The sequence below is a fragment of the Idiotropiscis lumnitzeri genome, chromosome 2 (genome assembly GCF_059441095.1).
Source record: "Idiotropiscis lumnitzeri isolate Australia: NSW breed Sydney's pygmy pipehorse chromosome 2, RoL_Ilum_1.0, whole genome shotgun sequence".
Lineage (NCBI taxonomy): Eukaryota > Metazoa > Chordata > Actinopteri > Syngnathiformes > Syngnathidae > Idiotropiscis > Idiotropiscis lumnitzeri.
In genome coordinates, this window is record NC_142392.1 from 36,440,282 (window position 1) to 36,512,370 (window position 72,089).

A 72,089-nucleotide genomic window follows, 5' to 3' on the forward strand; every position below is an offset into this window, starting at 1 on the left:
TGGGTCCGACAGGGGGATCATGTACTTGCCACTCTGTGGCAGCGGGCCCAAGGTGCGCTCGAGGGTTTTAACTGTAAGAGATCTGATACAAGGTATACAACAACATCCGCAAAGCACCATATAGCTGTAAATACTGCCACTGAGATTAATATAGAGCTAATCAGACCTTTCCATTTACCAAAGACATTCAACCATCCTGTCCACATTTCCGAATCTACACCTGAATGTTCTTTCATCTTTTTGTTCAAAGTTTGCAAACCTTCCAATGCCTTGGTGAGACGCCCATCTGGTGTCGTGTTGTTTGGTATGAAACTACAACATTGATCCCGAAATGTCCCGCACACTCCTTGTTTTTCAGCCAATAACATATCTAAAGCAATCCTATTTTGAAACGTCATAAAGTTTTCTGACAATTGTTCATGTACTGCCTCTAAATCTTCTGTAGTAAAATTACTCAATCTCTGAACGTTATAATGAACATAATTTATCCAATCCACATTTTTGTTTGGGATCACCCTCTCAAACCCTGATGCGATTTGGTCTGCCAATTTGTATTCGTCCGGGACCCCTCTTGGCACGCTTATTGCATCGATGTAAGTGAGGTCCCCCTGTTGTAACCTCTTTTTGTCTATCCAAACCGGACATCGGGATGACCTGATTTAATTGATCCCAATTTAACTAGTCCAAATCTACAGGTGTCACACTCACCGGCATAATTAAAGTCACCAGGGCACACCTGCCAGAGGCATTGGTCGGCAGCCTGTCGTATAGAAATTTCCCACCATAACACAACCAGACGTCTGCACGGGAAAGCGGGGGTCCTGCTGGAAGAGACACATTCGTTTCACACCAATTCCACGGTATTTGTCCAATTGAGTGTCCTGCTCCATTCAACTTCAAACATGTAAAATCTTGCTTGGACACCTTATTATCAATCCCTTAAATTCTCCAAATCAAATGTGTGATTGAATAATCTCGCATATATACTAATCTCGGGGTCTTGGTCACAAATTTTATGAAACAATATCACCTGTGCGTCTGTCAACCTGTCCTCCCGTTCCTCGTACATGACCGTCTGGTTGGAGTGGTACTGTAACATCACAATTTTTGTCTCCCCTCCATCTGTCTAAAAAACAGTCTCATATATTATAAGCAAACATACTAAAAGCGTAGAAAGCAAGCCTATCATTCAGAAATAATAAGAAAAAGGACAGATGTGTCCATTTTTATGTTTGATTTGTATGTGTTTCAATTGGTCAGTATCTCCCCCTCTCTTGACCTGCCCGTCCGGGCGGTCAACCTTCAGGCTCACCATAGCGGGGAAAGAACTCCGGTGCGGGTCGAAGTTGTGAGTAATGGAACCACTTACGACCTTTTGTGTCTAATTGCACCGTACTTTCATTTGATAAATGCTTTTTGTTTAATTAATGTTTAACATATTTAGTAAATATGAACCTGCTAAATTAAATATTTGACCTTCTAAGTAAGTGTTTAAAATAATGCCAGCAATCGTTATACAATCCTTCAAAAAATGCATGCTAAATAATCGCAATAATACCATAATTAATTGTATTCAATCACCTTTTTCAATTTGTTTGTGACGCTTGTATCAGTCACTTGAATAATATATTTTAATTAAAGTAAACCCACCAAATATTATATCTATTTTAATTCCCAGACTGTTGTAATAGCTTTCTTCGAATATAATCTAGACCGTGGCATCCTCACAGGTATTGCCCTCAGAAACAATTCTCCAACATATAAATTTAGTTTTGCAGATAATCACCACAAGTAGTGTTGGTTCGCAATAATGTCTAAATGATATCCAGCTAATATGGCACAATATTAGAATTTGGCTTTGCAACATGGGCAAATCATTCCTGAATAAAATAAAATTTAGTTCACTGAGTTCAAATATCTAACTGTGTTTAGAGATTACAGATTAAGGCTTGAGCTAAAGCCCCAATTTTGACCATTTTTTCAAATCTTTAAAGCAACCCAAATGAAATATAAAAATAAAAAAAATAAAAAATCCCAAAACTATAATAACGCAGATACCAAATTAAACCTTTTTTTTTTTCTTTTTTAACGGGCAGAATAGGTGTTCTCCAAGACATAGACAGCTTCAAGACCGCTGCAGTCTTCACCTCCTATTGTCTCCCGATTGGCTTAATCCCCTCCAGGCTGTGCCCACTCTGATTCTGTCAACTGGGCGAGGGTGTAGAGACAGTAAAACAATTGGGGGAGCTGTGGAGCAGAGCCCAAAATCAGTCGGGCCCCGTGTCCACAACTCCTCTAGCAGAGACACACAGAACTACCTCTTCCGAGCGACCCGTCTTGTGAAATTTTGGATGTTGCCAAAACCGAAGAATTTGTAGTGGGTGTTAAAATATGATATTCTGATAGTGACGCGGAGTATTCAACAACTATGGGGCCTAGATCTTTTGTATGATGATGTGCATCGATATTCAATGTGATTTGTGGCTCGGTGAAAGTAAACAATTCATACCATTTCCGCTGCTCAGGGACAAGGCACGCATGCGAGGCAACGCCGGTAGACATAACAAATATATAATTCTAATGCAAGATGTACTCATGACTAAATTTGGATGAATGCATTTTGATAAACCAAATCATATGTGCGTGATCATATTTACAATGTAATGTCAATTGGTGAATTGAATGGGTGGAGGTTGCTACACCACTCAGACCAGAGCAGGAACAGGGCATACCCACCGCGGGAGAATGGAAAACCAGGTTTCAGAGCTGCCCTCAGATGTTTCAGTTTAGTTCGGCCACTGGGAAGGAAGAGAGCACGACATATGCTCCCTCCGTGGGATGTGCACAGTCAAGTTCAGTCCCATCCGGAAATGCCACTCGAATTCCAGTGTTCGTTCAGTCAATGGCAGTGACTCAGGCAATCTCGAGAGTCCACAAGGCTCACTGGGAGATGCGGAAGGAGCTCATAGCTCGCCCTAATATCCAGCACCATCGAAAACTTGTCCATCCACCGTCCCCGGAATGCAGGGACCTGCCAGTCCTCGAACGCTGAAGCTCCGTGGCCCCCTGTCATGGAATGGGGTACCAGCGGGTTGGTGTCAATAGTGCGTTGGGAGTGGGTAACGGTGGCGCCCCCTGCGCTGGTGGAGCGCTCCTTGCGACAGATATGGCACCGGACCAGAGGATGGCACATTCCAGAAAGTGGCTCAGCATGGACAGCCCATCACCCAGTGACCCCACACCCCGCAGCACGAGCACAACCCACTCACAACCCCTGTCTATAACCACCCCTACCTCTGTTACCGCAATCCCGACCTCGTTGACCGCCCTGCTATGGACAGCCGGTCTGCTGTGGCGCCGCGTCACCCGAACCTTGCCTACGAGCAGCAGAAGTGGAAGGAGCAGTTCCAATGGCAGCCATGGGCTGCTGCCTTCGCTGCTCCCCCTTTTTTTTTTTTTATCTCTCTTGGCCTCCTTAACCTGCAAGTACAACAATTTTTAGTAACGCTCCTTAATCCACTCCCATATTTTCCTTTTCTAATGTTGTGCAAAATTATGTACAAAATGTGCTCTACTTAGACCGATTTAGCATTTTTTCATTGATGGACTGTTTCGCATGATGTCTGCACCCGGAAGGGGCACGCCCATGAGGACGGCCCACTGGAACAGCTGTGTAATGACGACATTATTGGACGGGTCACTTCCGGAAGGCTCACTCCATTCACGTCTCGTCCTGGCCACATAGACCAGGCCTGTCTCCTCCCCTCTCCACCTGAACGACACAGCAACATCGGCCCCAACGGGGCCAGAAATACTCTGATGCACGGCACGGCCAATCTCACCTGAGATGTCCCCATTCAGCCGATGACCATCATGCTGGTCTGTAAGTCTGGCCTCGGCCTCAAGTGAGGACAGTTCCTGACAAGTAAATTTTGTCCCGAATGTAACTCTCGCATCCCCCTACGGAGGACCTACCCTTGCATTAAGTGAGTAATTTTTCATGAAAACAGCGCAACTGCCCCACTTAACTGACATTAACTTCAAGTATCACTGCTGTGGTGCCATATTACATGGAAATGTCTAAACAATCCAACTAAATTTTGCCCTATCCTGGACTGGGTGTGTGTTATCTAGTCGTGCACCCGATGTGAATCATAAAACCTGCTGGGCACAAAAGCAGGCTAAATCAACAACTATCTTATTCTCCCTCTTTGTTGAGGAGAACCTGGGCGTGATGAGGCGCTATTTGAAGCATTCTCCGGCCTTCTGGACACACAGGTCACATGTCACTTCAAACCTGTGGAGAGAGCTGGAGGAGTAGCAATTGCCAGTGAGAAGGGCCAAATTACCTCCATTCTGAAACTTTCAGTTTTGCATAAATTTTTTGTAATAACTGTTATGTCGGAATTACTCTCAGACTACGACGTAATGATCGACTCGTTTTATTTCCATCACGGACAACAACAACGCCACGTCACCACAAAAACACACCCACTTCCGGGGTCCACTGTACCCAACCCTCTTCACGGGCTGTCCCCGCATATGCCCGTACATAACATTTACCCCCCCTTTTGAAAAACCCTTGAGGAGCGTATGTATCAAAAGAATCAAACCCAAACGAACCGGATGAAGTCAATGCTGGCTCCCATCACAACGCATGCAAAATACTGTCACCAACCGGCGATACTCGAAACGGACATTACTCCAAAACATAGTCTCTCAAATGCCTCGGCTTCATCCGCACACGAGTTGGGCGGGCCTCTGGGCCAGGGCAAGCCTCCAGCTGTTCAGGTGGGTGGCCGGCTGCATCCTGCCGCTGTTCATCAGGGAAGGTGCAGTCCTCAAACATGGATGCTGTGTCCTCCAAACCTGCGTCGGCGCTCGAGGGCGGTGCCACCTTCCGAAGGCGACTGGCATGCCACCGTGACCCGTCAGTGAGCTTGAAAGTGGCCGGCCCGAGTTGGATGGCGATCTGCATTGGTGCGGACCAGAATGTGAGTAGTTTGTGGTCTCGGTTAGGCCGGCGAATCCGGACCCAGTCCCCAGTTGTGAGTGCAGGTGTCCTCACCCTCCGTCTCCTGTCGAACCGCCGTTTCATCTGACGCTGCATCTCCGTGACTCTGGCGCTGCAGCCGGGCGTCGCCCCTGGTGTGGTGACCGTTGGGGCCCGCAGCCGGTTCAGAGGGAGCTGAAGTTCCCGGCCTATCATCAGGAGCGCTGGGGAACTGCCGGTAGTCGAGTGTGGCGTTGCTCGGTAGTGGAGGAGGGTGCGGAGCAGCGCAGCTGAAAACTGTAGTCCATCTGCTAGGTGAGCCCTGATCCCGTTCTTTAAGGACTGGTTCAGACGCTCGACCCCTCCGTTTGCTTCCGGATGGTAAAAAGATGTGCGGATGTGTCTGATCCCTTTCTCCTCCAGGAAGGCGGCAAACTCCGCCGAAGCGAACTGTGGGCCGTTATCCGTGGTGATAGCGTTCGGATGGCCCCAACGAGAAAACACAGATGAGAGAAAGTCTATGACCACCCGAGTTGTGACAGACCCTGTGGCAACCACCTCCGGCCACTTCGAATGGAGGTCATATGCCACTAGGAGGAATCGTTGATGGTGCGGGACACCGTGAAGCTCGCCGCAGATGTCAAGCTGAATGTGTTCCCATGGTGCGGCAGGCCACTGCAAGGGCTGCAGGGGTGGCGTGGGCGGTGGTCCCGTCTTCCCACTAACCAGGCAGGCTGTGCAGTCCTTTACCATTGTTTCTATATCACGATCTATGCCAGGCCACCACACCAGGTCCCTGCAGCGGCACTTCACCTTGACAATCCCCAGATGGCCCTCGTGTGCCATGGCCAGGACACGTAGCCTGAGGTCACTGGGAATGACTGTGCGCAACCCCCGAGCCACGCAGACGCCGTTCCAACAGGTCAACTCATCCCGGACCCTGTGAAAGGGTGCCAACTGCTCCGGGACCTTGGCAGGCCACCCTTCCCGGATGTAAGTACGGAGCTGGCAAAGTGCAGGGTCCTTCTCTGACGCCATCTGTAGGTCCTCCAAGGAGACAGAGGCCTGGAGTGGGCCGTGGAGCATGAGGATGAATTCGGACTCCATCGCGTCCCGGCTTGAGTCGGACTTTGGGTCAGGGTTTGGGGAATCGAGTGCTGGGACAGGGTTGGCGCGAGAGAGCAGGTCTGCCACGACGTTTTCCTTGCCAGGAGTGAACAGAGTGGTGAAGTCGTATGGCTGGAGCCTCTCCGACCAGCGGTAGATCCTCAGCGGCTTGCGACCCGATCCCGATGTGGCGAGCAGGGCAGTGAGAGCCTGGTGGTCGGTTCTCAGAGTGAAATGGCGTCCGTATAAATATATATGCCATCGCTCACACGCCCAGACGCAGGCCAGCGCTTCGCGCTCGCCCACTGAGTACTTCTGTTCGGCCGTGTTGAGTGACCTAGAAGCGAACGCCACCGGGCGCTCCGTGCCTCCTTGGATCTGGGAGAGCACCGCCCCGACTGCTGTGTTAGACGCATCGCATGTGACGAATGTCGGACTCTCCAGGTCGAAGAATGCCAGCACCGGTGGTGAGGTGAGCTGGGTCTTGAGTTGGCGGACGGCTGCGGAGCAGGCCGGAGTCCACTGCCAGACCGCGTCCTGTTTCAGGAGCTCGCGCAGCGGCGATGTAGTCTCAGAGTACCGGGGAAGGAAACGCAAGTAGTACGCCGTCATCCCCAGAAAAGACGACAGTTGGGCTGGACACGACGGCTCTGCCAGGCGCAGGACGGCCTCCACATTGGACTGTAGCGGGCTGAGGCCCGCGGCGGACAACCGGAACCCAACAAACTCGATGACAGGGGCTGCAAACGTGCACTTATCTTCGTTCAGAGTGAGGCCGTGGCTGCTGAGGACCTCCAAAACCCTCGCCAGTCGCCCGTCATGGATGGCTGGTGTCGCCCCATGGACCACAATGTCATCCAAGAAGACCACCACGCCCGGGATGCCAGCGAAAATCGTTGACATAATTTTTTGAAAACAGCTCGGGGCTGAGCTGAGGCCGAAGGGCATCCTGGTGTAGCGGAACACCCCATCGTGTGTCACGAAAGCTGTCAGGTTGCGGCTGTCTGGGTGTAAAGGGACCTGCAGGTAGCCTTGGCGGAGATCCAGCTTCGTGAAGACGGACGAGTTGTAGAACTGTGCTGCTAATTCCTCCACCGTGGGTAGCGGGTAGCGGTCCGGGACTACTGCCTTATTCACCGCTCTGAGGTCAACACACGGACGCAGGCCCCCAGACTTCCTCTTCGCCACCACCAGGTTTGAGATCCAGGGAGAGGCATCAATGCGCTCTATGATGCCCGCATCGGAGAGTTTCTGCAGCTCGGCAGTTACTTGGTCGCGCAGGGCGAGGGGCAGTCGGCGCAGGGGCTGAATCACCGGGCGCACCCCCGGTCGGAGGAGAGGCTGATGGTTGAAGGCGGTGAGGCAGCCCACACCGCTGAACAGATCTGGCCTGTTCTGGCGCCACGGTGAGATGACAGAAAGGATGGTCCCTCCCACACTGTCCAAGATGGCGAAACCCAGCTCGCTAAACAAATCCCAACCCATGAGATTGGCCCCCTGTCGAGACACTTGAAAGGTGAATGCGGGAAGAGTCGTCGTCCCGTAACGAACAGCCACCGTGATCGTGCCAGCCATCTTAATCTTTGAGTGTCCATAGCCATACAGATCCTCGGCGCTACCAGTGCGCGTCCAGTGTGGGAAAAGACGACGGACTGTTGTAGCGTTCAACAGTGACCTGGAAGCCCCCGTATCCACCAGCAGTGGGAGGCAGGCCCCATCCAGCTCCACTGTACACCATTTAGCTGATCGGGTTTCGGTGGCTACTGTATGGATGATCGTTGGCGCTGGCCTCCCCGGCACACGTTGTGTAGCTTGGCTACCTGACGCAGAGGAAGAGCGACAGACGCGGGCGAAATGATTCTGCTTCCCACAGCGTTGACACTTCTGTCCCTTAGCGGGGCAGTTCGGGGCCCCCCTCTGATGTGATGGTGAGCCACAGTTACTACAGGCTTTGCGTGCTGTAGCACCGTGGCGTGCTGTAAAGTTCACTTCCAGGTTGTCATCAGCATAGTCAGAGTCTGGAGCGTCCGTATGTGGTGCCACTGTTTGAGCTAATTGCATTGGTCTGGGGAAAAGGGAATGAGAGGCGGGCGTCAGCTGAGCTGTCAGCGCTGCTGCTGACTCCAGGTGAAACGCTAAATCCACTGCTTTGGACAGAGTAAGGTCGTCCGGCATCGTCAGCAGCTTCTCCCTGAGCTTCGGGTTATTAGTGTGTTCCGCTAGCTGATCGCGTATCAGCTCGTCCTCCAGCACACCAAATTTACACAGGCTGGCTAGCCCTTTTAGATCAGCCACGTAGTGATGAACGGATTCGCCCGCCTGCTGCTTCCGTTGGCGGAAAACAATTCGCCGTAGCATGACATTCTGAGGGGCCGAAAAATGGTCCTTTAGCAGCCTGACACAGTTGTCGTATGTAGGCGCGGCACCGAGAGTCCGAAAAATCCGCTGCCCTTCGCTACCGAGCGAGTGAATCAGAAGGGCTTTCCTCCGAGCGTCGCTAGCGTCTGCCAGCCCGGCGGCCGTTATGAACGTTTCAAAAGACTCCAGCCAACGTACCCATGGAATTGGCGGGTCTCCCGGGAGGGCGAGGAACGGGGAAAGAGGTGCTAGAAGGGAATCCATTATCCTCGTCGCCAATGTTATGTCGGAATTACTCTCAGACTACGACGTAATGATCGACTCGTTTTATTTCCATCACGGACAACAACAACGCCACGTCACCACAAAAACACACCCACTTCCGGGGTCCACTGTACCCAACCCTCTTCACGGGCTGTCCCCGCATATGCCCGTACATAACAATAACGTCAATCAATCATTCACTTGATGCTTGAATTTAATTACTCCAATCTGTCACCAATAATAATTTGGAAATCAATACTCGGGAGTGCAATAGGGATTCAGGTTGATCAGGCCTGTCCGCCCATTGCACCCTACGTGCTGTAAGGGCTTGTCGGTGCACTTAATCAGGTTTCTTTCCTGAGGCCGCCCGTCCCTTAAACATTCACTCAAACCACATAGACATACAAACACTTTTTCTTTCACACTTTCATTCCCCTCTAGGTATCTAATTCCTTACCCAAAAAGATAATTTCCACTTTCCAATTCCACACCGAGACCCCTCCCTTGGCGCGTCCGCCTTGGTTTCACTAAGACTTGTGCTGGCAGATCCATAATTTTGCCTCAATTCAGCCAGCGTATGCCGAAATTTACAACTGTGGTTCTCTTGATTTTACCATTCAGTCCCCGTGATGTTGTTTCTCCTGGACGTGGCTGACGATCCTGCACCTGTGACGTCAAACACCTCATAGATGTGGATGTTAGCAGTCTGGCATTTATGGAAATGCTGTCATGTCCCTTAAAAGTTGTCATGTCAGAGTTCGCGTCGTACAGTCATAAAACATCTGTCTTCCACCTTTGTCACATTTAATTCACATCAGTTAATAAATCATCTACAGAACTTTTTAATCCAACTTTATATTTGGTAAACCAATCTCCTATCAAGGCTCATATTTTCTTATGGGGAACACAAATTCCTCTTTATTTATGCCAATGGATCCTTAAAAATTTTTCTTCATGCCACATCGCAAGTTGAATCAAATTAACAATAACCTACAGAGAGTAGGCAGCAAAGAAAGTAAACAAAACTATCGTAGACCAAACAACCAGCTATGTTTATCAGCCAAAGGGAACACAGACACACACACCCCCCCACACACACAGTGAGGAGCTGAGTGTCATGAAAAGAGACAAACTGGGCTGTGAAGGGATGGGTTGTATGGAAACAAACATAGGGGCCGCGGGCCACTCAGGGCCTCAGTGTTTTCCCCTCCTATTTGTCTGGAATTCATAAGGGAAAAAATATTAACTCGGAAAAATCAAAAGTAAAATAAATAATATTATCTGCCAATAGAACAGGAACATTTCACGTGACCAGATTTAGAAAACTACTAAAATAATAGTAGGCCCATATCAATGACAATAGTCTCAAAATAAGTAGTCCTAACTAAACTTGTCAATTTTCAAACTGTAATATTCAGAACAGTATTCTTAAAACGACTCCACTCTGGATGGCCGCAGCCACGTGCTAACCAGCCGAGCCGAGCACCAAGCCACAAGCAAAGTGAGCTCAATCAATGATATAACAAAACTGAAATAACATTTGCCATTTTCTTTTTCCATTTTACCTTTCCGAATCCATTTAGCTTTATCTTTTGCCCCTTTTCAATTGTTTGATGTCATTCAACATTTTCCTCTCTTTCTTTTGCACCTGCTTAGCCAACTTAATCATATCCCATGTGGTCATCCATTTGTAATTTCAACAACACCTTCCGATACCTCTCTTTTGCTCTCTTTTTTTTTGTTTATCTTTTTTCTCCTCAATTCCACTCGTTAATTGCGTCTCCAACTTCACATAATGTCCATCAATTTCTTGCCTCACACCATCACTTTCATACGGTTCATCGCAACCGAGCCCCATATCTCACCTATCTCCACTCCTCCTGAACAATCCACTCCCGTGCGTCCCAGCCAAATATCAAACAAAACAGTCCAAATTACATCACACCAATCACACTGCTTACACTTGCACACAAATCGCGATACGTAAATCCCAGATTTTACACCGTATCAATACCACATATAGTCTCAGACTATTTTTGTAATAAGTAAATCCCAGATTTTACACCTTATTACGACTTCGCGATACGTAAATCCCAGATTTTACACCGTATCAGAACCACAAATTTAGTAATAAGTAAATCCCAGATTTTACACCTTATTACCATGATACGTAAATCCCAGATTTTACACCGTATCACCGTGACACGTAAATCCCAGATTTTACACCGTGTCACAATCCACACTTTTAATATTTAATTTCCCAATTATCCCCATTTTCCTCTGTTACATTTATTTTTCCCCAATTGTGCAGAATTCAGACATGTAGTAACAGGTATTCTGCTTACCTTTTAGATGTGGTACCACCAGAGGAAAACAGGTCTAAGTCGGGATTTCCTTTCCGTTCAACAAGTCGTCACTTGGTGTGGATACGGGTCCCTGACCCTGGGTCCCAGACCCTGTGGTTCTCTTATTCGAAGTCTGTGGATTTCTTTTGTAGTCCTCTCCCTCCGATCACGTCAGGGTCACCATAAATTGTTGGAGTTCTTACCTTTAAATGTACCAAAAGTTTACCAAAATAGTTCGAATTAATTATCTGACTCCATTAATGGTTAACCAAACACAACCTCCATTCTTCCAACAATTATGCGCGCTCGTTTTGAGAGAAAGATGACCAGGATGCCGGCAACTTCACACGGGAGTGGATTTATTCTTAACAGGAGATCTAGTACAAAGTCTGAGACCAACAGCAACCAACAGGAAAAAACAACGCCCCCCCCTAAGTTGCTCAGGATCATTTATACATTACAGCAAACAAAGCCAAGACTTCCTACTCTTCCCCTATTGGCTATGTGTCATCTGCAGTTAACTTTAGCTTTCTCTTAGTGGACGTCTTCTGCCCGCAAGGTGACGTGCCGGCTCTTCCCACGGTGCGCGCCATGGCAGTTGTTTGTGCGCTCCACTGCCGATGAACCACTGGATCTGTTATTCTGCTCTCACGGTCGACCGTGTGACCATCTCACACAACAACAGACGGGTGGCCTTGATCGAAGTCCGGGACCCTTCGCGTCTGCACACTCAGTTCTCCGACGTGCGGCTCATCCTGCACAAAATATCTGCCACCCATGCATTTCACACAGCCTGGCCTGACCTTTTCTCATGCATTGATTTAAAGCCCAATCAGTATATATCTTTATTGCATTAAACTGAATACATGTCACTTGTAGTCAAGCTTATAAAATCCTTTAAGTCTTTTCCAGCACTAGTTATACATTTCGCCACACTAGTGATGCCCGTTGCCGTACTAGTTGCCCAGAAACTCTGACAAGTGTCTAATTTTTAGCGACTAGTGAGTCTTTTGTTCAACTAGTGCTGACAGATATCTAACTTGTGACACCGAGATAGGCACTATTAGTGCCAAATTCCCAGCTAGTTATCTTTTTGATGCTCTAGCGGCCCACTGTCCCAAACTAGTAATGTTCAAAGTATTACTCGTGACTTATGATCGCCTGCACTAGACAACTAGTTGGAAATTAAATACTCACTAGTTAACTAGTGAAAGATAAACATCAACTAGTTCACTAGTGAAAGACCCTTGAAGTCATTATATTTAACTACTGGGTCCAAAGAAAATACTTGTAAACTAGTGATGCCTCAAATATCCACTAGTTACACTAGTGAAAGATTTTGACTGAACTAGTTCCACTAGTGAGTTCCAAAATGTTCACTTGTAGAACTAGTGGATGCCAACCTGCTCACTGGTTAAATTGTCTTTTTGGATTAACTAGTAAAATAGTTAAGTCCAAATTTCCACTCGTAGAACTAGTGAAACACAAATTCCTCACTAGTTACGCTAAATGCTAATGAGGAGGCGGGAAAGTACCATGAGTGTACGCCTCCTATTGTCTCTCTGATCGGAGCTCCACCCAGCAAAAAATTAACCCTGTAAAGCCTGATTCCGAGTGTCCACATTTTTTTTACTGCCGGTTGCTTGGCCAGAGGCCGGGACTGGGAGCGGCGGCGGGCCGGGCGCAGCGGGGACAGGGACTGGTGGCGGACGCAGAACGTGCTCCGCCGGAACAGGGACTTGTGGCGGACGCGTGGCGTGCTCCGCCGGAACAGGGACTGGTGGCGGACGCAGGGCGTGCTCCGCCGGAACAGGGACTGGTGGCGGACGCAGGGCGTGCTCCGCCGGAACAGGGACTGGTGGCGGACGCAGGGCGTGCTCCGCCGGAACAGGGACTGGTGGCGGACGCAGGGCGTGCTCCGCCGGAACAGGGACTTGTGGCGGACGCAGGGCGTGCTCCGCCGGAACAGGGACTTGTGGCGGACGCAGGGCGTGCTCCGCCGGAACAGGGACTTGTGGCGGACGCAGGGCGTGCTCCGCCGGAACAGGGACTTGTGGCGGACGCAGGGCGTGCTCCGCCCGAACAGGGACTTGTGGCGGACGCAGGGCGTGCTCCGCCGGAACAGGGACTTGTGGCGGACGCAGGGCGTGCTCCGCCGGAACAGGGACTTGTGGCGGACGCAGGGCGTGCTCCGCCGGAACAGGGACTTGTGGCGAGGCGCCGGAATGGGGGTCAGCAGCTCTCGGGAGGCCAGAACGGGCCCCAGCAGCTCGGGGGGAACCGGGACGGGGCTTATCAGCTGGCGAGGAGCCAGAACGGGACTCATCCGCTGGCGGGGAGCCGGGACGGGACTCATCCGCTGGCGGGGAGCCGGGACGGGACTCATCCGCTGGCGGGGAGCCGGGACGGGACTCAACAGCTGGGGAGGAGCCGGAACAGGGCTCAGCAGCTGACGGGGAGCCGGGACGGGGCTCAGCAGCTGGCGGGGAGCCGGGACGGGACTCAGCAGCTGGCGGGGAGTCGGGACGGGACTCAACAGCTGGCGGGGAGCCGGGACGGGACTCAACAGCTGGCGGGGAGCCGGGACGGGACTCAGCAGCTGGTGGGGAGCCGGAACGGGGCTCAGCAGCTGTCGAGGAGCCGGAACGGGGCTCATCAGCTGTCAAGGAGCCGGGACGGGGCTCGGCAGCTGGGGAGGAGCCGGAACAGGGCTCAGCAGCAGGCGGGGAGCCGGGACGGGGCTCAGCAGCTGGCGGGGAGCCGGGACGGGGCTCAGCAGCTGGGGAGGAGCCGGAAAAGGGCTCAGCAGCTGGCGAGGGGGCGACAGAGGGCCGGATGCAGCAGTCGGTCCGGGCACAGCCGAACCGGGGGCCCTGATCCCTATCAGCCTGCCGCCATAGGGAATCAGGGGAATGGGGAACACGAGGGACCACGGTTACAGGGGCTGGTGAACGCGAGCTAGGGGGTGCCAGGGGAACGTGAGCAGGTGCTGAAACCGATGGTGAACGAGGTACCGGGACTACAGGGGCTGGTGAACGTGCGCTACAGAACGTGGGTCGAACGGAAGGTGGTGCAGAAACCGACTGTGGACGAGGTACAGAAACAGACGGACGAGGTGAACTAAGTGAATCTGAAAAACGTGACTCAGGGTGTAAAAAGTGGGTGTTATTACGAGAGGTGGCAGACCCTTTACTTGGGCGCCGTCGTTGACCACCCCGCGGAGGTCCGGGATAGATGCCCAACCGGGTGCCCAAGTAAAGGTCTGATGGGTGGGATTCAGGGGTGGACTCAAAAGAAAACCGTGACAAAAACTGACTGGGAGAAGAAAACTCTTGAGAAAAATCAAAATCTGGGTCAAACTCGGAATCAGACAAATGAAAATAGGGGTCATCATCTAAATCTGAATTAACAAAAACATGGGGGGACAAAATGGTGTCGTAATTAAAGATGTTAACACGAGACGAAGAAGAATGGGGAACTGGCTTGGCGGAACATATAGAACTCACACGAAGGGGTTGGTCGGCAGGCTGATGAGGGGCAGGCACCGGCGGCTGCACGGTCGGTGCAGCTGACGTGGAGGCGACGTGGGTTGCTGCAGCTGGCGTGGAGACGACGTGGGTTGCTGCAGCTGGCGTGGAGACGACGTGGGTTGCGGCAGACGGCGTGGAGGCGTGACCCCTTTCAGCCATCTTTCGGTCAGCCAGCTGTGCCAGCCTCATGCTCTCCTCCAGCTCCGCCATCTGAGCTGTCAGCTCCATGATAGCCTCCCGGGGTGGTGCCTCGGCGGCGCCCTTCTCCGCTATCGAGGCCACCTGCTCCGCTATCTGGGCCAGTCGTGCTCCCAGCTCAGCGCGGCGGGAGTCCAAAAGGGAGGCGGTCTTTACGAACTCGTCCTCGTAATCTGGGTCGATGATCAGAGGGGGTGGATTGACCGGGGAACCGTCGATGACGTAATCTGGAGAAACCGGGAGCGTGGCAGACGTGACGCTGAGCTGATCGGCGGGTTGTTGGGGGTGGTCCGTGCGGCGGTGTCCATGACGCCACCGCGAGCCCCTCGCTGGGTCCTTCTTTCGTGGTCGGAACATTCTGTCAGGGTCGCCGGTCGGCGAGGAGGGGGGTGGACCCAAAATGCGAGGAAGCAGGGATAAGGGTAACTTAAAGGGAATTTATTTACAAAAACAAAACCAAAAGGCAAACGAGGAACTAGGACAACCAAACGTGGCAGGGTGCAAAATAACAAAGTCGAACTAAACGTGACTAAACAGAACAAAAACCGAGGAACGAAGACAGTGACAAAAACTAGGGACAAGAGCGGGAGCAAGAGCGGGAGCGAAGCGAGAACATGAGCGTGAACGAGATCAGGGAGCAGTCGTGACAGTCCAAATGGAGCAATGTTCCGACGCTGAGCTGTCGGGATGAGGTGTTCAAATAGTCCAGTGATGAGGGGCGCAGATGGGAGTCAGGTGTGCGAGTCTAACGGGGAACAGGTGCGTGGCTGGTGATGACGAGTGCTGAGGGGAAACGCTAACACAGCTGACAAAACAATAACAGAAGCACATGGCAGGAAGGAGGGAAGAAAACAATAACAAAAACATTGACATGACCGACACGGGTCATGACAACTTTGGATTGCTTATATAATGAAATCGGGAAATATTAAAATGTAAAATTAGCAACGACATACAGACTTAATGCAATTAATAAGAAATATAGAAATAAATAAATATTGAACTCATTGAGAAGAGTCCTAATCTTGAAATAAATATTGAAAAATACAAAATACTTATATATTAAATGAATTCAATTACCCGACCCCGGATGAGCGGCAGAAAATGGCTGGATGGATGGAATAATTTAAATTGCATCCAAATTCAAATGAACAAATATGTTGAGAAATATTCAAGACTGAAATAAAAAGTTTGAAATTAATATTTGTCAGGATCGCGGTCGGCGAGGAGGGGGAGGACCCAAAATGCGAGGAAGCAGGGAAAGGTGTGACTTAAAGGGAATTTATTAACGGTATCAAAACAATGACAAACAACGTGGCAGGGTGCAAAAATAACAAGGTAATCTTTGTACTATTTCCTGAACTCCAGAAATTGAAGAAACTAAATATCGGAACTCTAATCAGTTGTTGAGTCTTCATTTGACCCTTTTTTTCTTGAGTACAAAAAAACGAACATGCATTGGCGTAAGTTTGGCTTTTAAAGGTGGATTTACTAACTACTTCTCATTTCCACGTTGACACAACAACAATACTAAAGCTGTTGCTTTGTTATTCAGATAGAATTTTTGTTTAAAATCCCCCTGGCTCTTCTTTTTGTCTGTTCTATATTATGTACGTATTAATAACTGTGTTTGTTAATGTTAATAAAGTTTTTTACAAAAAACGTATTCGTAAATATTTATCATGTCAGTGATGGTGGAGTGGTACACTCGCCTGAGTTGTGTGCAGGCAACGTGGGTTCAGTTCCCACTCAGTGACGGTGTCTATGTCTGCCCTGTGACTGGCTGGCGACCAGTTCAGGGTGTCGTGCGCCTTTCGCCCGAAGTCAGCTGGAATTGGCTCCAGTACCCTCCCGCGACCCTGTTCAGAATAAGCGGTGAGGATAATGAAATGACGTGACAAATATTTGTCATCTCATCAATATTTGCACATCAGAGTACTGAGTTTCGAGATCCTCACTATAATAGTTCTCAAAATTATATTTCTTATCAATTTAGCTTAGTTTAGGGATATTTTATTTAACCTTCCCACTGCTGTTCCAGTAGCGGCTTCTCCGGGCAGAGGGGGAAGTGACGTTGGAGCTGACTCGCTTTTGTGGCGTTTTAGTTATTTTGTTAAAAAAATTTTATCAACCGAATTAAAATATTACATAGAATATATATTAAAAGAGAACAGCCAGGTGTAAAAACAAACACAGAGGCAAAGAAAGATATTTGAAAAATACGTGCTTAAAGCATGACGTCATAAGCAAGCGCGCAGTTTACGAAGGACCTCGACCACATCCACCGACCCCTCCACACCGGAACAAAAGCAGTCCACCGCTAATTTTTTCTGTTTAGTGTGGAACCGACTGTAATTTTCTCACAGGATGTCCAGTGCTACTCTAAAGGACTTCGACATAATTCATTAAGTCTTTGTGTCCCGATAACCTCATCTTCGCGCGTTGATGCTTTTCGGCGTAGTTAGCTTAGCTTGTTAGCTAGCTAGCCGCTAACGAAAAGAGGCACATGACTCATCGCCAAGCAGAGATCAAGTGCGGATTTTTTGGAATTATCATTTGAAAATGTGTGCTAGAACGACACCCAAGTACAAAGAGGAACTTTGTGGAATAAAAGAAGAGAACGAGCAACATCATCAACTGCTGGACGAAGTTTGCAACCAGTCTCGTGTTGTGCCACTCAAAGCAGGTTTGTACACGTTTTACTCTCATTTGCTTTGTCAAGAACGACTTTCTGTCGTTAAACATATGCATCACAACATTAAGTTGTTTGGGGAAATAGTTCAAGGTTATTGCCGTTTTATTTTTAAATATTGCCTTTTACTTGCAGGTCTGCTGAGCAATTGTTTATGTCAAATGAAATCAGTGCAGAAAATATATGCCAAAGAATAACCAATAGTGGGGGGTGAACTCCATGTTTTTCCCAGTATAAAATTTACATTTGAAATAACAAAGTAACATTTTCTGTTTTTTATATTTTGTTCAATCAATTCCTTACGGAAGGAATTCCGCCTGACTCTAAAAATGTGCCCACTGCCGCGAAAACGTCAATGGCGGTTGATCAATTTTAGTGAATAAAACACAAAATATTAAGTTTAAAAAAAAAAAAAAAATCAAGTACGTATTGGTCTTATTTATTTATGAACTTTTTACTGGCTTGGTCGGGTGAGAGTCAAAGAACCTCGGGTGGCCCTGCACTGTTTTGTGCACGTGTGCGTAGTTTCACCTCATCCAAACATTTAAAATTCATTTAATGCATCCATCCAGGGTTGCACGGATCTCATCAGTGAACAAGCGCATGCTGCAAGGAATGCATCTGCATCTTTGGCTTACTATGGGCTTAAAAAGGGAGAACGTCAAAACCCCCTTTTCTACCAACAAGTCCAGGAACATTTAGTTCCTGGTCATAAAGTTCCTGTGGCCCAGGTGGTTTGCATCACCCCCACAACTCATAGTTCCTGGTAATTTATCCAAATGACAATCATGATGCATCAGTGGGAGGTCTTGTGTTACTTTGTTAGTCATTACTGACACCCTATGGCTGTTAACATCATTGCAGTTCCAAAATGATTCAGTGAACTCTTAAAATATTATGGTGTATCTTAGTTGAATTAGAATACATATTCCAGAAACGTCTGTGACTATGTCAGGAATGAAATCGGGCATCAGCCGCAACGTGCTTCCTTTTTAAATGCTCGTTTATCACTGTTGTGCGGCTAACGGGAGGCTTACATCGTAGGACGTAATTTTGTGAAATGTCCCCTTGGTCCGGTCCAAATCGGGGTCGAACGCATTGCTCCGTGTTCGGCAGGCACAAGTCAAAGTAGCACGGTAGAAACAATATAAGACAAAGTCGCCGCATGAGCTTTGACTTGACCAAACAAAATGTGTGTTTGTCTTTGAAAACGATCTCCGTTCTGTGAAAGAGGAGCCAGACTGGACTCACATCAAATAGGAGGAGGAGGAGGAGATCAACAAGTCACCACTGAATTGTGTCCCTAGAAAGACTGAAGATGAAAACAAGGATGTGAGTGAGGACAGCAGAGGGCCGGAGCCTACAAGCAGCAGTTCAAGTCATCACGTGACAACAGAAGGTGACGAAGACCACTGGGGGCCATCACAAGCACATAATGAGGACACATTATCAGACGCTCATGACGATGATGACAGACGCTCATGACGATGATGATTATGATGATGATGATGATGGGCAAGCCAAAGGTGAAAGGGCATGTCACACTGACTCATTCACTTCAAAGCTGTCTTTAAAACCGCACACAAGAACACACAGTGGTGAAAACCCTTTTTCCTGCTCGGTATGTGTCAAAAACTTCTCTCGAAAGTCTCATTTAGAAAGGCACACAAGAACGCACAGTGGAGAAAAAACTTTTTCTTGCTCAGTTTGTGGCAAAAGCTTCTATCAAAAGTTTGATTTAACAATCCACACAAGAATGCACAGTGGAGAAAAAACTTTTTCTTGCTCAGTTTGTGGCAAAAGCTTCTATCAAAAGTTTGATTTAACAAGGCACGCAAGAACACACAGTGGAGAAAAAGCTTTTTCCTGCTCAGTTTGTGGCAAAGGATTCTCTGAAAAGGCAAATTTAACACAACACACAAGAACACACAGTGGAGAAAAAGCTTTTTCCTGCTCAGTTTGTGGCAAGAGGTTCTCTGTAAAGTCAAATTTAACTTGTCACACAAGAACACACACTGGAGAAAAACCTTTTCACTGCTCAGTTTGTGGTAAAAGCTTCTCTCAAAAGGTAAGTTTAACAAAACACACAACAACACATAGTGGAGAAAAACCTTTTTCCTGCTCGGTTTGTGGCAAAAGCTTCTCTGAAAAGTCATATTTACGAATCCACACAAGAACACACACTGGAGAAAAACCTTTTTCCTGCTCGGTTTGCAGTAAAAGCTTCTCTGAAAAGTCATATTTACGAATCCACACAAGAACACACACTGGAGAAAAACCTTTTTCCTGCTCAGTTTGTGGCATGAGTTTCGTTGAAAAGTCAAAATTAAAAAGGCACACAAGAACACACAGTGGAGAAAAACCTTTTTCCTGCTCAGTTTGTGCCAAGAGGTTCTCTCGAAAGTCGCATCTACGAAGCCACACAAGAACGCACAGTGGAGAAAAACCTTTTTCATGCTCCGTTTGTGGAAAATGCTTCTCTGACAACTCGGCTTTAACAAAACATAGAAAAACACACAGTGGTGAAAAATGTTTTTCCTGCTTAGTTTGTGGCAAGAGTTTCTCTCAAAAGTCGCATTTAACAAACCACACAAGAAAGCACAGTGGAGAAAAACCCTTTTCCTGCTCTGCTTGTGGAAAATGCTTCTCTCAAAAGGGAAATTTAAAAAGCCACACAAGAACACACACTCAGCCATTCAGTTGCGTTTGTGCTAAAAAATTCTTCACTAAACAGGGTGCTGAGAGTCACAATTGTGCTGGTGAGAATAGCAGCGATCCTTGAAGCTTGAAAAAAATAAAACAAAAAACTGAAGGAACTGACTCTTTGTGGTAAGATGTGAATGTGATTTTAAATAAAATATGATATATTGAATTTTGCAAAGCTTTTTTATTGACATTAAGCGTGTGATCATTGCCAGAAGAACCATTGTGTCTGAGTGATGATGATTTGTTTTGTGTGTTTACATCAAACATGTAAATAAAATAAATTGCCTTTGCCTGGAACAACATTTTTTAACATTATGTTTTTCAGTTGTCTTTTTAATCGTACCTAATGGAAAAGGTGTGAGAAGAAACGGTGCTGATGATATCGGTGCCTTCCACAATCATCAATAAAATCACTTGTTCCACTTGCTCAACTGGCCTCCATTACGCAGTGTGAAAAGGTGAAAAACTGAACTAGAAGTTGAACTATAAAATGAACAAGAAAGAGAAGCGTGAATAGTCTCAGTTTCTCTCAAAAGTTTTGGTATGTCAGGAGTTGGCAACTTGATGGCGACTGGAGTCAGTTCAAAAATCCTCAGGATAAATTCCATACCAGTATTTTGGCGAATCAGATTTTCCCTGCGAAGAAAAGATACTTTTTAGAAAGTTTTGAAGATGCTACCAAAGTCGCTCATGGGTATTTATTGGTGGATTTAAATCCTTCATGTCCAGAACAATATCGTTTGAGGACGGGTGTACTTCCGGATCAGTGGCCTACCGTCTACATCCCCAAAAGCTAACATGTCTAAGCTTTTAAAAACAAACGCTCCGCTCCTCAAGACCCTGTTTAAAGCCTCGACCAAGAAGCGTAAAGACATACTGACCAAGGGTCCGGCCTCTTTGATCAAGGTATTGTGCGAAATTGCTTTCAATCTGTTGAAAGGTCATATACCCCTTTCACCTGCACAGTTTAAGAAAATAGAAAAACAAAAGAAAATTATTAGACTATTGGCCCATAAAAAAACGAGCCTGAAGAAAAAACGCGCCGCTTTGACTCAAAGGGGTGGATTTATTCTTCCTCTGCTGGGGACTGTTGTACCCCTCCTAGGTAATCTTTTAGGAGGATTAATCAACAAAAACTAACCATCATGAGTTTGAAAGCAACTCAGAAGATTTTTCTTCTATCGCCTCAACAACTGGAACGACTGAAAAAACCCGAACCTACCATCAGACAAACGGCTGAACAGGCTTTGGATGTGAAGATGAAAGCCATTTTAGAAGATCGATCGTTAACCCAGCATGAAAAAATAAAGTATCAGTCTTAACTGCACCGTTATTTAACTCTTCTCAAACAAGGAGAAAAGGAAGAACGACCCCTGGCAATGACCCTACCGCTAACACCAGAAGTTTTGAACTCTTCAAAGAGCTCGGTTGTCGAAGTGCAAGACAAAAAGGTGGGGGATGAAACTGAGTCCTGGTTCGATATCCTGCAAAACGTTCCGACTCGTTATCGGAAAAACGCCAACTATGTTTTGAGAAAACTCGAGGACGCCCATAGAAGTTGGACCCCTCGTCACGAATTTATGTATCAAGATAAACCGATAAAAGGATCTCATATGACCGATTTACTCAGACAGATTACTGTGACGGGCAAAAACATCACGACTCGAACACCTAGAGGCTGGAAGGAGTTTCTGCACACTCTATACGAACTCAATATTCCTGAAACCACCATCGTCAACCCCCACGCCTGCGATGAATTCAGAAGATTGAAACTCCGAGGGTCGTTAAGCTCTGATGATGGTGATATCGAGAAGAGGACATCCAGTAGGAAGAAGATGAGTAGAAAAAGAAGACCTGCTTCTGTAAAGTGGTTGGGTTATACCCCCTCAAGTGTCAATGAAAAATCGGAAATGTTTATGTTTTTACATGTTTTATTCAATAAAAAACATTTTGAAATCATTTCAGACAATGACATGTTTTAAATTTGTGAAAAGAACACACCGCCTGTCCGATACATGGCTTTTCTACACACGTTTGATAATGTTTAACAAAAGTAGACACCACGGCGTCGTTCTGTAACACATCATCCTTGTAGCATGCTAGCACATCCTGATAACTCAACCCGCAACCTCTATGGGTTAAATAATAGCAATGTTGACCACAGGTGATTGACAGTTCGTGTTGTAGCCGTTTGTTATGGTACAAAATACGTCGGGAATGTTTTTTCAAAAATGAGTTTATGGTTTGCGGATAATATTGAAATTCTGGGGGAATTCCAAAAGCATCAAAAAAGTACTCGTTCTATCTTTTTCCAGCGTTAGAGCTAGCCAATGCTCTCCAGGTAGGTTGCGAGTGTTATAACTTGGGTAGGAGGGTTAATATCCAAAGTAAAGACTCGGGAGACAGGAAGCCATTTCAACTACGTCTGTATATTTTTGTTCCGCACTCAACAACAACTTACGTCATCAACAAGTTACCCAGGGGGCACCGCTGCATTCTCGACGAGCAACAACTACAATCAATACATAACATATTCCTTCCCCCTTACTGTTAAGGTCCCCTTAGCAAAAGTCAACCTTATTATTATTAATTTTTTTTTACCATGTAAAGATTGTGATTCAACACACAACAATTTTAACTAGCCCTCAAACCGGGCGCTAACTACGGAGAGAGGGTGGACTACCTCAATCCGGACTAAACCCTGGGGATTATTCTGCCCCATAAAATGGGTTAGTCACTACACTACAACGTCAGTCTGTCAGGGGGTCGTCTTTGTCTTTTAGGATAAGTACGACCGATCAATAAGTCAGTTACAGTGTCTGTTGAAGATGGCTGAATGACTCCTGGGTTGAGAGGGGTACCGGGCATAGTCCCCTGAGCAGGCTTAGGTGTTCCGTGGACATTGTCCATTTCAGAGGGTTGCTCCTGAGGTTCCTCTGAAGGTGGATGTAGCTCTTGATAGACCGCTGGCGCTGGATTGAAGGGCGTAGCACGAGATGAGTCTTCCCCAGGGCCGGAAGCCAGGAGCAATTGATCAATATGTCGTCTCCAAACGAGGTGATCATGGGTCTTCACTGTATATGATACTGGGCCTGTTTTTGCAACAACTGTTGCAGGTGTCCACTTATCACCGCGGGCATAGTTCCGAGCAAGAACCTTATCCCCCGCCGTTAAGGACCGTAACTTGGCTTTCGCCCGTTGTCCCATTTGAGCTTCCTGTTGGTGATGAACAATGTATTTTGTCTTTTGAGGTCTTAAGAGGTCAAGTCGTGTGCGGAGTGTTTTCTTGAACATTGATGCGGCCTTAGTTGTGGCGTGGGGCGTGTTTCGGTATGACAACAGAAATCTGTTGAGGCGACGGTTTAGAGATTGGGTACTTGGGGAGGACTTTAGCGCTTGCTTCATGGTTTGTATGAATCTTTCAGCAAGCCCATTTGTAGCAGGATGATACGGTGCAGACCTGATGTGCTGAATACCATTCTCTTCCATGAACATTCGGAACTCTTCCGACACCAGCTGTGGGCCATTGTCACTGACAAGCTGTTGAGGAAGACCAAACCTGCAGAACATAGACCTTAACTCTTCGACAGTTCTCTCTGAAGAGGTGCTTTTCATGACAGCGACTTCAGGCCATTTGCTATGAGCATCGACTACCACTAGGAACATGTGGCCCTCGAGTGGTCCAGCAAAATCAATATGGACTCTTTGCCACGGTTCCTCAGGCCAGTCCCATGGGTGTAAAGGTGCAAGCTGTGGGAGGTTTCTCAATTTCTGGCAGTCAATGCACGATCTTGCTTTCTCCTCAATGGCTGCATCTAAGCCTGGCCACCAAAAATAACTGCGTGCAATTTCCTTCATCCTAACCACACCGCAGTGTCCAACATGCAACTCCGCAAGTAGTTTCTCTCTGAGGGGTGGTGGAATTATTACACGATAGCCCCACAATAAGCATCCATTCTGGACTGAAAGCTCATCTCGTCTCCCTAAGTAAGGCTTGAAGGTTGGTGTCATCTCTCCTCCCCATCCCCGAGTGATGATATCCACGATCTCGGACAAGACAGGGTCAGTGCGAGTCTTTTTCTTCACCTGCGTCGAGGTAACTGGAGTAACAGACAATTCCTCGAAGTAAAACACTTCGGCGTTCGCAGGCTCTGGGCGCGTGACAGGCAAGGGGAGTCTCGAAAGCCCGTCAGCATTCTGATGAAGGTCCGACTTCCTATACTTGATGACATACTGGTGGGCAGATAACAGCAGAGCCCAACGCTGCATGCGACTGGCTGCCAGTGACGGAATGCCCTTATGCGAACCAAAAATAGAGGTCAGGGGTCGATGGTCTGTCAGAAGCGTGAATTTCCTGCCATATAGGTACTGATGAAATTTTTTTACTCCAAAGACTATAGAAAGTGCCTCACGCTCAATCTGTGCATAATTGCTTTCCGCCTTGTTAAGCGTCCTTGACGCAAAAGCAATCGGTCTCTCTTCCCCAGACGGCATGACATGTGACACGACAGCACCCACCCCGTAAGGCGAAGCATCACAAGCCAGCTGAAGAGGGAGTTTGGGGTCAAAATGGGCGAGGGCCCGAGAGTCGACAAGGGCCGTCTTCACATTCTGGAATGCCGACTCACATCTGGCCGTCCACTTCCATGGCGTGGTTTTATTAAGTAGCACATGTAGTGGTTTTAACATATTCGCAAGGTTGGGCACAAACTTGGCATAATATGTCAACAACCCCAGAAAAGATCTCAACTGGGTCACATTCTTGGGAGTTGGAGCCTCTACAATAGCCTTTACCTTTGACGGTGCTTTGTGCAGTCCTGTGCTGTCAATCACATGTCCCAAATATTCAACATTTGGTCTGAAAAATTCACATTTGTCTCGTCTGACCTTCAATCCATATTCTTCCAGTCGCTGTAGGGTCGCGTCCAGATTTTGTAAATGGGACTGTTCATCAGGTCCGGTGATAAGCAGGTCATCCAGGTAGCACTGAACCCCAGAAAGACCACTCAGTATCTGGTCCATTGCCCTTTGGAACAGTGCTGGAGCAGAGGTGATTCCGAAAGGGAGTCTCTGATACCGGTAAAGTCCTTTGTGAGTCACAATGGTCAACAGCTCCTGTGACTCACGTTCCACATTCATTTGGAGGTATGCTTGCGATAAGTCAATTTTGCTGAATTTCTTCCCTCCAGCCAGGCATGAGAAAAGATCATCAATGAGGGGTAATGGATACTTTTCAATTGACAAAACTGGATTCAAAGTGACTTTGAAATCACCACAAATTCTGGGACTGCCATCTTTTTTTATGACAGGAACAATTGGGGTAGCCCAGTCACTTGTGCTTACAGGGGCTAGGACCCCACTCTTTACCAATCTATCCAATTCTGCTTCCACTTTCGGTTTGATGGCATATGGGACGGGTCTAGCTTTTAGACACCTTGGGGAACTCCCAGGTTTAACCTTCAGCGTAACAGTAATGTCTTTCATGCTGCCAAGTTCACCATCAAAAACCTTGGAATGCTTTTTCAAGATCTTCTGTAGGCAGGTTGTTTCTCCTTCCCTGATTATGAACACTTGTTGCCAATTCAATTTGATCTTCTTGAGCCACCAGCGGCCCAGCAAAGCTGGATAATTTCCTTTTACAACATACAAGGGAAGAGTCTTTTTCTGTTTGTTATGTTCCACCATCACATACACAACTCCTAGCACTGGGACAGGCGCACCGGTGTATGTTCTTTACTTCAGTCTAGTCTTTTGGAGGACAAGGTGTTGGAATTTGTCTTTACAAACAACTTCCGATATCATGGACACACGTGTACCAGTGTCCAGCTGCATTCGGACTGGCACATTCTCAAGTAACGGTGTGACCCAGTTTCCGTCATCAGGGTCGTCCATAACAGATAAGACATGTACTGTATCTCCCTCTGACTCACAATCACTGTGTTCATCCTCTTCATGTACCATCTACCATTTACGTATTTCTTCCGGGTTACACCACCTTTTTGTCTCTCATTATGTTGTTTGTGTGACTGAACCTTCTTACTTCTACAGACACGTTCAATGTGGCCCTTTTTACCACAGTTTCTACAGTCCAAGTCCTTACACCGGCACTCTGTTGACTGATGCCCTGATTTTCCGCAACGATAACAGGGTTGGTTTGATGCTGTTTTCTTTGTAAATTCCGTTGCCACCTTGTGTATTTGGGTGGAAGTGCTTAACAACTGTGCTTCTTTGGTAGCCATCTCCATTGATGTGCTAATTTCCACCGCCTTCTCCAGTCGCAGGTTAGCTTCTGTCAATAGTCGTTTTTTAATTGACTCACAGCGCAGACCACACACCAGCCGGTCACGTATAGTGTCATTTAGTGAAAGTCCAAATTCACAATGTTCAGATAACTGTTTCAATACAGCTACAAATTGTGAAACAGATTCCCCCTCTTCCTGGTTTCTCTTATGGAATCTAAACCTCTCTGCTATGACCAACGGTTTTGGTGCATAATGATTTTTCAGTATAGTCACAATCTCGACATAAGTCTTGTTCCCTGGCTTGTCAGGTTGAACAAGACTATGCAGTAGGTTGAATGTCTTTCCTCCCACAATACTTAGGAACGTTGGAACGACAAGATTCTCTTCTATCTTGTTAGCCAGGATAAAGTATTCAAACCTCTCAGTGTATGAAGTCCATTGTTCCTCAGTTTCGTCAAATGGCCCCATATGTCCGACCAGAGCCATCCTCGGTTATATTCCTTCAACAGTTAGTTCCGGAAAATGTCTTTTTTTTTCCTTTCTCTTTTTTTTTTTTTTCGGAGATTTCTCCTCCTCAGAGGCAGCGGCGACTCCCGAAAGACGGAGGCGGCAGTTAGCCGTTCGGTTAGCCGCGGCGACGCGCCGCACACTCGGAAAAAAAAACCTCGACAACGTCGGTTCACGGCCAAAAACAATCAGCGCAGGGCCGTACCTCGTCGCCAGTTTGTTATAACTTGGGTAGGAGGGTTAATATCCAAAGTAAAGACTCGGGAGACAGGAAGCCATTCCAACTACGTCTGTATATTTTTGTTCCGCACTCAACAACAACTTACGTCATCAACAAGTTACCCAGGGGGGCACCGCTGCATTCTCGACGAGCAACGACTACAATCAATACATAACAATGACTGTCGCTCCACTGGATGTAGCAGCCTGTACAGCGGAAAAGATGAAACGAATAACGCCTGTCTCAGTGTCGTTCTCCGTTGTTGTCCATCAGGCAGACCTCCGCGTCTCCCCTGTGTTCTGCTACTCCTTTGCATCTTGTGCCATCAGCCAATTCCACGCAGTGTGTCTCGGCTTGAAAGCTGTCATCGAACGCTTTGAACTTCCCCAGATCGGTTATGATGTGTGAAGTGGCGCCCGTGTCGACCATCAGACCTGTTTTGTTGATGCTGTGCACCGGCTGGATATCTGTGTCGATGTCATTCAGGTGGAGTGCGTAATCCTTGTTGTCGGTAACTTTTCGTGCGTTGTCCGACCGTTGTTTACGCCTGCAGTTTGAGTCGCGGTCCGTGGCGCTCTTGCACAAACTGCACCACTGCTTACGTTGACATTCTTTAGCTTTATGTCCTTTACGGCCACATTTAAAGCACTCAATTTCGGCACTTTCTGTTTTCGTACTTGGTCGTCCTCTTGCTTTCATGACATTGTCCTCTGATTCTTGTCTTTTTAGATTTTTGTTGTCTTCATAGTCCCGTAGTCTCGTCTTGAAGTCAGCAAAAGTCATTGCCTCTTCAATTTGAGTTATGTGGACGTTGAATGGTTCAAATGATTCAGGCAGCCCATTTAATACCATTGCGATGAGCAATTCGTCATCCAATATCTGACCAACTTTTCGAAGTGCTGTGATGACGGCTTCTGCCCGTATGATGTATTCAGTGACACTCTCACTGTTAGATTTTCTGACCGTGGTCAACTTTTTGTAGAGGCTACGAATGCGCGGCTTGCCAGTACCCGACGTCACTTTCGGCGCGACATCTTTTCCTCCGCTTTTATCCACCGGGCGAGTAAACGCAACTATGGTTTCGTGCACCACCACATGCAACACTTGCACCATTCTCATGGAAAGACTCTCCCTGCTAGAGGGACGTGTCCGCCAGCTAGAGCAGAGTAATGTGGTAAGCGTAAACGTGGCGGACACGACTGTTAGCACGGGTTGTAGCCAACCTGCTAGTCCGGTTAGCATTGGCCGTAAACGGCTTGCTAATCGCGGTGAGCCTGTTAAGACACATAGCAGTTCCATTCCACCTCGGTCTCATGGCTCCCGCACCTTAGTGATAGGTGACTCCATTACCCGCAACATTAAGCTTGAAAATCCAGCCACAGTAATGTGTATTCCTGGGGCCAGAGCACCCGACATAGAAGCTAATCTTATGGAGCTAGCGCGCAAGACACCTATACACCAGCGCAGTGCAAACAACGCTAGCTATTCAGATATAGTGATACACGTTGGCTCCAATGACACTAGGATGAAGCAATCAGAGATCACAAAGAAAAACATAGCAAGGACTTGTGATCTCGTCAGAAAGATGAGTCGGCATCGAGTAATTGTCTCTGGCCCCTTGCCTGCGAGAGGCAATGATGAGAGGTTTAGTAGATTATTCTCGCTAAATAAGTGGCTGGCTAGTTTTTGTAGTGAGCAGGGACTGCAGTTTATAGATAACTGGCCTTCTTTCTGGGGCCGACCCGACCTGCTGAGGATGGACGGCCTTCACCCTAACTGGGAAGGCGCCATCACTCTTTCTAGAAACATAGATTATTGTTTGAGCCTTCCATGACTATTCATATTAGAGCAGGTCGGGCTGCAGGCGAATAGTGAGCCTGTAAGGAAGGGTATGGAGTCTGTAAGGCTAGAGCTAACTAGCGCTATGCTAGACTTAGACAACACACATAGCTTTTCTTCTAGATTTGAGCGCTACACACCATACGCTGTTACATCTCATACTGATATAATTTCTACTGAGGTGACAATACATGATGGGTTTAAGCATTCCTCCTCGGTCGGTTTTATCGACGACGAGCCGTTCTCTCACAATGATAGCACTCGAAAGCTCTTAAATAACTATCGGATTCCGACCGTCGGAAATTCCCGCCGCGTTTATAGTTGCTCGAGGTACAATCCGGGACCTAGGCAAGGCAATCTCCTTAATATGATGACCAGGAGTCCTGTTGCGCGGAATAACTTAGATAGACCTATTTTACTGAAACTCGTTTTTTTAAATATTAGATCGCTTTCATCGAAAGCCTTGTTAGTTAATGACCATATTAGAGACCATAATCTTAACATGATTGGTCTTTGCGAGACCTGGTTAAAACCAAATCAGTTTTTACCGCTAAATGAGGCTTCGCCTCCAAACTTCGTGAGCTCGCATGTTGCGCGCCCTCAAAAGAAAGGCGGGGGTGTAGCCCTCATTTCCGAATCTAACCTAAAACTTAGTCCTCGTTTTAGCAATTCCTTTAAAACATTTGAAGTTCTCATTATGCGATCCTCAGCCGAGCTGCCGTTTTATCTTGCCGTTCTTTATCGTCCACCTGGCTCTTACTCCGGCTTTTTAGATGAATTTTCTGAATTCGTAGCTGATTTAGTAACTCATGCGGATAATATACTTATCATGGGCGACTTCAACATTCATATGAATCTCCCGTCGGAACCACTTACCGTGGCGTTCCGGACAATCATTGATATGTTTGGTTTCACGCAAATAATAAATGAAGCAACGCATATAAATGGCAATACGCTAGATTTGGTATTAACCCGAGGCTTAGCGTCTTCAAAAATAATTGTATTACCATATACCAATGCTATATCTGACCATTACTTTATCAAATTTGAAGTCTTGGCTCACTGTCATCGTTCTGACCATAATCAAAATTATAGCAGCCGTAACATTAGCTCCTCAACCATCGTTGCGCTCTTTGAGCTACTCCCTTTAGCAACTGCTTCGTTTCCTAATTATATTGGTACGATTGATGATCTCACAAACAACTTTAATGTCGCTTTGTTAAATGCGCTTGACTCCGTCGCGCCTTTAAAAACTAAAACTCGTCCAAAGAGGCTTACTCCGTGGTTTACAGAGGAAACGCGCATACTGAAACGATCTTGTAGGAAGCTTGAGCGCAAATGGCGTGCGACCAAACTTGAGGTCTTCCGTCAGGCATGGTGCGATAGTTTACTAATATACAAAGAAGCGCTTAATTTAGCCAAAACTAATTATTATTCTAGATTAATTGTCTTACATAAAAACAACCCTAAATATTTATTTGATACCGTAGCAATGCTAACGCAACAGCGACCAACCTCGGATAGCTCTTCCTATTCAGCTCACGATTTTATGCAATTCTTTACTCAGAAGATAGAATGTATTCGTGATGAGATTAAAGACACTGTTCTTAAAATTCCGTTGAATTCCGCGATAAATGGTGTTAATAGGGACATTAGAGCTGATAACTGTCCGATAACCTTATGTCAATTTAAAAAAATATCTCTTGAGAGCCTAACAAAATTGGTTAGTGCAGCAAAACCGACAACTTGTGTGCTCGATCCGCTTCCTGGTAAACTAATTAAAGAACTGTTTACGACCCTAGGACCGTCTGTTTTAAATATAATTAATCTATCACTTACCACGGCTGTAGTACCAGCAGCTTTTAGGACCGCCGTTATCCGACCGTTACTTAAGCAACCAAACCTTGACCCAGAGAGTCTCAACAACTATAGGCCGGTTTCAAATCTTCCGTTTATTGCAAAAATTCTTGAAAAAGTCGTAGCGCAACAACTTAATGAATATATGACTGCTAATAATCAATTTGAACCTTTCCAATCGGGTTTTAGAGCCGACCACTCTACTGAGACGGCCCTTGCTAAAGTTACTAATGATCTTCTCATAGCTATGGACGCCGACACCTCATCAATATTACTCTTACTCGATCTTAGTGCCGCTTTTGATACCGTTGAGCATAACATATTATTAAAACGCCTTGAAACGTGTGTTGGCATTTCAGGTTCAGCGCTTTCTTGGTTTAATTCGTATCTGTCGGAGAGGACGCACCGTGTAATTCATGGCAATGCGACTTCTGATCTTTGTAAGATCACGTGGAGTTCCGCAGGGATCGGTACTTGGACCTCTCTTGTTTAGCATCTACATGCTACTGGTTGGTGATATTATATGGAAATATAACATTAGTTTTCATTGTTATGCTGATGATACGCAATTATCCATGCCGTTGGATATAACGAATCCGCGTGATTGCGATAAATTAGAGGAATGTCTTGCCGAAATTAAACAATGGATGTCTTTCAATTTTTTGCGTCTTAACTCAGATAAAACCGAGATGCTCATCATTGGACCAGCGCGTCATCGGTACCTTTTCAAAGACACCACTCTGAGTATCGATAAATATAATATTGCCCAAAAGGATTCAACAAAAAATCTCGGCGTTATATTTGACGCAACTATGTCGTTTCAAATGCACATAAAAAATATTACTCAAACTGTGTTTATTCATCTGCGTAACATTGCTAAAATTCGCCCAATTCTATCAACGTGTGACGCGGAAATCTTAGAATAGAATAGAATAGAATAGAAATCCCTTTATTGTCATTGTACTCAAGTGTGCAACGAGATTAGAGGATTAGAGATTAATCCATGCGTTTGTTACGTCTCGCCTCGACTATTGTAACGTTTTGCTCTCGGGTCTCCCCATGTCTAGTATTAAAAGACGAGGACGAGAAAGTTTGATCATATTGCCCCGATACTAGCCAATTTGCATTGGCTTCTGGTCCTCGGAAGATGTGATTTTAAAGTTCTGCTACTTACTTTTAAAATATTGCACGGCTTAGCACCTTCCTATCTCGTTGACCTCGTGGTACCATATGTTCCGTCCCGAAACCTTCGCTCACAAAATGCTGGTCTTTTAGTGATCCCGCGAGCCAAAAAGAAGTCCGCAGGTTCTAGAGCGTTCTCTATTCGGGCACCAATGCTTTGGAATGCACTTGCCTCAGATATTAGAGGCGCCACCTCAGTAGAAATGTTCAAAACACTATTAAAGACGCATTTATACTCTTGTGCATTTAGCTGAAATATTTGTTGGCCTGTTTACTGCCGCTTTTTTTTTTTCTTTTTTTTTCTTTTGTTTTCTTTTCTGCCCCCTTTTCCCCCGGCTGGGGGATTAGGTGACGGTGACCCACTAGGAAGTTTAAGGCATTGACCAACTGGGCATGCACCTGTTCCAGTGATGTCGTCTTCCTGCAGCGCGACATTTGATCAATTTATTTATATACTTTAGCATCTAATTTAATTATTTGTTGGCCTGTTTACTGCCGCTTCTTCTCTTTTCTGCCCCCTCCTTCCCCTGCTTGGGAATTAGGTGATGGGGACATGCTTTGAAGATTACGGCACTGACCAACCGGGGAGGGACCTGCTCTGCCGAAGTCGTCTTCATGCAGCGCCTCTTCTGATTTCCTTATATTTCAGAACTTCGTTGAACTACTTGTTGGCCTGTTTACTGCTTCTGTTCTTTGTTTTTTTTTTCTGTTCCCAATTCCCGGGCTTGGGAATTAGGTGATGGTGATTCACTTGGAAGTGGCTGTTCTGAATTTACACCAACTGACTGGTACAAGATCGAAGGCTCATCTTCGGATATGCTGCCATGGATATTACGGCCCTGGATGAGGACCCACTCCACTGAAGTCATCTTTCTGCAGCACTTCATTCAATTGACTCTTATATTATCTCATCTATTATCGCATAGCATCATTGTATGTGTCAAATGTTGCCCAGTTGGCATCCATTGCAGCCTGGTCATCCTGGAAGGGGGATTCCCCCATCTGTGGTCCCTTCTCAAGGTTTCTTTTCTTTTCCCCTAATGAGGTTTTGTGAGTTTTTCCTTGCCCTCCTGGGGGTTAAGATCGGGGATGTCGATTGTGGCTATGTAAAGCCCTTTGAGACTGTCTGTGATTAAGGGCTATACAAATAAAATTGACTTGACTTGACTTGACAATACATATTGGATAACTTGAAAATATACAGTCATTATTCAAATATGTCAACATGAAAGTCACAGTGAAAGTGTTGTTGCTTAATGCTTATGTGTAGGGATTTTGACTCTTCAAACATAATGTTGTTTTAAAATTTATTTAAAAACAGAAATTTTATAAAAAAAAATAAAAAGGGGAATGTTGGAATGTACTTGCAGGCTAAATGTCATTTTGGGCAAAAAAAACCCAAACGTAAATCATGCAATAAATAGCAACTCTGATTCCAGGGCCCCTTTAATTCTTTTAGGCATTCAGATTATAATGGAAGCAAAAAAATACCCACGATGAAACAATCTCGAAATGCAAAAAGAAATACTTGTAAACATTTTTCACTTGAATGATTTCTATTCTATCAATGACGTTATGTTGCAATGGGCCCCAGTGGTCTGCATCAATAAGTTAGGGTCCCACAACAGGTGTTCCATCAGACGCACACAAGAGCCTGTGTGTGCTAACTTCAGCTCGCTTCCAGAAACGTCTGTGACTATGTCAGGAATGAAATCGGGCATCAGCCGCAACGTGCTTCCTTTTTAAATGCTCGTTTATCACTGTTGTTGTGCTGCTAAAGTGAGGTTTACATCGTAGGACGTAATTTTGTGAAATGCCCCCATGGTCCGGTCCAAATCGGGGTCGCACGCATTGATTGGTGTTCGGCAGGCACAAGTCAAGATAGCGCTGTAGAAAATAAGACAAAGTCGCCGCATGTGGTTTGACTTGACCAAACCAAATTTGTCTTTTTGTGTCCTGCAGACGTCAGACAAAATGATCTCTGTTCTGTGAAAGAGGACCCAGACTTGACTCACATCAAAAAGGAGGACGAGGAGGAGATCAACAAGTCACCAGTGAACGTTGTCCCTATAAAGACTGAAGATGAAAACAAGGATGAGAGTGAGGACAAGAGAGGGGCGGAGCCTCCAAGCAGCAGTTCAAGTTGTCACGTGACAACAGAAGGTGATGAAGACCACTGGGGGCCATCACAAGCACATAATGAGGACACATTATCAGACGCTCATCACGATGATGATGATGATGATAATGAGCAAACTAAAGGTGAAAGGGCATGTCACACTGACTCATTATCTTCAAAGTTGTCTTTAAAAGGGCACAGAAAAACACACAGTGGTGAAAAACCTTTTTCCTGCTCGGTTTGTGGCAAAAGCTTCTCTCGGAAGTCTCATTTAGTAAGGCACACAGGAACGCACAGTGTTGAAAAATCTTTTTCCTGCTCAGTTTGTGGAAAATGCTTCTCTCAAAAGGCAAATTTAATAGAACACGCAAGAACACACAGTGGAGAAAAACCTTTTTCTTGCTCAGTTTGTGGCAAAAGCTTTTCTTTTAAGCCAAATTTAAAAACACATACACGATTACACACTGGAGAAAAACCTTTTTCATGCTCAGTTTGTGGAAAAAGCTTCTCTCAAAAGGCACATTTAACAAGCCATGCAAGAACACACAGTGGAGAAAAACCTTTTTCCTGCTCAGTTTGTGGCAAGAGTTTCTCTCGAAGGTCTCATTTAATAAATCACTCAAGAACACACAGTGGTGAAAAATCTTTTTCCTGCTCAGTTTGTGGCACAAGCTTTTCTTTTAAGTCAAATTTAAAAAGACATATGTTGCACATATAAGAATAGGGCAAAGCTCATCCAAGTGCAATATATTTATTTATTCTCATGGGGGGGGGGGGGGGGTCTGTTAACACAGAAACAAACGCATAATGTGTCAGCACATCGGTTGCATCACGTTTCATACGTCTCATGCATTGTATAGAACAACAGTCTCCCTCGATGGTCTCAGCTCATCCAACACAACAAGCACGGGTAATGTAGCTAGCGCGGCTAACATAGCTGGCGCGGGTCACAGGCTAACATAGCTAGCGCGGGTAACACAGCCAGCGCGGCTAACGTAGCTCCCACCGATCGTTTTCCCGCCCAGCAGCATTGCAAACACATCCTATATTTACATCCCACTTCCCTGTGGCGTCCCAACATGCACCCCCCCTGATTCGCAGCGCGGGTATAGTCGCTAGCGGGGATACCACAATCAGCGCGGCTAACATCGCTAGCGCGGGTAACAGGCTAACATAGCTAGCGCGGGTAACACAGCCAGAGCGGCTAACGTAGCTCCCACCGATCGTTTTCCCGCCCATCTGCATTGTACACACATTCTATATTTACATCCCACTTCATTCGCAAACTTGAAGAACATATTTTTTACCTGTTAACACAGAAACAAACGCATAATGTGTCAGCACATCGGTTGCATCACGTTTCATACGTCTCATGCATTGTATAGAACAACAGTCTCCCTCGATGGTCTCAGCTCATCACCCCCTTGGTGATGCAGCCGCACAGCGCCACCCACCGACCACCGACATAACATGCAGTTACCTGAAAATGCATCACAGTGACATCAACCGCAATGAACACCGACCCACACAGTCATGCGCTATAAAAACAAATCAGATTGGGATGACTACTTTACAGAGTGCCACACTCGCCCCTGCAAAATAAAATGTCTCCTGACATTTCTGTTTAACAAATTTAACACCGTTGCATAGACCAAGGTCTCCAATATGTGTCAATGGTCTGAGTCTTTGTCACCATACAGTCTCTTGGTACCAGTGATGGCTTGCCTAAGCTATCATAGGTCAGTAGTACAGGTCGCTGTCTCATTCGGTGTGGTCGTCTCCTCTCTTGGTGCAACTGATCTGCCTCAACCTCAACCAAGTCAATGTCGTGATCCACGCCAGAGATACTTTCAGGCGTCAGGCTCTGCTGTAGCGGCCTGTCGTTGCCAAGGTCGGACGGCCGACCGACATAATTCTGGAACAGCACATCCGCCGCGTCCTGCTTGTCCCCCTGACCCTCCGGATGCTCAGGGTCTTGGCGAGGCTGAAGTGTCTCCATCATCAGATCAGGCACATCTTGTGTCCGCTGCGGCCGTCTCCCTGATCTGAGCCAATAGGTACCACTGTCACCGTCATCGTCATCACTCCCAGATTCAGGTTGCTGTTGTGCTTGTCTGTTGAGCAGTTTTCTTCTCTCTTTGGAATTTCCAACACCTCTCCGTTGTGATGTGTTTTCTTGGTTCGGCTCCTCTAAGGGAAGATAGTCACAGGGCAGCAGGAGGTTCCTGTGAATCATCTTGTCATTCCCTTTCCCACTCTCCGGACTGACTTTGTAGACAGGACTGTTGTCACCTTTCCTTTCCTTCACCTTATACACCTGTCTTTCCCAGTAGGAGCGAATTTTCCCAGGGCCCCCTCGAGGAGTCAGGTTGCGGATGAGGACTCTGTCGCCAGGGTCTAGGTCCCTGCCATTCACTCGTCTGTCATAGTGGGCCTTGCCACGAGCCCCCATGTTTTGAGCAGTCTTCGCCGCAATTTGATATGCGTTTTGCATTCTCGTCTTCCATTGGCCCACATAATCTCCGTAGGAGCCATAGGTCTCGTCTCTTCCGAAATCAAACAGCAGATCAATCGGCAGTCGTGGGGACCTCCCAAAGACAAGAAAGTAAGGGGCGTAGCCAGTTGCCTCATTCCTTGTACAATTGTACGCATGGACGACTTTGGCCAGAGACTCCTTCCAGTCCTCCTTCTCCTTGTCTGTGAGGGAGCGTAACATGGATAAAAGAGTGCGATTGAATCTTTCCACTTGCCCATTCCCTTGCGGATGGTATGGTGTTGTGTGGGAGCCCTGAATGCCGGAGAGGTTCTTCAGTCTTGTCATGAGTTGGTTCTCAAACTCTTTGCCCATGTCATGGTGCAGCCTACGTGGGAATCCAAACTTGAGTGCAAAGTCATTAAATATTTTGTCAGCAACAGTTTTTGAAGATTTATTTTTTGTTGCATAGGCCTGTGCAAACCTAGTGAAATGATCCATTACCACCAGGATATACTCCTACCCCTGCTTGCACTTGTCCAAATGGAGAAAGTCTATGGAGACAAGCTCAAAGGGAGAAGTGGTGTGGATTGGGGTCAAGGGAGCACGGATCAGCTTACTTGGCTTCTTATCCTTAAGGCACTCGCATTCCCTGGTCACGAAATGCTCTACATCCTTGTGCATGTACGGCCAATAAAACCTCTCCCGAACTAGGTCCAGCGTCCTGTCAACTCCCAAGTGGCCCATTTCTTGGTGCAATTCTTTATAGACCAACAGGTGAAAAGATTTGGGGAGCAGCAGCTGTTCTCGGCGGGAGGTTCTACGTCGCATTATGCCATGTTTGTCGACGTGAATCCTGTTCCACTGTTTGAGCAGCGTGACCACGGCTGGAGTCTCACCTTTAGCCTCTGTTCGATTTGGCCTCCGATTTCTCAATTTGTACTGTTTGACTCGGGACAATGTCTCATCCGCTTCCTGGGCCTCTCGTAATTGTACTGGTGAAATAGGTTGGCCAGTCCCGGAATCTTTCATCAATTCCAATGCTTCAATGTGGATCATTCCTACACTTCGACTTGAATCTCGGCTTACTGTTGTGACGGTCTCCATGGATGCACTTATTTCTTCCTGACTTGTCTCTACAGTACATCTCCTCATGTAGTCCTCCATATCCAGCGGCATGCGAGACAGCCCATCAGCATCCGAATTGTGTTTTCCTGGGCGATAGCGGATGGAGAAATTAAAGTCAGCCAACTCAGCCACCCATCGGTGTCCTGTGGCATTGAGTTTCGCGGACGTGAGCACATATGTTAACGGATTGTTGTCCGTGTAGACCGTGAAGTTTGGAGCGTAGTATAAGTAGTCACGGAAACGGTCACAAACAGCCCATTTCAATGCCAAAAACTCTAACTTTCCAGAGTGAAGATAGTACCTCTTTTCAGCCGAAGTCAGAGTGCGAGACCCATAAGCGATCACTCTCATCTTTCCTTGCTGTCGCTGGTATAGCACAGCTCCTAAGCCGACCTGCGATGCGTCACAATGCAGCACGAATGGTTGTGTGTAATCGGGATAGCCTAAGACAGGTGGCTTGGTGAGTGCTTCAATAAGTTGTTCCAACACTTCTTGATGAGAGTGGTCCCACTGTATGGGAGTCCGTGATGGTAAGTGGTTCTTTTTGTTCTTGGCAGTTTTTCTGTGACTCTCAATGGGCTGATCTGTGTTGGCTCTTCCCTGCCCTCCTGGAGTGAGTAGGTGGTAGAGTGGATGAGCAACCTGAGAGAAATTGGGGATGAATGGCCTGTAATATGAGAGAAATCCCAGCATTTGGCGAATATCCCCTACTGTGGCAGGCGTCCGCTCACTCAAGGCCCTCACTGGCGCCATCTCAGCTGGGTCCATGGAGTAGCCCTCCTTGCTCACCACCTTGCCAAGGAACTTGACACTGGACCTAAAAAGTTTACACTTTTTCGGTGACAATTTCACACCATGCACTTTGTAGCATTGAAGGACAGACCGAACATGCTCCATGTGCTCTTCAAAACTGCTGCTATGGACCAGATTGTCATCGAGGTAGGGAAGACAAATTGTGTCCCTGAGATCCGCCAGACAGCGCTCCATACTTCTCTGGAACTCGGCAGGTGCAGAGGACAGGCCGAACGGGATACGGGTCCACTCGTATAGTCCCCAAGGTGTGATGAACGCTGTGAGTGGACGGCTTTCTTCGTCAAGGAAACCTTGGTGATACGCCTTCCCTTGATCCAGAACAGAAAACCACAAACTCCCTCCCAATGTATCCAGCATGTCTTGGATCCTTGGTATAGGATGACGATCTGGCACCGATTTGCGGTTGAGTTCCCTGTAGTCACAACAAAGCCGTAAACTGCCATCCTTTTTGCGGACACACACCACTGGTGATGCATAAGGTGACCTTGAAGGTGTTATCCAACCTCTGTTCAGCAAGTCTTGGAGGTACTGTTTAACTTCATTGTGGAGCGGTTTAGGGACTGACGTATAGGTCTTTTGTACTGGGCTGGTGTCATGGAGCGTGATGTGCATTTTCAGAGAAGGTATGCATCCCACATCATCGTCATTCAATGCAAATGCCTCACATTCTTCTCTGAGCATCCTCCTCGCCGCTTCCTCTTGTTCCTTTGGCAGATGGGTCAAATCAACAGGAGGGTCCCATGTGTGTTGTCTTCCTGATTGTTTTCCATCCAACTGCAGTGTGGTCTCTCCCTCGCCGGCAGCACTGCTTGCTTGGGTCTCCGTATGAATGTTTTGTTTTTGATTTTCCACCTTTGCTTTGGCCTGAACACCTGCCGAATATACTGTCTTTACGGTTTCAAACTGGCCCACTATTTTGTTACATTCAAGACGGATGGGGTGAGCCGTGATATTAATCACTGGGATGGCCACATAAACTGTTTTTGTGTGCGGAATTCGAACCAACACCTCACTGAAAATGACACCCTGTGGTGAAAGATGCTGCGGCACAGGAGAAAACAGCATGTCTTGGCCCTTACCTTGTGAGCCCACCTTTGCTCTGACATACACAGAGGTGACCTGATTGGGTGGTAACGTTACTTTAGTTGTACCGGTGCAGGCCACACCAGATGCTGGGGCTGAAGGAGCATTTTGTATCAGTTTCACCACATTTTGCGCCATTCTCACATTTATTTGGAAAGCTTTACTCACTCTGTGCGCCAGCTGCTTCCTTCCTTCACTTGTTGTAGATTTGTTCCCGTTGATGATAGTCTCAATGACATTGTAGCCTATGATGGGGTCACTGGCAACTGCTGGGTCACTCGATACAAGCATTGGTACTTGTAGATTATCGGACACGCCAGTGTCATTATCTAGTCGGAAATGGACTTCAATCCAGCCAATGAAAGGTATTTGAGTGTCATTGGCAGCAAGAATCGTGAGTGTTTCCTCCTCCAAGAGCTCCGTCACTGGCCGAACCCTCGTGTAAGGCAGATGTTTCTGTCTCCAGGCATCACTCACAATACTAGACTGTGCACCAGTGTCCCACAGCGCTTTGACTGGCTGATGGTCAAAGAAACAATTCACCATACATCGCCTTCCTACAAGGTTCACCAGACGTGACTGATGCTTTGGACTCAAATATTGAACAGCATTCCCAACTAACATTGCTTCCTCTGTTTGTTTGGAATCTGGCCAAAGCGAGGTTGATAGGTTGCAGTGTTTGGGTTGGGACGTTTTTGGTCGGACTACTGGGGGTCCCTCCTCAGTAGTCCCCTTCCATTTCCCGCCGGGGCTCTCTGTACTCTGCAACCTCGAGAGAAATGGCCTTCTTGTCCACATTTGAAACAGTGTAAGCAGTTTTCACCCGCATTCTCATCCCTGCACTTTTGACAGCCTCTCTCTCGTCCTGTCTGTTTTGCCCGTGGACTAGCCTCCATCATTGTCAGAAACATCTGCCTCATTTCTGCTCTGAGCTCCTCCATAATCTGCTGTGCATTCACATTGTCTGGCTTTGTCTCTTTGCTCTTCACCGCCTTGACTGCCACAGCCGAGGGGGGCTCCTTCACCTTACTAGGTGTTTGGGTCGGCACCTGTTCTGTTTGGACTTCAGACTGAACCTCCAGAACTTTAGAACTTTTCACACCAGTGAGCCTCTTACGTTTCTCTTGTCTCTCACTTTCAATTTTTGAGGCCTCATTCACCCTCTCGATCAGTTCTTCGTCTGTCAAAGTCCTGACACTGAGGTGAGGCATTATGTGAAATTTTACTGAGTCACTTGATAGTCCAGTTTCAATGGAGCGCAGGAACTGGCGTTGAATGGTGGCTCTGCTGTAATGCTCCTCTGTCTCCTCATGAGTCACCTTCCATAGCAGTTTTTCTTTTAGCTCAATAGCCCGGAACACAAAATTCAGAGCGGACTCTCTGGGTTCTTGGGAAATATTTATGAGTTGATGATAAATTTCAGTGGAGCTGTCCACTCTGTAATGACCCTTCAGAATTGTAAGAAGTGCTGTGAGAGTTAGCCCACGTTTGATTTCAAGCATGTCTCTTAGCGGAAGCCCTGGACTGACCGCTCTGATCACCGCCTCCACAATTTCAGCCTCTGTATGGCCCTTCTCGGTTCCAGCCTCAATCTGGCGTAGTAAACTCAAATAAGATAATTTGTCTTTGTGTCCACTCTCTCCAATTTGTCCAAAAATCTTGAACTCCCTCCTCAACGTCACCTCCTGCAGTGAATGAATAGGCACTGGTGGGTTCTGGAGCGGCGATCCTGTATTTTGAAGCGGAGTGTGTGGCCAATAAGACCTCTCATTTGGTCCCTTTTCAATTGCTAGCTTCCTTGTTTGGTGTTTTATGCCTGGAGATGTTTGCGGTCCGTTTAATTCTTGGATGAAATTGAGTAGGTCCGTATAGTACTGTTTTACTTCTCCGTCCACTTGGGCTTCCTCAACTTTGTCCAACATCTCCTCTGCCATCCTGATGAGGGCACGCCTTGGCTTCCTACTGGGCTCTCCTGTGTCACAGCCATCACACTTCAGGTACCTGCAGTCATCCATGAGAGACTCCTCTTCCAATTGCCAAAAGGCTGCGCTCACCTAGTCACGCATATGCTCCATGTTATTCCTTTGTGAAGATTCAACTTTTGTCTTCTTTTTTTACAGGAGGGTGTTTGAGTTTTTATTCCTCTTCTGCCTCCTGACAGGCTTGGCTCGCCAAAATATGTTGCACATATAAGAATAGGGCAAAGCTCATCCAAGTGCAATATATTTATTTATTCTCATGGGGGGGGGCGGGGGTCTGTTAACACAGAAACAAACGCATAATGTGTCAGCACATCGGTTGCATCACGTTTCATACGTCTCATGCATTGTATAGAACAACAGTCTCCCTCGATGGTCTCAGCTCATCCAACACAACAAGCACGGGTAATGTAGCTAGCGCGGCTAACATAGCTGGCGCGGGTCACAGGCTAACATAGCTAGCGCGGGTAACACAGCCAGAGCGGCTAACGTAGCTCCCACCGATCGTTTTCCCGCCCAGCAGCATTGCAAACACATCCTATATTTACATCCCACTTCCCTATGGCGTCCCAACATGCACCCCCCCTGATTCGCAGCGCGGGTATAGTCGCTAGCGGGGATACCACAATCAGCGCGGCTAACATCGCTAGCGCGGGTAACAGGCTAACATGGCTAGCGCGGGTAACACAGCCAGAGCGGCTAACGTAGCTCCCACCGATCGTTTTCCCGCCCATCTGCATTGTACACACATTCTATATTTACATCCCACTTCATTCGCAAACTTGAAGAACATATTTTTTACCTGTTAACACAGAAACAAACGCATAATGTGTCAGCACATCGGTTGCATCACGTTTCATACGTCTCATGCATTGTATAGAACAACAGTCTCCCTCGATGGTCTCAGCTCATCACCCCCTTGGTGATGCAGCCGCACAGCGCCACCCACCGACCACCGACATAACATGCAGTTACCTGAAAATGCATCACAGTGACATCAACCGCAATGAACACCGACCCACACAGTCATGCGCTATAAAAACAAATCAGATTGGGATGACTACTTTACAGAGTGCCACACATACACAATTACACACTGAAGAAAACCCTTTTTCATGCTCAGTTTGTGGAAAATGCTTCTCGAGAAAGGAAAGTTTAACAGAACACACAGGAAAACACAGTGGAGAAAACCCTTTTTCCTGCTCAGTTTGTGGCAAGAGTTGCTCGCGAAAGTCTGATTTAATAAGTCACACAAGAACACACACTGGAGAAAAACCTTTTTCTTGCTCAGTTTGTGGCAAAAGCTTTTCTTTTAAGCCAAATTTAAAAACACATACACGATTACACACTGGAGAAAAACCATTTTCATGCTCAGTTTGTGCCAAGGGGTTCTCTGTAAAGTCACATTTATGACGCCACACAAGAACACACAGAGGAGAAAAGCCAATTAGTTGCAGCGTTTGTGCGAAAAAATTCGCCACTAAACAGCAAGCTGAGAGACACAATTGTGCTGGTGACAATAGCAACGATCCTTAAAGCTTAAAAAAAGACAAAAAAAAACTGAAGGAACTGACTCTTTGTGGAAAGATGATGGAGTTCAGTCACCATGGAAATGAGAAGTAGTTTCGTAAATCAACCTTTAAAAGCCAAACTTACGCCAATGCATGTTCGTTTTTTGTACTCAAGAAGAAAAGGGTCAAATAAAGACTCAACAACAACTGATTAGAGTTCCGATATTTAGTTTCTTCAATTTCTGGAGTTCAGGAAATAGTACAAAGACAGATATCTGGGCGGCTTTTTCTTCATCTCACGAGAAACTGCACTTGGCGAGCACAGTCGAAAAATGTGCGCCATCTTTCAGCCCAGCTTCAGTTTTTATAGGAGTTTTTTTATGTCAAGGGTAATGTAGGTTGAATCGGTCGTCCTCGCTCCCTCCCACGGCACGGGTCCACGTCCGAGGGAAGGTCCTCCCCAGGTTAGTCATCGTCTGGATAGTTGATTCCCGTCTGGTCCCGTAGACTGGCACGCCAAGGCTGGCCAGCCGGGGCTGGAAAGCGGTGTTGGTGGATTCTTAAATAGCGGGCAAGGGAAAATGAGTTGGTAACAAAGTTTATTGTGACCGACAGTAGGCAATGAACAGGCGACAGGCACAATGGGGGGCTGTCGGGGAAAATAGAGGAACTATATTTACTGGCGTCGGTAGACACGAACGAAAAAACGCCGGGGGAAAGATCTTCCCCCAGGGGAACCAAAACGACTAACAAAAAGAGCTTGCAATGCAAGAAACCCGAAAACGAAAATGTCCTTCCTCAAAAGGGTAAGGTTAAGTCCAAACATCGAAAACAGAAAGCGAGCCGAAACGTAGCTGTAGAACAAACAAGCAAACAAACAAACAAGCAATCAAGACAAACACACGGAACAAGGTTGGCAAAACTATAGCAATGGCACAATGGCGAGAGCAAGTTGGGTCAGCAATAATCCGACACGCGGAAGTGCGTGTCGGAGGTTTATATAATCAGTAATCAATGGGGTGATGAGTTACAGCTGAGCGTCTCGTGAGCTCGCCCCGCTCGTGGCCGCGTCTCCGGGCAACGCGCCGTCGACCACGCCCACACCGCTGCAACAAGGAGCACGGATCGTGACACCGTGCTTCTAGTTTCATTGGATACATATTCAGTAAATATGCTCCTGCTAACTTTAATTATCGACATACTGTCCCGTATGTGTTCAAAATAATGCCAGTAATCGTAATACAATCCTACAACGTAAATTTTGATTTTGAATAAAATATGATATATTGAATTTTGCAGTTTTTTTATTGACATTAAGCCAATGTGATCCGTGTCAGAAGAACCATTGTGTCTGAGTGATGATTTTTTTTGTGTTTACATCAAACATGAAAATAAAATTAATGGCCTTTGTGTGGAACAACATTTGTCCGCGTTATGCTTTTCAGTTGTCTTTTTAATTGTACCTAATGGAAAAGGTGTGAGAAGAAACAGTGCTTATGAAATCGGTGTCTTCCACAATTATCAATAAAATCACTTGTTCCACTTGCTCAACTGGCTTTCATTACGCTGTGTGAAAAGGTGAAAAACTGAACTAGAAGTTGAACTAGAAAAAGAACCAGAAAGAGAAACACAAATCGTCTTGGTTTCTCTCAAAGGTTTTGGAATGTCAGGAGTTGGCAATCTGATGGCGACTGGAGTCAACGTTTATTTGTCACCACGGAGATGATCCCCATCACGCAGTTCGTTGCTACGGCTGTCTGAATTGGAAAGGTGAATTGCCGTAGTTTAATGAATACTGAAAGCAATAATGAAATATTTAAGTAATTAAATAAACACTGAAATAATTTTTAACCCTCTAACATTTCAATAAAATAGTGAAAAAATTAAAATTCGCAACCATATACAGACCGACTGGTTAGCACGCTTGCCTCACAGTGAGAGACAGCATCGGGCGCGGGTTCGATCCCGGCTCCGGCCATCCTGTGTGGAGTTTGCATGTTCTCCTCGTGCTTGCGTGGGTTTCCTCCGGGTACTCCGGTTTCCTCCCACATTCCAAAAACATGCATGGTAGGCCGATTGAACACTCTAAATTGCTCCTATGAGTGTGAGCGCGGATGGTTGTTCGTCTCTGTGTGCCCTGCAATTGGCTGGCAACCAGTTCAGGGTGTCCCCCGCCTACTGCCCGAAGATAGCTGGGAAAGGCTCCAGCACCCCCGCGACCCGAATGAGGAGAAGCGGTATAGATAATGGATGGATGGATACAGAGTTAATTAAATTCATAATAAAAATAGAATTATTTACTAAATATTGGACAAATTGAAGGGTCCAAATTTTGAAAGATAAAAAATAATAAATGAATTTTTAAGTATGAATTAATTCAATAAATAATTCCACACATATTTAAATGGACAAATATTCAAGATTGAAATAAAAAGTATTTAAAAATATTAATAGAATTTTTACATTTTGAAATTTTTTAATACATATTGGAGTAATACATAAGCAAGCTAAAATAATTACATGAAAATCGATTTAAATACTGAAAGAGGTAAAAAAACGTGAAAGAAAAAAAAACTTAAATATTGAAGTGAGGATACAATTAAATGAATAAACAACAAACACCTCATGGAAAATATAATGTATCAACATTTGTCAAACCACAATGTGAAATTTTGATCTGAAAGATTTCTTTCTTGCATATTCTTAAAGAATCTTCATTATTGTTTTTCTTTTACTTTTTTCGTGACTTAACAGCTCAATCCATGTGAAATGTCCCCTTGTGAGAAAGAAAACATCACATGCAAAAAATAAAGAGCAACCTATTGTTTTTTCGGACAATCAAGGCACCATAGCACTGTCGAAAAAGCCTGTAAAAAGGCAAAGGTGCAAACTTGACAAAGTATCACTTTATCACATCAACTGTTAATAATGGGAAAATAGATTTGGGATTGTCACTGATGGTGTAGTGGTACATTCGCCTGATTTGTGTGCGGGTATCGTGGGTTCGGTTCTCACTCAGTGACAGTGTCTATGTCTGCCTTGTTCCTGGCTGGCGACCAGTTCAGGGAGTTGTGCGCCCTTCGCCCATAGACAGCTGGGATAGGCTCCCGTGATCCTTTGCAGCAGGGGCGGGAATAATTTTTGATTGGCGGGCCACAATGAGTTCTAAAATTTGACAGACGGGCCGGACGAGGAGCAGATGGATAAAGTGTTTTGGTGCCCTCACGTCATCTGAGAAAAAAAATACATTTAATTTTAAATGAAAGTGGAAAAAAAGCATTAAAACAGTATATGTCTTTGAAAAACCACAGTATTTAGAAAATAAAACATGAACAAGGTTTATTCATTTAATTTTTTTAAAGTTCGGCAGGCCGGATTAAAACATTTAACAGGCTGCATGTGGCCCCCAGACCGTGGTTTGCCCACCCCTGCTTTCCAGGATAATCGGTAAGAAATAATGTCCAACCGACAACATGGTGGCAGATGTGTTAACAAAATCAGAAATGTTTGTTTATGTTAATAAAAAATTTTTTTTTCACGTATTCGTAAATATGTATCATGTCACTGATGCTGTAGTGGTACACTCGCCTGAGTTGTGTGCAGGCAACGTGGGTTCAGTTCCCTCTCAGTGACGGTGTCTTTGTCTGCCCTGTGACTGGCTGGGGACCAGTTCAGGGTGTCGTGTGCCTTTCGCCCGTAGTCAGCTGGGATAGGCTCAAGTACCCTCCCGCGACCCTGTTCAGGTTAAGCCGTGTGGATAATGACATGACAAATATTTGTCCTCTCATCAATATTTGCACAACAGAGTACTGAGTTTCTAGATCATCACTATAATAGTTCTCAAAATTATATTTGTTATCAATTTAGGTTAGTTCAGAGATATTTTATTGACAATCTAACATCAATATACAAAGACAGAAAAAAATGGTGGTGGGGGGCGCGAATCTTTTTCTTCTTGGGAGGGGCGGGCGTGAAATAATTGAGAGCAACTGCGAGTATATGCAGACATTATATTCATACAATCTTGCAACCCGAGTGAACCACAGCATTGTTGCAAGTTCGGTCGGAGAAACGTAAACGTCCCACTGCTGGAGCAGCGGCGGCTTCTCGGGGCAAAGGCAGGATGTGACGTAAGAGCAGACTCGCCAATGTGGCGTTAATTTAGTTATTTTGTAAGATTTTTTTATCAACTGAATCAAAATATTATATAAAATATATATTAAAACCGAACAGCCAGGTGTAAAAACAAACACAGAGGCAAAGAAATATATTTGAAAAATACGTGCTTAAAGCATGACGTCATTAGCAAGCGCGCAGCTTCCGAAGGACCTCGACCACATCCACCGACCCGTCTACACCGAAATAAAAACAGCCACCGCTAAATTCTTCTGATTTAGTGTGGAACTGACTGTAATTTTCTCATCGGATGTCCAGTGCTACTCTAAAGGACTACGACATAATTCATTAAGTCTTTGTGTCCCGATAACCTCATCTTCGCGCGTTGATGCTTTTCGGCGTAGTTAGCTTAGCTTGTTAGCTAGCTAGCCGCTAACAAAAAGAGGCACGTGACTCATCGCCAAGCAGAGATCAAGTGCGGATTTTTTGGAATTATCATTTGAAAATGTGTGCAAAAACGACACCCAAGTACGAAGAGGAACTTTGTGGAATAAAAGAAGAGAACGAGCAACATCTTCAACTGCTGGGCGAAGGTTGCAAGCAGCTTCGTGTTGTGCCACACAAAGCAGGTTTGTAGACGTCTTACTCTCATTTGCTTTGTATAGAACGACTTTCTATCGTTCGAAAAATGCATCACAACATTAAGTTGTTTGGGGAAATCGTTCACGGTTATTGCCATTTTATTTTTAAATGTTGCCTTTTACTTGTCGGTTTGCTGAACATTTGTTTATGCCAAACGAAATCAGTGCAGAAAATAAGAATAAGAATAACCAATAGTGGGGGGTGAACTCCATGTTTTTCCCAGTATAAAATTTGAACTCGTTTAACATTTTACATTTTCTGGGTTTTATATCTTGTTCAAGCAAGTCCTGACGGAAGGAATTCTGCTCGACTCTAAAAAATGTGCACACTGCGGCGAAAACATCAATGGCGGATGATCAATTTTAGTGGATAAAACACAAAATATTAAGTTTTTTTTTTTTTAAATCAAGTACGTATTGGTTTTATTTATTTATTTATTAACTTTGCACTGGCTTCGTCGGGTGAGAGTCAATGAACCTCGGGTGGCCCTGCACTGTTTTGTGCACATGTGCGTAGATTCACCCCATCCAAACATTTAAAATACATTGAATGCATCCATTCAGGGTTGCTCGGATCTCATCAGTGAACAAGCGCATGCTGCAAGGAATGCATCTGCATCTTTGGCTTACTATGGGCTTAAAAAGGGAGAACGTCACAACCCCCTTTTCTATCTACAAGTCCAGGAACATTTAGTTCCTGGTAATAAAGTTCCTGTGGCTCAGGTGGTTTGCATCTCCCCCGCAACTCATAGTTCTTGATAATTTATGCAAATGACAATGATGATGTCTAATTTTGTCCATGTGATGTTCTGCTCTTATGCAGCTTGCACTGTCAAAGTGGGAGGTCTTGTGTTACTTTGTTACTCATTACTGACACCTTATGGCTGTTAAGCATCATTGCAGTTACAAAATAATTCAGGGAACTCTTATAATATTATGGTGTATCTTAGTCTAATTTGAATATGTATTGGATAACTTTAATATAAACAGTCATTATTCAAATATGTCAACATGTAAGTCAGAGTGAAAGTGTTTTTGCTTAATGCTTATGTGTAGGGATTTTGTCTCTTCAAACATAGTTTTGTTTTAAATATGATTTAGAAACAGAAATTTTATTTTAAAAAAGGAAAAAGGGAAATGTCGGAATGTACGAGCAGGATAAATGTCATTTTGGGTAAAAAAAAACAAAAAACAAACGTAAATCATGCAATAAATAGCCACTCTGATTCCTGGGCCCCTTTAATTCTTTTAGGGATCCAGATTATAATGGAAGCAAAAAGTACCCACGATGAAACTATCTCTAAATGCAAAATGAAATAATTGTAAACATATTTCACTTGAAGGATTCCTATTTTATCGATGTCATTTTGTTGCGATGGCCCCCATCAAGATGTTCGGGTCCCACAACAGGCGTTCCATCAGACGCACACAATAGCCTGTGTGTGCTAACTTCAGCTCGCTTCCAGAAACGTCTGTGACTAATTCAGGAATTAAATCGGGCATCAGCCGCAACGTGCTTCCTTTTTAAATGCTCGTTTATCACTGTTGTGCGGCTAACGGGAGGCTTACATCGTAGGACGTAATTTTGTGAAATGTCCCCGATGGTCCGGTCCAAGTTGGGGTCGCACGCATTGCTCCGTGTGCGGCAGGCACAAGTCAAGGTAGCACGGTAAAAACAATATAAGTCGAAGTCGCCGCCTGACCTTTGACTTGACCAAACCAAATTTGTCTTTTTGTGTCCTGCAGACGTCAGTGAAAACAATCTCCGTTCTGTGAAAGAGGAGCCAGACTGGACTCACATCAAAAAGGAGGAGGAGGAGGAGGAGATCAACAAGTCACCACTGAACTTTGTCCCTATAAAGACTGAAGATGAAAACAAGGATGAGAGTGAGGACAACAGAGGGGCGGAGCCTACAAGCAGCAGTTCAAGTCGTCACGTGGCAACAGAAGGTGATGAAGACCACTGGGGGCCATCACAAGCACATCATGAGGACACATTATCAGACGCTCATGACGACGATGATGATAATGGGCAAGCTAAAAGTAAAAGGGCATGTCACACTGACTCATTCACTTCAAAGCTGTCTTTAAAAGGGCACAGAGAAACACACAGTGGTGAAAAACCTTTTTCTTGTTCAGTTTGTGGGAAATGCTCCTCTCGAAAGTTTGATTTAACAATCCACACAAGAATGCACAGTGGAGAAAAACCTTTTTCCTGCTCGGTTTGTGGAAAATGCTTCTCTCAAAAGGGAACTTTAACAGAACACACAAGAACACACACTGGAGAAAAACCTTTTTCCTGCTCGGTTTGTGGCAAGAGTTTCTCTCAAAAGTCGCATTTAACAAACCACACAAGAACACACACTGGAGAAAAACCTTTTTCCTGCTCAGTTTGTGGCAAAAGCTTTTCTCTAAAGTTCCGATTAACAGAGCATGCAAGAACACACACTGAAGAACCTCTTTCTTGCTCATTTTGTGGTAAAATCTTCTCCCATAAGTCACATTTAACAAGACACACAAGAAGTCACAGTGGAGAAAAACCTTTTTCCTGCTCAGTTTGTGGAAAATGCTTCTCTGTCAAGTCAACGTTAACAAGCCACATAAAAACACACACTGGAGATAAGCCATTCAGTTGCAGCGTTTGTGCTAAAAAATTTGCCACTAAACGAAATGCTGAGAGACACAATTGTGATGGAGAGAATATAGGGCTGGGCAATATGACCTAAAATCAATATCGCAATAAAATGATCAATTTTACCTCGATAACGATGAATCACGATAAATTTCCGCCCGTGGACCAAAATCAAAATAAATGCAGGAAATACATAATAACTGTTTTCTTTATTGACCAAGTGGTACACATTACTTTCAATGGAAAATAAAAGTACAAAAATCATGTGTAGAAGCCTTCCAAATATCTTACTTTGCATGACTTGAACAATGTCACAAAGAACAGGAGAGAAAGGTTACTTCTCGCAAAATCTTCTCTGCAAATAGATTGTGCCAAGATGCTGTAATGCCATGTGCAAAGGCGCTAGTCGCCTGTCAACAAAATGCTAAATGAAATGGAAAAAAAATGTCAATGGAATGCCAATGCCAAATAAACAAGTGAACTTCATCAGGAAAATGTGCGGTCTCGAGTACTCCGGTGCGCAGTTGCCACTTGTCGTCAATGTCATGCACAGTCGGGGTCAAACAGGGGTCCATGTCGCGTCTCGACCACAAGTCGGATGTGGATGCAAAACGCTTGACATGTCTCCGCTCCCGTCCCGATGTTGTCCATATCGGGAAGTGCTGCTTGCAGCAAATATTTTCGGACCTCTTGTCGACTACTTTTATGAGGCGTTTAAATCTTGTGCGCACTGTCGCTCGAGGAGCTACATCTTTAGCTATGTGCTAGGCCAGTGTTTTTCAACCTTTTTTGAGCCAAGGCACATTTTTTTCATTGAAAAAAATCCTGCGGCACACTACCAGCTGAAAATGTGAAAAAAGTGTTTTTTAACATTGAAAATGACCTATTAAAAGTCTTGAATATGAATCAAATAAACAAAGAATAAAGTATCGTAAAATCTTTCACATTCATACTCGGTGTGAAACCTGTGCCTGTTTGGATGAACACAGAGCTGATATATTGGCAGGAATCAAAGTATTAATTCCTCTGCCACGAGTGAGACTTTTTTTGATTTAGCCACAAGTTCAGCGACGTGGTAGCTAGCTTTAAGGGCTCTCTCGCTTACCTTTGCGGTTTTTCTCATGAAAGTTGCTTGTTTCTCCGTGTGTTCACTCAGGCCAACAAAATACGCCACATTTTTGTTTTGAAGTAAAGGGCGTTTCGTTTGGAGATGGCGTTTAAGCGTGCTTGGGACCAGAGCGCCGTTGGAGAGCTTTTCACCACATACCAAGCACAACGGAGTCGGTGTCGTTGCATCTCCGGTAAAAGTAAATCCAGATGAAAGATAGCTTTCGCTGTATTGCCTCACGGCAGAAACTTTGCAGGACATCTTTGCTTTTTTTTTTTTTTTTTACCTCCACTCATACTAGGGCCTTCATCTAGGTCTGGGTTTTGTCCAGGGTCCAGTTCAGAGTCAGCATTTTTTTCTCTTCAAAAACATATCCATTACTTTCACTGTCGTTCTGTTATCCACTTTTTTCATTCTGCTATCCACTTGTCTCCAAGCACAAGGCAATTCACTACCTGCTGCTGCTGCCGCCGCCTACTGGTTTGGAAGAGTACTACATTTTACTACTTAACTCTGCAGGCGCTAGACCGCACAGGTACACAAATTGAATAATTTCCCACGGCACACCTGACAATATCTCACGGCACACTGGTGTGCCGCGGCACAGTGGTTGAAAAACACTGTGCTAGGCTATCGCGTCCACCTCTTAGACCAGCAGTCGGCAACCCGCGGCTCCGGAGCCTCATGCGGCTCTTTCATCCTCATAATGCGGCTCTGATTGGCTTGGGAAAATAAATTACAATTTTTTATTTTTTTTATTTAATTGAAGTGTGTTTTATTTGTGTTAGTTTTTATATTCTTTTAGTTCTAAATTTGAAGATTATTGTGATCTTGAAATATTAAAATATTAATTAAATTATTTGATATTATTTTTGTCACGATCCGTCTGTTGCGCTCCCAGCGAGTGGGCGTGGCCCGGCGGCTCCGCTCCCGGCAGCGGCCACGAGCCGGACGCGCTCCCGATCGCCACAGCTGCGCCTCATTGGGACTCTGATTACGGACTATTTAAGCGTTGCTCATGCGCTTGCTCATGGTCTTGTTCATAGTTTGTTCTCCTCGTGATTTGCGCTCGTTTTTGTCATTTGCGTATTTTGTCCTTGGTTTGCTCACAGCTACTTTACGGCTCGCTTTAAGTTTTCTCGTTCCAATTGGTCTTGTCTTCACCCTTTTTGTGGTAAGCATTGTTTTTTGGTTCCTTGCGTTGCAAGCGATTTCTGTTCTTTCCTTATTTATTTCCTGGAGTGACCCGATCACCCAGCGTTTTCCGTTTCGCCCTCCCGGCGGTGGTAATCATAGAACCCTTGCGGTTAGTAAATTTATAAATATTGATCCTATAGTGATTATTGTGTGTTGCTTGTCGGCCTTCAATAAACGCCCTGTCAATCCTACCTCCTGAGTCTGCGCTTAAGGGTCCACCTTACACCGCTTCAGGCTGGGAAGCGGTCCTGACAATTTTTTCGTCGCTCAAAATAGACGTCACATAATTTTCTCCGTTGCACTTCATAAGACATAACCACACTATAGTTGTTTATACAAAGTGTAAAGGTAAGAAAAAGCAATATATACAGTGTTATCTTCATTTTAGATAAGAAATGGAGATAAGGATGACGCCTCATGCCATTTTTCTGCTTTCGTTTGCTACATGGACAATTTAAATTCAGCTTTTTAATTTATTTGAAAGAGACATTCATTGTTATTATTTTTCAAGAATTCAAAATGTTCAAAATGTGTTCATTAAATGAATAAAATGTAATTTTCTCTGTAGCACGTGGATTTCATAAGAAACATGCTGCGGTAAAGTAGTAGAAGTTTTTGTTTTTTTTCATTTTAGATGTGCGGCTCCCAGTGTTTTCTTTTCCGTGGAAATCGGGTTCAAATGGCTCTTTCGGTGTCAAAGGTTGCCGACCGCTGTCTTAGACGTTCTCTCGTATGGTGTTTTTTTTTTTTTAAACACCGAATTAACCGACATGGGCAAAATGATTTTATTAAATTTCGATCACTGTAAATTTTCGGTTTATTGCCCGGCCCTACGAGAATAGCAGCGATCCTTGAAGCTTAAAAAAAGACAAAAAAAAAAACTCAAGGAACCGACTCCTCGTGGTAAGATGTAAATGTGATTTAGAAAATATGATATATTGAATTTTCAAAGCTCTTTTATTGACACAAGGCCAATGTGATCAGTGCATTGTGTCTGAGTGATGATGATTTTTTTTGTGTTTACATCAAACATTTAAATGAAATTAATTGCCTTTGCCTGGAACAACATTTGTTAACATTCTGCTTTTCAGTTGTCTATTTAATCGTACCTAATGGAAAAGGTGTGAGAAGAAACGGTGCTTATGAAATCGGGGCCTTCCACAATCATCAATAAAATCACTTGTTCCACTTGCTCAACTGGTCTTCATTACGCTGTGTGAAAAGGTGAAAAACTGAACTAGAAGTTGAACTCTAAAAAGAACCAGAAAGCGAAACGCAAGTAGTCTCAGTTTCTCTCAAAGGTTTTGGAATGTCAGGAGTTGGCAGCTTGATGGTGACTGGAGTCAGCATTTGTCACCACGGAGATGATGATTCTGCTGCTGTCTGAATTGGACCCTGGAGGTCACCTGCCAGCATCCCTGAATTTCACCGGCGGATATTCAGCTATCCCACGTCTGATCCCAGATTGTTGTGGAATTTTCAGCGGTAAGGGAAGATCAATGAGATAGTCTGGAAAATAAATTGTCTTTTGGGTCAGTCTGCAGAGTAATCTCAGTGAGAGAAGTGCGTGGGAAGATACTGATGCACACAGGAAGATGAAGATTTATTTGACAGGAACTGTGTAATCTTAAAACAAAAATATCTTTTTTCTGCGTTGAGCCTACTTATCAGTCAAGGTCGTGTTGTTTTGGCTTCACAAAGAATCCTCTCGTACAAGAAGCGAAAGGCACTTTCTTCAAAAGCAGGTGGCCACAATAAATAACAAAAACCTTACTTGCAAAATAATTGTCCATAATATTAAGATTGAACAAAATAGTGACACAAATATTGAAAAAGTAAATACAGTCACGATTAAACATTGAATACTAAATTATTACTGAAACAGTTCAATGAATCTTGAAATAAATAATGAATCACCGTAGTTTAATGAATACTGAAACGAATAATGAAATATTTAAGTTAGTTAAGTTATAAACACTGAAATCATTTTTTAAGACTCTAACATTTAGAGAATAAAACAGTGATGTATTTTAATTTAAAATTCGCAACCACGTCGCTGGCGAAAAACTCTGTAAAAAGGCAAATATGTTGACATAAAGTTTCACTTTATCATGTCAACTGTTAATAATTGAGAAATACATTTGGAATACTATCCAACCAACAACATGGTGTCAGATGTGAAAACAAAACCAGCAACAAAAGTAAAATTCAATACATCTCTCAAGTTCATATTTGGGAACTAAAATGTTCGTTCATGTGCATACGGTTCAAATCGTACGTTTTTCCAATGTTTAGAAGAAGATAACGATGATTTGCATCGCAAATGGTGACATCTGTCTGTGAGTTGGTGACAGTGCTCCACAAAGCCAGCTCTCTCTCTCTCTTGTAGTTTCGTAGCCGATTCGGCCTTAGAATCCATGAGGTTTCGAATAGAGGAAATCAAAATACGCGTTGACGGGCTGCGTCCCAGGTTTCACGAGCACTGTTGTGGGGTAGCTTAAAGATGATCCGCTGACCCCCTGGTGCTTTTTTCCCTTGAATCCGTCCGCTCAGACTTAGGTTCTCGACTTCACCTTTCCTAATTGAATGGCCAAGGAACTTTGTCTGTCTGTTTTGGATTACCCGGATGAGCTCACGATTTCGTCCGACCCATTGTAAGACTGACTCGTTGGTTTCATGAGTGGTGTATGACACACGTAGCATCCGACGGTACATCCACATTTCAGCAGCTTCTAGATTCTTTGTTGTCTTGGCGTTTAATGTCCAAGACTCGCACCCGTAGAGCAGGATTGACCAGATGAAACATCGTAGAAGTCGGTTCTTAAGATCAAGTGTGAGTTTACGGTCTGTGAACAAGCTTCTCATTCGGTTGAAACCGTCCTTCGCCAGCGAAATTCTACGTCTAATTTCTTTTTCACAACGGCCATCATGGTTGATGACGGAGCCTAAGTAGTTGAAGCTTCGCACCTGTTCGATCTCTGAGGCCTGACATTGGAGTCTGCAAATGGGCTCTGGTTCACTCTTGGAGATGGTCATGCACTTGGTCTTTTTCTCGTTGGTTTCGAGTCCAAAACGTAGGCTTTCCTCACGTAGTGCGTCAAGGAGCTTCTGGAGCCCCTCTTCCGAATCTGCCATGAGGACGGTGTCGTCAGCGTAACGTATGTTGTTAAGCCATCGACCACCACACAGAATCCCTTCTTCGATCTCGTCAAGCGCGCGAAGGACGGCCTCGCTGTACAAGTTGTACAGGTCTGGTGACATTGGACATCCCTGGCGAACACCCCGGCGAATTGGCGCAAAGTCTGTCAAACCACTTGGTAGGCTCACTGCTGCAGTCTGGTTAAAGTACAAATTGTACAGTACCCGTTTGTCTTTTTCATCAATCTGGATGTCATTGAGCATTTCGAACAGCGGGTTGTGTCTCACCCGATCGAAAGCTTTCTTGTAGTCGACGAAACATGCGTAGATGACTTGCTGGTGTTGGATGAAGCGCTCACTAAGCATCCTCAGAACAAAAATTGCATTTCTTGTTCCTCGATCTTTAACAAACCCGTACTGAATATCTGGGATCTCAGGCCGGATTTTGTTCCGAATTCTCTCCAGGATGATTTTCAGTAACAGCTTTAATGTGTGGCTCATGAGGCTAATCGTTCGGTGGTCTGAACATTCGAGTGCCTGCGGCTTCTTCGGTAGTGCGATGAAAATTGATTGGAGCATGTCACTGGGGATCTCCCCAGTATCATAGATTTTGTTGAACAAGTTGGTTAAGATTTCAACCCCATCTTCCTCAAGTGCTTCGAGCATTTCGGTGGCAACTTCATCTGGACCAAGAGCTTTGTGTTTCTTGGCTTTCCTTATCGCATTGCAAACCTCCTCTTTTAGGATGGGTAAGCCATTGACTTCGCCGAGTTGTACGACTTCATCTACCATTCGGTCGTCGTGGAAGAGGTCTTGTACATAATCTTGCCATCTTTTTGCAATTTCTGCTTCCTCCGTCAGTAGTTTGCCATTTTCCGCCTTTATGCACATCGAGGTAGATTTTCCCTTGTTTCCGACAACTTCTTTGATTTTACGAAACATCTCCTTGGCGTTTTTGTCGTGTAAATTTTCTACTTCTTGACATTTGGCTTCCAGCCAACGCTCCTTTTCCTCGTAGCATTTACGTTGAATTTCTGCATTGAGCCGCCGGTACGTATTGTCACGTCTGTTCTTCACTAGTCTTCGTTTAACCATAAGTGCTCGGATTTCATCGGTCATCCAATGTGCTGGTCTGCTTCTTGGATTTTCCTTAGGAATGTTCTTGTCTGCCGATCTTTTTATTGCACTTTTGAGTGTGTCCCAGCAGTTGTTAGAGTCACCGAGACTCTCTAGCACATCTTCACGGAACTTCTGTCTGGTCTCCTGGTTTCTTAGAGAGCTGAGAACGAAGCGTGGACTTCTCTTTGGCTTACGAAGTTTTTTCAGCTTCAGCCTTATCGTGGCCACCACCGGGTTGTGGTCGGAGCCGCAATCCGCCCCTGGGTACGCACGTGAGTTTGTAACCGCATTGCGAAAACGGTTGCTGATCATGATGTAGTTATCCAGTGACCGTGGCCCATACCAACAAAATTTTCAAAGGAGCAAGTAGAAGGAAAAGCAGGCCCAAGGGAGCAAGGATAGCAACATGGAACGTAAACGGCCTTAACATCAGCGGCAAGTTAGACAATGTTATCCAGGAGATGGACAGGCTTCGGCTCGATTGTGTTGGACTCACGGAGGTCCACTGGAAAGATGCAGGGAATTTTGAGAAAGGCGACAAACGTGTATATTATTCTGGCGGAAAGCAATGCCGCCGAGGCGTGGGCGTGATCCTAACAAAAGAACTCGCTCACAGTCTACTAACAGTTTGGCCAAAATCGGAACGTGTCATGCTAGTCAAGATTCGATCTAGTCCGTTTAACGTAAATGTGATAATCGCTTATGCACCAGCAGCCGACTCTGAAGAGGAAGAAATTGACGATTTCTACAGTGAATTAGAGGAGGTCTTCAAAGTGTGTAAGTCACAGGAACTGTGCATCGTTATGGGTGATTGGAACGCCAAAGTAGGCGAAGAAAAACACGAGAACATTGTTGGCCCCCATGGGCTTGGAGAGAAAAATGAACGCGGGGACAGACTCATTGACTGGTGTAGCGATAGGAACCTCTGTATTACAAACACATGGTTCCCAGTTCACCCACGACGACAATGGACGTGGAAGATGCCAGGTGATCGGGCAAGGAACTTAATCGACTACATCATGATCAGCAACAAAGACAAAGCCAGCAGCCAATCATATCACAGCGGGGTGTGTCCTGTTCTTCCGCTTTCGTGACGAACAGGAAATACTTTCAGTGGGACTTTGAAAAACGACGCCATCTTTCATTCGTCTTGTCGAACAAAGAGAAGCACACGAGTTATCGCCAAGCAGAGATCAAGTGCGGATTTGTTGAGATTGGCGTTTGAAAATGTGTGAAAGAACGACACCCAAGTACAAAGAGGAACTTTGTAGAATAAAAGAAGAGAACGAGCAACATCTTCAACTGCTGAAGTTTGCAACCAGCCTCGTGTTGTGCCACACAAAGCAGGTTTGTACACGTCTTACTCTCATTTGCTTTGTAAAGAACGACTTTCTATCGTTAAAAATATGCATCCCAACATTAAGTTGTTTGGGGAAATGCGTCCAAGGTTATTGCCGTTTTATTTTTAAATGTTGCCTTTTACTTGCCAGTTTGCTGAACATTTGTTTATGCCAAATGAAATCAGTGCAGAAAATAAATACCAAAGAATAACCAATAGTGGGGGGTGAACTCCATGTTTTTTTTCCAGTTTAAAATTTGAACTGATTATTTAACATTTTACATATTCCAGTTTTTATATGTTGTTAAAGAAATTAAGTTTGTCATGTCATTATGTTTCAAAACTATGCTGACAGATGTAGTGTATTTTTATATCCACTGTTGGAGTTGAGCCACTGAGAAAATTAGAAACATTTAGTAAATGAATCTTCAAAGCCAAACTTACTCCAATGCGTGTTCGTTTTTTGTACTCAAGAAGAATAGGGTCAAATAAAGACTCAACAACAACTGATTAGAGTTCCGATATTTTAGTTTCTTCGATTTCTGGAGTTCAGGAAATAGTATCTGGGCGGCTTTTTCTTATTCTGACGAGAAACTGTACTCAGACGCGTACAATCGAAAAATGGCGCGCTGATCTCAGCCCAGCCTCACATTTTATAGGTTTTCTATGTCAAGGGTCATGTAGGTTGAATCGGTCGTCCTTGCTCCCTCCCCCGGTCCACGTCCAAGGCTGACCTTCTCAGGCAGGCGGCAGTCTCTCCGTCTCTCCTGCTCACATTCCCCTGTAATCTCGTCAGTGTACAGATTGTGTGGTGTATGTTTTCCCAGATCAGATTATATTTTTGGGTCTTCTTGATAGCATCCCTGTGACGTCCTCCTCGGCCCAACTTGATATATTTGAATCTTCTATGGCCTATGTGGAGAATGTGTTTTGTCGTATTTGTCCATGAAGTGCTATCTGGTTTGTCATCAGTTTGACCTGAGCAGACTGAATCTGTTTCTTCTGAATGAGAGTGTGGGTCATGAAAATTCTATGTGTGTAATTTTGAGGTCTTACATTTAAACTATGTCATATCAATTTAGCATATGAATGCATCAGTAAACACCATGACTACAATCCCAGTCAATCTTATCGATGCACTGTACTTCTACATTCATTTGATAAATGCTTTTTGTTCAATCAATGTTTAACATGTTCAGTAAATATGAACCTGCTAAATTAAATAATTGACCTTCTGTCCCGTAAGTGTTTAAAATAATGCCAGCAATCATAATACAATCCTTCAATATTCATGTCAGGTGTGGCCATTCCCTATAAGAAGGGAAGGCTGGAGAGAGGGGACACCTTTCCCTTTTTTCTTTTTGGGGAGACTTCTTTTGACATCAGCATGTGGCGAGAAGAAAATCTCTTTCTAACCAAAATGACTGTGTCAGAGAATCTTTTTCCATCACCAATTCTGCCATGCTCGGCGACCTGTCCGGAGGGAAGCTGAGCCGGACCCACACATCAACAACAAAATATACCACATTTTTGGCGTCACAAACAGGATTCTTGCTCCATTGAGGGTCTCAGGGTGCTGGGGCGCAGGCGTTCAACAGCCGACCGGCTGAACTTTCGGTGAGATGCTTTTACTCACAATGGGTGTTGTGCGCCTGTGTCCAAGCGGTCGGGGCTTTTGGGGTCGTTAAAGAAAGCTTGTGCGTGTGGGTCTGCTGGCCGATTGGTCATGGAAAATCCCTGTGTTAGTTTCAATTATTGTTTAAACAAGAGGCCTCTATAAATGATTAAGACATTAAAAGATGTCAAAGTAACCGCACTATGAAAGAACATTAGAAAATGTATAAAAAATAAATAAATAAATGAAAAAAAATGATGATAGGAACTAAGTAAATGGAGACTAGTGCGGGAGAAATGTGCAGAAGATAAAGAAAAGAAAGGTCTAGTGGTTAAAGAGATGAGAAATAAGAAGTGTAAAACTATAGCTATAGACAACATAGTCGTGAATAAGCTCAGTTTGAGTACAGACCCTGGCCAGGGTGTAAATTTTGGCAGGAAAATTATGAGCTGGAGATAGAAATAATGAAGAGAAGCGCGCTTCCACGTATCGTATTGAGCACTTTGTGGCATGGAACACAGTAAGGATCGAGGCGTACCGTTGTGTGGAGCGCCCGACGGTTTCGCTGGTACGTAGCAATAGTCATGCATTAAGTCTGGGCCGGTTCGACTACGCTGTTCAGATACGTACCCTGTGATTACTCGCGTTCTGGTCAAGGCCACACAAAATCAAAAACCTGGCTACCATCTACTGTGGGACCAGGAAGTCAGGCAGTCCCCACGCAGGAGATAAGGGGTGATAGTTATCAACCAGTGCCAGTCCCGCCTTTGTAGAAAGAAATGCCCCTTCTAAAAGCCGTATGTGATTGCATTAATATTCCGTTTTATCAGTTCAACTAACGCGTGTGCGTCCTAGTGTGCATTGAAAGATGCAGCATAAAAAATATGTTTAAAATTTTGGATAATAACTAAAGCAAAATTAGAATGAGAAAGATAATTGGCTACATAATCATTGGGGTGAAATTAATCTTCATTGCAAGAAGCGGTGATTTAAATAGAGAAATCTAAGATCATAAAAGGATGAATTTATGTTCCGTGGAATGTGATTTGTCAACACGGAAACGCCCTGAGTGATGAAAACGTTAACATATGGTTCAGGAACAGGTCTCTTTGATGGCAAAAGTCTGACTACGGTAAACAATTGATAATTAGACCTCAATGAAGTGATTGTGCAGTTGAAAAAGTTCATATCTTGACTGTGAAAAGCTAAAGTGAGAAACTAGGATTAACTATTTGGCAAACACTAGAACGTATTCAGTCTCGAGGAAGACTGAACGCAGTAAAATTGCAATAAGAAGAACAATAAACCAGCCCAGAGTGTTACAATGTCCTGGAAACAAAAGTTTGGGATTGCCCTGAGGGTGAAATTCCTCTCTGAACTCCTCCTTTTTGCCCCCGGCAGCAACTCATAAAACAGGGAAACTGATAAAAGATACAATTTTGTTGAAACAGAACATGCAAGGTTAAAGGTCATGCAAAACGAAAAAAAAAAAAACATCTAATGTTCCATACTTCTGTTTGGCGACGGATGTACAAGGGTAATTCAATTAATGAAACGACATTTTGAGATGGAAATGACAGGAATATGATGAATTATCATGTTGTGATGGATTAAATTAGATTATGAATTAAATTACACATTTTTAGTCTGTGGATAATCCACTTCAAATTATACTGACTCATTGGTTGAGGAAAACGGGGTTATATTAGTTCAGTGGTTCTCGATTATTTCCTGTCACGCCCCCCCTACCAAGAAGAAAATAGATTTGCGCCCCCCCACCACAATTGTTTTTACATTTCGTTCTAATGTACATGTTCTTTGTATTATAAATGTTAGATTGTCAATAAAATATCCCTTAACAAAGACAAATTGATTAAAAAAATCTATCATTTTGAGAACGACTATTGTGAGGCTCTCGAAACTCAGCACTCTGTGGTGCGAATATTGATGGGATGATAAATATTTACTATACGTTTTTGTTTAGTTTTTTTTAACTTTATTAACATGAACAAACCAAACAGTTATTAATACATACATAATATAGAAAAGACAAAAAGAGCCAGGGGGGTTTCAAACAAAAATTCTATATAAATAACAAAGCAACAGTTTTAATATGTTGACTACACATTTTTTTTTTTATGTTCACAATCTGATTGACGTCAAACCGCTTCGTTGTGATGACGTCAGCCATTTCCGTGTTCCAGCCTGAGAGCGTCTGCTAAATTGCTCACGTAGCCATCGTCTTATTTTGTTCGGATACGTAATGGTTGCAATACAACATTTCTGTTCATAGCTGCTGGCTCTCCGCCCGAACGCGGTTTGAGTCAGACTTCTTTTAAAAGTCGAGCGTCCATCGAAGCAATTCATTTTAGCGATTAGCGCGCTTAGCGCCTCCTTGCTCGCTCTGCTGCGGCGCAAGATAGCTTGTCGCGGGGCATTTAAGGAGCGGCGAAAGAAATCACTTCCGGGTCAACGAGCGACGGGGCGACGCTTTTTTGTTTTTGTTAATCAGTACTGCGTGACAGGGCGACACGTTTTTTTTTTTTTTTAAAACCAGTACTGCGTGAACTCGGGGCAAAAACAGCTTTGACGAGCTCAAACTCGCGTTGTCTGAGATCGCCTTTTTCGGTCCCAAAACCATGCAAAAAATTATGTTCCCCAGGGTCCCACGCGCCCCCCCCCAGCATCGCACCGCGCGCCGAATCACTGGTGTAGCACAACACGAGGCTGCTTGCAAATTTCGCCCAGCAGTTGAAGATGTTGCTCGTTCTCTTCTTTTATTCTACAAAGTTCCTCTTTGTACTTGGGTGTCGTTCGAGCACACATTTTCAAACGCCAATCCCAACAAATCCGCACTTGATCTCTGCTTGGCGACAACTCGTGTGCTTCTATTTGTTCGACGAGACGAATGAAAGATGGCGTCGTTTTTTTAGAGCAGCGCTGAACGGATTTCCTGCGTGGAAACTGCAGTTTGTTCTGCACTAAAGCGGAAGAACAGGACACACCCCGCTGTGATATGATTGGCTGCTGGCTATGTGGCGCACTGTCATCAACTCACGCGCCCCCCTCAGCATCGCACCGCGCCCCATTATTTGAGAATCACTGTATTAGTTAGTTAAAAAAAGAATAGCTAAATTATAGTTGGCGTGTTCATGGGTGTTCTGAAGGTTCGCATGTTTATAGAATCATCCCTTTGAGTTGTGATTAAGAAGGGGATATTTTCCGAACTAATGTTAATTGTCCTTACTGACATCATGCGGAACAGTCTGTCAATGAGAAACTGCTAATCAGTATGAGTTGAATCCCCGTTTTTGCATCGATGAAAGAAAATATTGTATTGGATGGAGAAAAAGAATTGTTACACTCGTGGGTTCAGAGGGCCAAGAGTGCTAATTCACCGGGAACGGAAAAAAGAACATGGGAAAAATAAATAAAATAAAACAGGGGGAAGCAGTTAATGCAGCAGCCGACGCATGCAGCTCCCATTGCGTCTGCTCTTACCGTTTCCGCTGCTCCTGGGCCAGGTTCTGGTGACGCAGCGCCACAGCAGGCTTGTTGTCCGCACCGGCCGGTCAACAAGGTCACGTAACAGAAGTAGGGGTGGTTATAGACATGGGTTGTGAGTGGGACGTGCTTTTGCTGTGGGGTCACTGGGTCACTGGGTGATGAGCGGTCCAAACCGAGCCACTTCCTGAAATGTGTCAGCCTGTGGTCCAGCGCCATGCCTGTCACAAAGAGCTCCTCTAGCACGGGGGCGCCATCGCTACCCCCTCCTCCGACAACGCTTCTATGGCTTCCAAACGCACACTTGACGCACGATTGATGGACAACAGTTTATGATGGTGGAACAAGATATTCCACGCTTTGCAAGCTTCTTCTGCATATCCCAATGAGCAACAATACTGTCAGGCTTGTAGAACTCTTGAGATTGGCTGAGTCACTGCCAAGGACCGAACCCGCACCTGTGAAACACTGGAATTCGAGTGGGACTGAATTTCCAGAAGGGACTGAATATGACTGTGCGCTTCCGCCGGGGGAAGCATATGTTGTCCTCCGTTCCAGTCGACTGGGCAGCTCTGAGACCAGGGTCTCCATCCTCCCGCAGCTGGTACGTCCTGTTCCTGCTCTGGTCTGCGCGGTGCAGCCGCCTCCACCCATTCAAACTACCAATTGGTCCTTTGCATTGAACACTGAGTTCTGATTATTTGGTTTGTCAGGATGCATTCACCCAAAATCGAGGGTCAAAAGTGCATCTTGCATTAGGATTATGTATTTGTGATGTCTACCGGTGCTGCCTCGCATGTGTGCCTTGCCCCAGAGCCGAGGAAACGGTAAGAATTGTCTCTGTTTGCTGAGCCACAAATCACATTAACTATCGGTGCGCATCATCATACTAAAGGTTTCGGCCCATTGGTGAAGACTTTTGGCAGAGTTAATTTCAGATGTTGAATACTCCATGTCACTAGCAGGGTGTGGTGTTTCAGCACCCAATCCGAATTCCTCTGTTATGAAACATTTTCCCAATTTCTCGACAGTATGGTAGACAGTGAATGGGTCACTCTGAAGCGAAAGCTCTGTTTGCGTCTCTGCCAGAGGGGTTGTGGACCCCGGGGTCTGACTGATGTTGTGCTCTGCTCCACAGCTTCTCCAATTTGTTTTTGCTATATCTGCGAAAGTTTTCATATTATTGTGAAAGAAATTAAGTTTGTCATGTCATCATGTTTCAAAACTATGCTTACGGGTTAATAGAAGGTCACAAAAACATGGACCTCTTAAACAGGAAAACGTGAGTTCAGTGGTAAAAGAGTTGTGTCTATGCTGGCAGTTGAGCAGGAAGCCACAAAAACCGATGCACGTCTTGAACCGTGTTCGACAGGAAACCGTCTCGCTCGCATTTAACAGAAGTGTGACCCAAACATGTCTTGTAAGCTGAAACCGTTCGAACAACAGGAAGCGTGTGGACGGGTGATATAAAGTCAAAGTGTTCATGTTTTTCCATTCTTTTATGGGTTGGCATATTCAAATTGCTTTGCTGTGCTTCAATAAAACGCCGCACAGGAGCGGGGACGCTTTTCTCTTTGGCGGACTGCTCCTCGCAAGTGACAAAGACAATCTTGGCTGGGTGATTCATTTGTGCAGACTTGTCTCGTTTTTGACAAAAACTCTGACATATCTTGTTCAAGCAATTCCTTATGGAATGATTCAAACTGACTCTAAAAACTGTGCACACTGCGGCAAAAATATCAATGGCGGTTGATGAATTTTAGTGGATAAAACACAAAGTTTTTTTTTTTTTTTTAAAAATCAAGTACGTATTGGTCTTATTTATTTATTTACTGGCTCGGTCAATGAACCTCGGGTGGCCCTGCACTGTTTTGTGCACGTGTGCATCGTTTCACCTCATCCAAACATTTAAAATACATTGAATGCATCCATCCAAGGTTGCACGGATCTCATCAGTGAACAAGCGCATGCTGCAAGGAATGCATCTGCATCTTTGCCTTACTATAGTCTCAAAAGGGCTGAAAGTCACAACCCCCTTTTCTACCTACAAGTCCAGGAACATTTAGTTCCTGATAATAAAGTTCCTGTGGCCCAGGTGGTTTGCATCACCCCCACAACTCATAGTTCCTGGTAATTTATCCAAATGACAATGATGATGTATCAGTGGGAGGTCTTGTGTTACTTTGTTACTCATTACTGACACCCTATGGCTGTTAAGCATCATTGCAGTTCCAAAATAATTCAGTGAACTCTTAAAATATTATGGCGTATCTTAGTCGAATTTGAATACATATTCCAGAAACGTCTGTGACTATGTCAGGAATGAAATCGGGCATCAGCCACAACATGCTTCCTTTTTAAATGCTCGTTTATCACAGTTGTGCTGCGAAAGGGAGGTTTACATCGTAGGACGTAATTTTGTGAAATGCCCCCATGGTCCGGTCCAAATCGGGGTCGCACGCATTGATTGGTGTTCGGCAGGCACAAGTCAAGGTAGCACGGTAGAAACAATATAAGACGAAGTCGCCGCATGAGCTTTGACTTGACCAAACCAAATTTGTCTTTTTGTGTCCTGCAGACGTCAGACAAAATGATCTCTGTTCTGTCAAAGAGGAGCCAGACTTGACTCACATCAAAAAGGAGGAGGAGGAGGAGCAGATCAACAAGTCACCACTGAACGTTGTCCAAATAAAGACTGAAGATGAAAACAAGCATGAGAGTGAGGACAAGAGAGGGGCGGAGCCTCCAAGCAGCAGCTCAAGTCATCACATGACAACAGAAGGTGATGAAGACCCCTGGGGGCCATCACAAGCACATAATGAGGACACATTATCAGACACTCATGACGATGATGATGATGATAATGGGCAAGCTAAAAGTGAAAGGGCATGTCACACTGACTCATTAACTTTGTCTTTAAAACCGCACACAAGAACACACAGTGGAGAAAAAACATTTTCATGCTCATTTTGTCGCAAAAGCATCTCTCGAAAGTCACAATTAACAAGGCACACAACAATACACAGTGGAGGAAAAACATTTTCCTGCTCAGTTTGCGGAAAAGGTTTCTCTCAAAAGTCACATTTAACAGAACACACAAGAACACACAGTGGAGAAAAGCCTTTTTCTTGCTCAATTTGTGGCAAGAGTTTCTCTCAAAAGTCGCATTTAACAATCCACACAAGAACACACAGTGGAGAAAAACCCTTTTCCTGCTCAGTTTGTGGAAAATGCTTCTCTCATAAGGCAAATTTAACAAGCCACACAAGAACACACAGTGAAAAACCTTTTTCTTGCTCGGTTTGTGGCAAAAGCTTCTCTCAAAACTCAACGTTAACGAGCCACACTACAACACACAGTGGTGAAAAATCTTTTTCCTGCTCAGTTTGTGGAAAATGCTTCTCGAAAAAGACATATTTAACAGAACACACAAGAACACACAGTGGTGAAAAACGTTTTTCCTGCTCAGTTTGTGGCCAAAGCTTCCTGTATAAGTCAACTTTAACAAGACACACAAGAACACACAGTGGAGAAAAACCTTTTTCCTGCTCAGTTTGTGGCAAAAGCTTCTCTCAAAAGGCACAATTAACAAGCCACACAAGAACACACACTGGAGAAAAACCTTTTTCCTGCTCAGTTTGTGGCAAGAGTTTCGCTCATAAGATAAGTTTAACAAAACACACAAGAACACACAGTGGTGAAAAACCTTTTTCCTGCTCAGTTTGTGGAAAATGCTTCTCAAGAAAGACATATTTAACAGAACACACAAGAACACACAGTGGTGAAAAACCTTTTTCCTGCTCAGTTTGTGGCAAAAGCTTCTCTGTAAAGTCAAATTTAGGAATCCACACAAGAACGCACATTAGAGACAAGCCATTCAGTTGCAGTGTTTGTGCTAAAAAATTCTCCACTAAACGGAGTGCTAAGAGACACGATTGTGCTGGTGAGAATAGCAGCAATCCTTGAAGCTTAAAAAAAAGAAAACAAAAAACTGAAGGAACTGACTCTTTGTGGTAAGATGTAAATGTGATTTTGAATGAAATATGATAAATTTAGTTTTGCAAAGCTCTTTCATTGACACTAAGCCAATGTGATCATTGCCAGAAGAACCATTGTGTCTGAGTGATGATGATTTTTTTTTGTGTGTTTACATAAAACATGTAAATAAAATTAATTGCCTTTGTCTGGAATAACATTTGTTAACGTTATGCTTTTCAGTTGTCTTTTTAATCGTACTTAATGGAAAAGGTGTGAGAAGAAACTGCTTATGAAATCGGTGCCTTCCACAATCATCAATAAAATCACTTGTTCCACTTGCTCATCTGGCCTTCATTACGCTGTGAAAAGGTGAAAAACTAAACTAGAAGTTGAACTATAAAAAGAACCAGAAAGAGAAACGCAAATCGGCTCAGTTTCTCTCAAAGGTTTTGGTATGTCAGGAGTTGGCAACTTGATGGCGACTGGAGTCAGCGCTTGTTTTCTCGGTGTGTTTGGCTGGGTCGTATATGTATGGTCCATTGAACAAAACTCAAAGTCTTCAAATATCCCCTCACATACATTTAATATTTCACTTTCTGAATAAAAGAGATAGAAAATAGGCCTGAGCATTGTTTATGGTGGTGGCAATTCTCTCGCCAGGTCAGTGACCTTCCTGGGTATGGAAGTAATTTAAGGTGGTCACTAGTAGACTGGTCGTATCAACGGGGAGACGCATCTGCTCTCCCTCTGGGGGACTTTTGGAGGGAAATCCCAAAGACTAGCGTGATGGGAATGCATATGCGTCAAGTCAAGTCAATTTTATTTGTATAGCCCTGAATCAGAGACAGTCTCAAAGGGCTTTACATAACCACAATCGACATCCACTGATCTTTACCCCCAGGAGGGCAAGGAAAAACTCAAAAAACCTCATTAGGGGAAAAGTGAGAAACCTTGAGAAGGGACCACAGATGGGGGAATCCCCCTTCCAGGCTGCAATGGATGCCAACTGGGCAACATTTGACACATAAAATGATGCTATTCAATGTTAGATGAGATAATGTGAGAGTCAATCAAAAGAAGTGCTGCAGGAAGATGACTTCAGTGGAGTGCGTCCTCATCCAGGGCCGTAATCTCCATGGCAGCATATCCGAGGATGAGCCTTCGATCTTGTACCGGTCAGTTGGTGTAAATTCAGAACAGCCACTTCCAAGTGAATCACCATCACCTAATTCCCAAGCCCGGGAATTGGGAACAGAAAAAAAAACAAAGAACAGAAGCAGTAAACAGGCCAACAAGTAGTTCAACGAAGTGCTGAAATATAAGGAAATCAGAAGAGGCGCTGCATGAAGACGACTTCGGCAGAGCAGGTCCCTTCCCGGTTCGTCAGTGCCGTAATCTTCAAAGCATGTCCCCATCACCTAATTCCCAAGCAGGGGAAGGAGGGGGCAGAAAAGAGAAGAACCGGCAGTAAACAGGCCAACAAATAATTAAATTAGATGCTAAAGTATATAAATAAATTGATCAAATGTCGCGCTGCAGGAAGACGACATCACTGGAACAGGTGCATGCCCAGTTGGTCAATGCCTTAAACTTCCTAGTGGGTCACCGTCACCTAATCCCCCAGCCGGGGGAAAAGGGGGCAGAAAAGAAAACAAAAGAAAAAAAAGCGGCAGTAAACAGGCCAACAAATATTTCAGCTAAATGCACAAGAGTATAAATGCGTCTTTAATAGTGTTTTGAACATTTCTACTGAGGTGGCGCCTCTAATATCTGAGGGTAGTGCATTCCAAAGCATTGGTGCCCGAATAGAGAACGCTCTAGAACCTGCGGACTTCTTTTTGGCTCGCGGGATCACTAAAAGACCAGCATTTTGTGAGCGAAGGTTTCGGGACGGAACATATGGTACCACGAGGTCAACGAGATAAGAAGGTGCTAAGCCGTGCAATATTTTAAAAGTAAGTAGCAGAACTTTAAAATCACATCTCAAGTGGACCGGAAGCCAATGCAAATTGGCTAATATCGGGGTAATATGATCAAACTTTCTCGTCTTAGTTAAGAGTCTAGCTGCTGCATTTTGAACTAACAGCAGACTTTTAATACTCGACATGGGGAGACCCGAGAGCAAAACGTTACAATAGTCGAGGCGAGACGTAACAAACGCATGGATTAAGATTTCCGCGTCACACGTTGATAGAATTGGGCGAATTTTAGCAATGTTACGCAGATGAAAAATCGCAGTCCGTGTAATATTTTTAATGTGGATTTGAAATGACATAGTTGCGTCAAATATAACACCGAGATTTTTTGTTAAATCCTTCTGGGTAATATTACATTTATCGATACTCAGAGTGGTGTCTTTGAAAAGGTACAGATGACGCGCTGGTCCAATGATCAGCATCTCGGTTTTATCTGAGTTAAGACGCAAAAAATTTCAAGACATCCATTGTTTAATTTCGGCAAGGCATGCCTCTAATTTAGAGCAATCGCGCGGATTTGTTATATCCAACGGCATGTATAACTGCGTATCATCAGCATAACAATGAAAACTAATGTTATATTTCCGTATAATATCACCAAGCGGTAGCATGTAGATGCTAAACAATAGAGGTCCAAGTACCGATCCCTGCGGAACTCCACATGTGATCTTACAAAGATCCGAAGTCGCTTTGCCATGAATTACACGGTGCGTCCTCTCCGACAGATACGAATTAAACCAAGAAAGCGCTGAACCTGAAATGCCAACACACGTTTCAAGGCGTTTTAATAATATGTTAAGATCGGGGATGTCGATTGTGGTTATGTAAAGCCCTTTGAGACTGTCTGTGATTAAGGGCTATACAAATAAAATAAACTTGACTTGACTTGACTTATGATCAACGGTATCAAAAGCGGCACTAAGATCGAGTAAGAGTAATATTGATGAGGTGTCGGCGTCCATAGCTATGAGAAGATCATTAGTAACTTTAGCAAGGGCCGTCTCAGTAGAGTGGTCGGCTCTAAAACCCGATTGGAAAGGTTCAAATTTATTATTAGCAGTCATATATTCATTAAGTTGTTGCACTGCGACTTTTTCAAGAATTTTTGCAATAAACGGAAGATTTGAAACCGGCCTATCGTTGATGAGACTCTCTGGGTCAAGGTTTGGTTGCTTAAGTAACGGTCGGATAACGGCGGTCCTAAAAGCTGCTGGTACTACACCCGTGGTAAGTGATAGATTAATTATATTTAAAACAGACGGTCCTAGGGTCGTAAACAGTTCTTTAATTAGTTTACCAGGAAGCGGATCGAGCACACAAGTTGTCGGTTTTGCTGCACTAACCAATTTTGTTAGGCTCTCAAGAGATATTTTTTTAAATTGACATAAGGTTATCGGACAGTTATCAGCCCTAATGTCCCTATTAACACCATTTATCGCGGAATTCGACGGAATTTTAAGAACAGTGTCTTTAATCTCATCACGAATACATTCTATCTTCTGAGTAAAAAATTGCATAAAATCGTGAGCTGAATAGGAAGAGCTATCCGAGGTTGGTCGCTGTTGCGTTAGCATTGCTACGGTATCAAATAAATATTTAGGGTTGTTTTTATTTAAGACAATTAATCTAGAATAATAATTAGTTTTGGCTAAATTAAGCACTTCTTTGTATATTAGTAAACTATCGCACCATGCCTGACTGAAGACCTCAAGTTTGGTCGCACGCCATTTGCGCTCAAGCTTCCTACAAGATCGTTTCAGTACGCGCGTTTCCTCTGTAAACCACGGAGTAAGCCTCTTTGGACGAGTTTTCGTTTTTAAAGGCGCAACGGAGTCAAGCGCATTTAACAAAGCGACATTAAAGTTGTTTGTGAGATCATCAATCGTACCAATATAATTAGGAAACGAAGCAGTTGCTAAAGGGAGTAGCTCAGAGAACGCAACGATGGTTGAGGAGCTAATGTTACGGCTGCTATAATTTTGATTATGGTCAGAACGATGACAGTGAGCCAAGACTTCAAATTTGATAAAGTAATGGTCAGATATAGCACTGGTATATGGTAATACAATTATTTTTGAAGATGCTAAGCCTCGGGTTAATACCAAATCTAGCGTATTGCCATTTATATGCGTTGCTTCATCTATTATTTGCGTGAAACCAAACATATCAATTATTGTCTGAAACGCCACGGTAAGTGGTTCCGACGGGAGATTCATATGAATGTTGAAGTCGCCCATGATAAGTTACCAAATCAGCTACGAATTCATCTAAAAAGCCGGAGTTAGAGCGAGGCGGACGATAAAGAACGGCAAGATAAAACGGCAGCGCGGCTGAGGATCGCATAATGAGAACTTCAAATGTTTTAAAGGAATTGCTAGGACGAGGACTAAGTTTTAGATTAGATTCGGAAATGAGGGCTACACCCCCGCCTTTCTTTTGGGGGCGCGCAACATGCGAGCTCACGAAGTTTCGAGGTGAAGCCTCATTTAGCGGTAAAAACTGATTCGGTTTTAACCAGGTCTCGCAAAGACCAATCATGTTAAGATTATGGTCTCTAATAAGGTCATTAACTAACAAGGC

At 44.8% G+C, this 72,089-nt stretch overlaps 1 protein-coding gene across 1 annotated transcript; it reads left to right on the forward strand.

Annotated features, from left to right (window-relative positions):
- The first annotated feature begins 42,196 nt into the window (after positions 1-42,196).
- On the forward strand, positions 42,197-51,125 carry LOC148342442 (uncharacterized). Its single transcript, XM_088286327.1, has 2 exons — positions 42,197-42,290; positions 49,650-51,125. The coding sequence occupies exons 1-2, from the start codon at positions 42,197-42,199 to the stop codon at positions 50,627-50,629; spliced, it is 1,074 nt and encodes a 357-aa protein (XP_088142453.1). The 3' UTR covers positions 50,630-51,125.
- The last annotated feature ends 20,964 nt before the right edge of the window (positions 51,126-72,089 follow it).

Coding starts and splice junctions, on each gene's coding strand:
- LOC148342442 (XM_088286327.1), top strand. CDS start 42,197: ATGGCGTCCCAACATGCACCCCCCCTGATTCGCAGCGCGGGTATAGTC. Junction 42,291..49,649: donor GGCTAACATCGCTAGCGCGG/GTAACAGGCTAA, acceptor TGTGTCCTGCAG/ACGTCAGTGAAAACAATCTC.